Source organism: Topomyia yanbarensis, chromosome 3 (assembly GCF_030247195.1).
Source record: "Topomyia yanbarensis strain Yona2022 chromosome 3, ASM3024719v1, whole genome shotgun sequence".
Classification (NCBI taxonomy): domain Eukaryota; kingdom Metazoa; phylum Arthropoda; class Insecta; order Diptera; family Culicidae; genus Topomyia; species Topomyia yanbarensis.
Window position 1 is genome coordinate 221,218,168 of NC_080672.1, and position 72,089 is coordinate 221,290,256.

Genomic DNA, 72,089 nt, shown 5'->3' on the forward strand with positions numbered 1-72,089 from the left:
ACAACCGATTCTGAAATCAATTGAACTCGGTAGGTTTGATTACATAACATTAGAATGATCTATTATTTAAAACCAATAATTTGCAGGTAACTTTTAGTTAGCATACATCTTCACACCGATAAATACCTATTTTTTATTTAGAACTATACCGATATTAGATTTGTTCCAGTACCAGTAGAAAGTGGAAGTACTTCGGAGCAAACAGAGAGAAAATCGTTCCTATGTTCTCTTCTCTTTTTTCTTCTTCCGTTAGCAAGCTGGAGTAAAAAGTAAGTATTTTTTGCTTCTGTTTACTCGTGAGCAACTTCTGTGTACTAGAACAAACTTATTATACAAAACCATCTGACAACGCTGCTCTAAAGTGAAAAGTGCTCTTCAAACATCGATGACATCTTTTTTGTTTTTTTTCCTGTTTTCTCTACCTATCTGTTATGTATTTCATCCTGCCAAGGAATCCAAAAACATCAGCTGTCTCCCGTTTCCCGAGAGTTCGCCGACCAGTTTTGCATTCAAACTGAAGAAAAAACTACAGTTTAACTTCACCAGGCACAATCATCAGAATGAGATGCAGGAAAATATTTTCATTTTACCGTTCAGTATGAGAAACATTTTACAAATGATAATCGTGTATGCCCAAAAGGTATTTGTGCGGATCTGCGAATCCGGTTTTTGTGGAATAATTCAACCAAAGGTTATAATGTAGCAGCGGTGAAGAGTAATTACAATCAAGGAATGGCTTCATCCCACCCCGGCAGCAGATGAGCGCTGGCGAATGTTCTCAGCCACCTGGAGGAGGAGGTTCAGCGCGGAAGAAATGTTACCAGACATCGCCGATCTGGTGTCTGGACTTTTTTGATAATTTCATAGAGATTGGGTGTGCAGATTGGCGGTTGGAGTTCTGGTAGGGAACGACTGGTAACTTTAAGGTAAATTGTATGGAGTCACTTGTTTTTTATTACAAGTATTGACGAACGTTTCATTGCAGGGTATATATGAAGCCGAAAACACCCACAACAATGAGGTAACTAACATAAAGCTCGCCGGTGACAAAGTGATATTCGCACGGTTGAGTGGACGAATCGATTCTCTGAGACTGGAAACGTACACGCAAGGTTGTCAGATCGATTGGGGATTTACGTCTGCATATGGGTGAAGTAAGTTCTATGTTTGAAGCAATTTTTTAAGCTTACCTAGGGTGCAGAACAGACAGATTTTACTTGTTATTTTAAAATACTGTATATTCTAAGTCATTTAATTTTCAGTCTGCAATAAGTATGTCATCAAGTGCCTTAATTCTTATTTTTTTAGCCCACGTACGCACCGGTTCGGCAGGAAGCATTAGTTTATTTCAACAATCCGTCCACAACGTTGCCAGCTCAACATAACGCATCCGAGGAGGAGCTTCGATGTATTCTGGAGTTTCACCAGCAGGGTTACCGGTGACATGTTTGGATGTGGCGGGCGGTACAGTCATGACTTGCAGCCAGGGCCACACTGTTAAAGTGTTCCGACTCGATAGCCACCTATTGCAGTTCACCCTAAAAGGCCATTGCGGTCCTATCACATGTATTTTCATAGACCAGTGGCAGGCCGAGATGGGCGCATCTGGTCGCCAAGATGGTGTGCTATGTGTGTGGGGCTTGAACTAGAACAGCTCCTACAAGACAATGGTTACGAGAGTGTTCAGCAGGCCGTTGGTAAGGGAGTGGATAATTTTTATAGTGTCGATTGTTGATAACAGGGCCATTTAATGGCGCCGCAATTAAATATAGAAAGTTACTAAATACATTTTGATAATAAACAAGACTTCTATTTACATTGCTTTCAATCAGATAATTTATGTTAGAACTTGCTTTTCCTCTTCTATTTTCCCGTTACCGCCTCGCGTGGATGCTTTCGGTCACGGTAGAATCCTTAATTTTTCGTTTTCGCCTGCTACCATTCCTTGACCTTTCGTGCAGCTTCTTATGTCCCATCAAATGACTATGTTCAACGAATCTTTTTCCACACAATTCACAGCCATGGGGTCGTTCGCCAACATGCCTGCGATTATGCTGGGTCAAATGTGCTCTTCGAAGAAACTCCTGCCCGCAGAGGTCACATTTGTACGCGCGTTCGTTTGTATGGATTTGCATGTGCCGAGTCATGTGAGAATATTTTTTAAACCCGCCACCACAGACTTCACATCTGAATTCTCGATCTTTGCTGTGGATAAGTTTGTGCTGCGTAAGTTCTTTAGATTCAAGAAACTTTCTACCACAGATGTCGCAACTAAATATTTGATCCGCAAGATTCATATCGATGTGAACACGCTGGTGACGTTTCAAACTGCTGCTTTCCACGTAGCCTTTGCCACAGATATCACACTTATACGGACGCTCGCCAGTATGCATGCGCATGTGGCGAGTGAGTTCAGCACTAGTTATGAATTCTTTGCCACAAATATCGCACTCTCCGAAATCTCCGAAAAACGGGTTCTCAAAAAATCTAACTTATTTTCGAAGCATATGAATTCATGAAGCGGAATAAGCATATCATAACAACTTACCGTTCACCTATCTCCACCTTACCGTTCTATCACATGTATTTTCATACACCTGTGGCAGGCCGAGATGGGCGCATCTAGTTGCCATTGCCAGGATGGTGTGCTATGTGTGTGGGACACATTTAGGTTCACTAGTCGTATGGGACGACAATACTGGATATGTAGCTCGGGAAGTCAGGCTTGACTGTTCCAATTCACAACTAAGTCCGAAGATTATGCTATCTGCCAGTGGTTCGGTAATTTGTGACTACGGAAATCAAATGTGAATCGTTCGTTTCCCACCTGTGGCGGCGGAAAAGTGGTTCGGTCCGGGGAATCGTAATGGGCCAGCTAAAGAAAACAAATGTACAGCAGCAGCCTCTGAACGAAGCCATTGCTAGCACGAGTCTTTGATTTGGAAGGATAGTTGCTGAGTACCATTCTCACAATAGTATAAAAGTTCTAAATTCTAACCTCAAAAACAGACAACAAAAAAATGTATTTCTTTCAGAGTTGATAATATCCATTACATGATAAAATGCGCTGATGGGTTAGGCTTTGGATTCGGCTATATTCCATCGTCATTGAAGCTAGATCATAGAATCATGTTAATTTGACAGACTGCAAGTGTTATTAGTAGCACAAACAGCTAGCAGCCCAGCTAGTATTGTTCTTTCTGCTTGCAACCAACCTGGTTATATTGATGTCAATGCTAAATTCGCTGTTACAACTGTATGATCGCTATACTGTCCCATTTGTTATGGGATTCGCTATTAACATGGGACAGTTATGCTTAGAGCACCAGATTCTAAGAGCGACCAATTTTGGCCAATCACTGGAGACAAAATCACGCGAAACAATTAATAAATTAAATTATTGCTGAGTAATTTTTGTTGTATATGAATAAAACATATCTATTTTCTCGTTACCTATGGCTAAATAACCATTAGAAAGGTTATGAGTTTATGTTGTCGCATTTTATAATCATTTATACTACTTTCAAGCGATCGATTTTCAAGATACGGCTCGCACTTTAACCACCCCTTCACCGCGCCATCAAAATATAAATAAGTCATACTCCTAATGAACTAATATTTATTAAATCATTTACTAAATAAAAACATAGACCTGATAGTTTGTTTGCAAAAAACATCGAAGCACAGTGAGTTTGTGTTAAAACTCTATCTTTGATCCTAGTGCTGCAGGATTTTGCCAACATTTATATTATTTTTATTAAAAAAAAAATATTACGTGTACACTATGTATATGGACTTCTAAATTTGGTAATTGTTACGAATCACACTCGGCCTGGCCTTAGGTACAAGATAATAACTACTTGATCTCCCACGAGCATGGTCCTGCCGGAGTGTTTGCCTTGCCCGATACCGGGGCAGCCTGTCCTAGCGAGGCTGCCTCTTGTGAATCGGAACCGCTGAACATTCCGATGAGGGTATGTCCAACGGTTTTACCGACGGAGCCGATCGCTACACTACCCGCAGTAGCTGCGATTTGAGCAATTAATCCAAATGCCTGATGGGAAGCTACCATTGGTGCAACGACAGCCGAGTGTGACGCAGGCTGGACCATCGGCTAACTCGATTCCGGCGAGGTGGAGCGGCTGCAATTGGTGCGGACCTATGAAGCGATGTATATAATTTCAAGGACATTTGCAACGCAATTACCAGAGATCATCAAAATGTTTCGTGGCTAACGTTGTAATTCAGCAAAAAAAAAAACAAAAGTTAAATTGATCGCAACAAATAAAATCGCTTTCTTCAACGAATCGTGGACAAGAAAAATCCAAATGCCAAATTTAACGGAACATTGCCTGATGACGTCAAATAAAAATGAAAGCCTAGCGAGCTTGTTAATACAAGATATTCGCATTTAAAATCGAACCAAATCAAGTTTCTCATACTGTGGTCGAAAACAAAAAATTCCAAATCTATGTAAACAAGCTCTGCGAACTGTCAAAAAAGTGAGGTTAAACATTTTCATCCAATGTTCATACAGCGAGAGGTTCATTTTAGTTTGTTTACATTGCTAATGAATTTTGTACTGCGATTCACCACTTCATTTACCGCGTTGCCAAGAACTTAAGTGAAAATATTCAAAGCAGTGCTGCCCAAACGCACATTTTAAGTCCCACCATTCTTGTTGAGGTGAAAAAAATATTCAACATTCTTGCATATTTCAAATTTTAAAAAATCATTAAAAAATCATGATAACTCCTAAAAATCTCAATTTTACGGAAATGTTCTTATAAATGTGTAATCTTTCGATTAAAAATAAGAAAAACAGGTGTTAGGTCAGACGAGAAAGGTCTATTGCGGGGAAAACGATCAATCTAATTCATCCGTTAAACCATTTCATCTTCGAGCGATATCAGCAATGAAACGACAAAGGATGATTAGTTGAGCTTCGCACGCGAACGCGACCATCTCTTATTCGTACAGATGGTGAAACAAAATGCAAATACAATTAGTTAAACAGTTTCATCATATAAAACAAATAGTTACACTATATGGACAATGCTTCTAACTGTGGTGAATCTGTGAGATAGGTAAGTAAATATTACTGTATCGTTAATCGTTAAGCTGATTTTATGATTATTTCCAGCATTATTCCATCAGGCAGCCGTCCTGACTGATATAGGAACAATAATGAGAACAAGCAAAATCTGATTAGGTACGGGTACATTCTAATGCTATGGTAGGTAAACTTGCATGTTGAGCTGATACGGATTTCTAAAATTCTATATGTGTTAAAACGTGTAAATGGTATCATGATTCACGTGTTAGCACCGTTCTTTTGTATGGCGCCTATACAAAAGAACCTCCTGTTCTCTCTATCCTTCTACCTAAAAATTCTATCTATTTATGTGACGTCACTATTTCATAGTATTAATTTTGATTTATTTTCTCCTAGGTTCATTCCCCATTAGTGAGTGACTCCACTCAGAGGATTCTATCCGTTGCCGTGATAGTGCAAACTCTCAGAGAGGTTTCTAGCGAGAGGAGAAGTAAGCACTTTTCGCGAGAGGAACACTCTCAGAGTGATATTATTCTTCCGGCTTATGGTTCACGATGACTACAGTCTTTACTACGCTGCTATAATTGCTGCCATAATGCATCACATGTTGCAGTTGTAAACACTAGTCAGTCTTTAAAAATTTTCATTCTAACACCTTTTTATGTTTTAGGATCATCACCAGGACGAAGGTCTGCAGCAGAGAAAACACCAAGATTCCTTCCCGCTTCATCCGCGACCTCGTATGAACTGGTCCCGCGTCTAGCTACGATAACGCACGGTGTGTACACAAGCCCATATTTGGCGTTGTACTTATCCACCGCTGATGACTGCTTAAAGTTTCGCTTGTAGACCTTTTGCCCTATCTGGTAAGTCGAACAAAAACGTTTGTGTCTTAAATTATACACCCTGCTACTTTTGTCATGACTTTTCCTCAGGTTCTGTTCAACGATCTGAAACCATCTACCATCCCTTTCTTCCGCTGTAACGTCTGTCCCATCTCTATCTAGCCTATGTTCGTCACCTTTTGTGACCTTCTCATGACCATAGAGAATCCTGTACGGCGAAAGGCCAGTGGATGAATGAATGATCGTGTTAAGCATTTCCTCGACCTCTGCAATTTTTGTGTCCCACAATCGTTGATCCTGCTGCATATAGGTTCACAAACAGGCGTTGATGGTCCTATTAGCTCGCTCCACAGGATTAGACTGACTGTGGTGGCGTGAATTCGGCCAATGTTGGATTCCACGGCGTTTTAGAAGAGCCTGGAATTCCTTTCATACAAATGTTGTGACATTATCCGTGATGATGATTTCCGGAGTTCCAAAGCGCCTCAGCCAGTAATCCTCCACGATTCGGCATACTTCTTTACTCTCAATCCTCCTCATTGGTACCAGGAGTGTCCATTTAGAGAACAGGTCCATCATGACCATCAAATGACACTTTCCCTGCTTGCTGCGAGGAAGGCTCTGAATAAAGTCCATTGCCAAGATCTGGAAGGGTTTACTACTAAGCCTCTGGTTCCCCATCTCCGGAGCGGTTGCCAACGTTGACGGTTTACTGCTTGCATGTACTGCACGACTGCACGTAACGCTTTGTTTGTATGGCCATTTTCGGCCAGTAGTAGCGAATTTTTAGCTTGTGTATGGTTTTCTCATATCCAGGATGTAAGGATTGATCATGTTCTTGTTTTAAAGCTTCTTCCCGTAGATCATCTGGCAAGCATAACTTCCATTCATAGTGATAATCTATTACATCCGTGGGCGAGGCTACAAATTTGTATAATTTGTCATTCTCGATTTTGAAATCGGCAAAATCTTCAGGGGTTTCCAGAACCTTCTGGTAGGTCTTGGAATACCAATCGTTTCGTGCCAACTCCACTGTTTCTACCGCGCGGGATAGGGCATCCGGAACCACGTTTTCGGACCCCTTGCGGTGCTTTATAATCATGTCGTGTTGTTGCAGCAACATGCTCCAACGATTCAGCTTGGATGACGGTTTCCATTTGGAGTTCATAATAAATGATAATGCAGAGGAATCGGTGATCAATGTGAACCGACTTCCTTCTACATATGGTCGAAATTTCTCGATGGCTTCCAAGGCTGCCACATCTTCTTTTTCCGCAGCTTTCCATGCTCTTTGCGACATGGTTAGCTTACGTGAAAAATAGGCAATTACGTGCTCCCTGCCATCAGTTACCTGGGTCAAAACACCTGCGATTGCCGTGTCACTTGCGTCAGTCTGGATCGTGAAGGGCCTCTCGAAGTCTGGACAAGCTAGTATCGGCGCTGTTATTAATTTTTCTTTGAGGGTGGAAAAAGCTTGCTCGGCTTCTTCGTCCCACCGTACAACTTTTGGCTTTCCCTTTAGCAATTTCGTTAAGGGGGCCGTCACTTCGCTAAATCCTTCTATAAAACGCCGATAGTAGTTCACCATCCCTAAAAAGCGCCTTAGCGACCTGACCGACGTAGGACGTTCAAAATTTACTATGGCCTCAATCCGATCAGGGTTTGGCCTTAATCCTGTCTTCGAAAGCACGAAACCCAAGTATGGTAGCTCTGGCACACCAAACTTAGATTTCTCCAAATTTATCGACAGATTGGCAGCACGTAATCGTCTAGCTACTTCTTTCAGACTTCGGAGGTGCTCCTCAAACGTGTTGCTTACAATGACAATATTGTCAAGGTAAACAAATACGTTTGGTTCCAGTTCACCATACCCAAGGACCTGGTCCATAAGCCTAGACAAAGTGGCTGGGCTATTCACCAATCCAAACGGTAATCTGGTGAACTGGAACAGCCCTCTTCCGAACACCCTGAAGGCCGTATACTTTCGGGACTTGGGATCCAAAGGAACTTGCCAAAAAGCCTTCGACAAGTCTATGGTTGATAAGTACTTTGAAGACCCTAATCTCCCTAGTATTCGGTCCTGATGTGGAAGAGGGTAGGTGTCCTTAGATTCAATTTTCTGGCATCTATACATATCCTAACCTTTAGGCAATCTTCCCCGTCCTCTGCAACTCCCTTTTTCATTACTGGAACTATGAGAAGAGCCCAGTCGCTATTCGACCTTTCAACGACCCCTGATTCAATCCTTTTATCCAATTCCTCATTCACGCTCTTCTGGACTTCCTGTGACCATGGATACGGATTCAGACGAACTGGATCTGCATTCTTAAAATCTTCCATGAACTCAATCTTGTGGGTTATTAGTGGTGTTACATCCAGTTTTTCACCCTCACGAAATACCTTAAACTCCTTTTTGACCTTTTCTAACTCAGCCTTCTGTTCTGCTGTTCATATTGTCTCTTTATCATCAACCTATTCTTCCATTTCCTCAAACGATGCTATCTCCGAGCTAACTGACGGTTTAATGCTAAAAAGTTTCCAAAAATTCATTCCTAATATCAACCGACGACTCAGGGCAGGGGCAACGATAGTGGTAACAATCTTGGTTTGGCCGTTGAACATGATTGGTACATTAACGAATCCCTTGACTTCCAAGGCGGTTCCTCCTGCAGTCGTTAGCTTCAACTTGGTGGGTTGCAACTTTAGCTTTAGGTCGCGTAACAGCTTTCCACTACCTATCCCTAAAACCGTCATTTGTGCACCACAATCCAGCAAACCTAACACCTTTACTCCCATCACGTCTACCTTGGCAAATGGCCGATTATCTCCATCTACTCGCACAATTAACTCCCCCACTTCTGCCTTAGCCGGAACGAATTTGGTTGAAGGCTTTTTGGAACCATGCCGACGACCTCCTACGACGACATTTTGCAGTTTTTTGCGCAAAAGGGGCACTTTTCCTTTGTGTAATCATGAAAACCACAATTTGTACAAAAGACTTCCCTTTCCTTCAAGCATGAGCTAAAATGATGATAATTTCCGCGACAATTGAAGCAAACCGACCTGGTCGGAATTCTGTGTGCTGCTATTCGGCTCTCCATAGTTCCCTTGCTGCTTCCTTGTTGCGGATCTTGCGTGGGAGGGTTCTGCTTCCCGTTTGTTTTGTTTTGTTGGGACGAATCCTTCTTTGGACCCCAACACTCTTTTCTATTTCCACCAGGTCCTTCTTGTTTCGCGTTCCACCAATCACCACTTCCTGAGTCGCGATCTCTCCAGTTCCCACCAGAGTTTCTCGGCCCTCTATTAGACGAGTTGCCGACTATTTCGTGGACCTGGCTCGTTCTAGCGTTTTGTTCCGTGTCCTTTTTGTACAGGAACCAATTCGCTGAATCTAGCTTTCTTCCCCAAACCTTCAACATCCGTAACGATCGCACTCCTTTGACCAATAACGAGTTCTTGTAGTCAGACCTCAGGTTCCGAAATACTATGTCGAACTTTCTCTGTTCGGTTGGTGGAACTGCGATCTGATCAAAAATGTCTTTGATAGCGTTGTAGAAATCGCTGTGCTGCTTGTTGTTCGTAGTGGTAATCCATATCGGGGGGTTGGTATTCTAGCTTCAGTTCTGTCACCAATTCCCTCCAGTTTCTAAACTCCTTGTTCTTTTTCCCCTCAATATACCAAGATCTGGCATCTCCGGAGAACAAGTGTATTGCTTCGCTAAACAAGGCGCGCTTGCCCAAGTTTTCAGCTTCTGCCATGAATTCCACCTCTGCTATAAATTTATTCAGGTTCCTACCATCATCTTTACCGTCGTAGCGTAATTTCCAATCCGATACAGGCCTTGGGTTTCGCTTCCGCCGCGTTCTTTTCCCATAATTTTCCTCCTGACTTTCTCTCTCGCTTTCGCTAAAGTCCCTACATACTTTGTCTAAATCGCTTTCGACTTCATTAATGCCACCTTCCGAGTATGTATCTGATTCGTCCTGGCTAAACTTCATTCTCTGCATTTTTGGTTGAGTTCTACTCTTAATTTCCCTCATCATCTTCTTCTTTTCACTATTTTTCTTACCTTCCTCAGTCTTATTTTCCATTTGATTTCCTCTCGAATTTGCTACCTACACATTGGTTTCCACTCTATTATCCAAGCCATTCAGCTTAGACGCAACGATCTTATCAATATGCGAGATTAATCTCTGGAAAAGATCCTTTGAGCTTTTTGATTTTCTTCCCAGGGTTGCTGGAGTAGAACTCATAGTTTTTGTTAATTTCCTATTCTCCAAAATAGAAACATCCCCTTCATCGTCAGAATCGGTATTCTCTGTCTCAGGTTCTAGGACGCTTAATTTACTCATTTCATTCAGAATTCTTGCTTCTGTCTCCCTTGCCGCATCTGGGTCAGTAGACAACCATGAGAAGTATTCATTCAACAACATCATGGCTGTTTCTTCCAAGCCCATGGTATCAAATTTCTTCCTCAACCGCAGCAACCGAAAATACAAATGAACCAATCGTGTTTGCAACTGTGTCATCTCTGACTTCCTAGCTTTTCTATTTTCTAAAGCATACTGAATCTTAGCGAGTTTCTCATCAATCTGATGGAACTCTTCTTCACACTTTTCATCTTCTATTTCTCGTGTTACAAAATTGTTAGTTTCTCGCTCGATTTTCATTGTTCTGCGTAACTTTCTTCTTTTAATATCTCTAGATTCACCACTAGTAAAATCTGCATTTCGTACGGCAAGTTCGTGCTCCAATTCATCGTCCAGAAGGTTATTTACATTCAGGGAGCGATATTGGAGCGAAAATTCAGAGTTTAATTTAACAAAAATTCAATAAAGTTTTTATATACAAATTAAAATGAGTTAAATTTGAATTCAGAAAGTAGTAGGATAAATAATAAATTAAAAATAATATAGTACAATTTAAGAAAATAAATTAATTGTAAGATCAATTTGATCGTTCGTGCAATCTTTTGTATATTTGTTTTTGTATAGTGTAGTTTTTGGTTCATTCAGGACCTTTTAGAATTGTATTAGTGTAAGTATTTAGTGTTTGTGCGCCAAGTTTGTAGTTTCACACTCCGGTTATCAAATCAAATTTTTACTGTTGCTTGTGCTAAACTCTCTATTCGCACTTTCCGGACACGATCCTAGACCAATGTCTGTCAATTTTCCTCGTCTACTTTGCGCCTTGCTGGATTGTTACACAATCAGAGGATCTGAATGTGTACTCTCCTACCGCCCTGTTAAAAATCCTTAGATTTTTACACTAATCGGACCTCCGATTACCTTTCACGAATTTACGTTGGTCGCTAAGCAATATCTCTTCTGCGACAGATACTCCCGAACAAGCTCACAGAGCAAGAGACCGTGGATAGTGTGATCTCCGCGTCGGCTTGCTACTGGGTAATCGGAGGGGCTTCGCGGAACAAGGTGGTGCACAAAACTATTGTCTTTCTCGGATGTTTCACGGTTCAAAAGGAAAAGCTAATTTAAAATGAAATAGAGAAATTTATTTAAGGACATTATACATGCGAGCCACAACATAGCTCTTACGCCACACATACCCCTCTCCCCTGCCTAACCATGTATCTGACATGAGCAAATATAAAAATATGTTTTTCAACACACTAACCTTGCTGGTGTGTCACGAAACTGCTACTTAAGGGAGCTAGAATATTTTCCTATACAATCAATTCGAGTTTTTGACGGAATGCCATCTGTAGCTCCTTTTTTTGTGCAAAAATATCATCCCTCTTCACTTGGGGTTTCTTTTCGAAACACTCTTCTTCTCGTTTTCATTGCACTTTTTCAAATGCACTTTTTTCACAAACCACTGCAAAAACACTCGCGAAACTTTAATCGTTTACTAACAAAACTTCAAATTTTCTGCCAATGTGCAGACGACCAAAGGAAAATGTTCGGAAACTCTCATTTGTGCGTTTGAATTTTCACTTCAGATTTCAGTTTTTGCTAATGTAAACAAGCGAGTCGATGCCTAGCAACGTGGCTTCCACATATCTTCACCTTAAGACGAAATGAGCAAACTAGGTGTGGGTGTGGTTTATTGAGCTATTGTACGGGTTCAATATGGGTAAGATTCCGTAGCGGTACGTACCGGTGCTGCTACGTTGCACGTGGTGTTCGATGCTGGCGAGCGCTCGCTGAAGATTCCGGACGAAGCTCGCTGTTCGTTGGGTTCGCTGTTGGGGCTGGTGGCACTGCTATGGCGTTCCAATACCCATGGCTCGCGATGACGCCAGCGGATTGTGATGGCGGATGGGTGCCGTGGCGGGAAGGGAACTGTACGGCGTCTTCCTTCTTTGGCTTGATCGATGCGCCACGGACGATACCGTATTGGCTTCACCGAGAAGGGCCCTCCTTTACGCTTAGGGCACACTGCCCGAGGGTTCACAGGGCTCTGTGGCACCTGTAGGCTAACTCCTTGACAGTTAGACTTTGGCAGATTCCTCTGCCTAACTCCGCTAGCGAATGACGGATCCCAATAGTAGCATGACTGTAATAACATACGTACATGGAACTATTGAGAACCAGAGCTACAGGTCCAAAGTCCTGGTAAAGGAGGATGGTTGTGATGATCCGGGCCGAGATCACCACGTAAAGCAAGGTAGGGCATAACCCCAATTCCAAGGCGTGAAGCGACCCGTGCCGAGGGATGAGTGATCGAGGGGGTGAAAAAGATGCTCGATCGTTAACGGATCCTGTGGGGTACCTGGGCAACCCCCACAGTAAGCGTCCCTTACCACGCTAATGTGGAGCTCTGGCGTGGCGGACATATATTTCTCGCGCTACTCGTGGGACTATACATGGAGATAAACAAAAATAAAAACAAACAGACGGAGGTGCCAAACCCCTTCGCAAGAGGTGGTTTGGCGAGGTCTCCCCCCGTGGGGAGAGTAGTGGAGCGATGAGTGCTGCATCCGAAAGCACCAGTGACCCCCCAGCGGCGGTAGGCAATAACCCTACCAATGCATCGGAGGGGCCAATATCTGCGATGCGCAAAGTAGCGAAGCAACTCGATTCTATAATCGACTTCGCTAGCGGAAAGCAGAATATAGCCAAGGAGTTGAAGTTGAGCCTCCTGGAGCTCCGGAAAGCTGTTCGTATCGCAAGACAGGAACAGCAGGCATATGTTGAGAGGGTGGAATGTCGGGAGAGGCCCGACAGAGAAACCCAGACAGTGGCCTCCAATAGGGAGGAAAGAGAGAAGGTCGATAGAGGTTCACAGACAGTGTCCTTTACCTTCTACGGAGCAGCCACGTCGATCGGAGCGGCGACCGAGTTCCCCTCGAAGGGAAAAGGAAAGGGCAATCGCAAGACGGCATCGAATGCGAAGCGCCCTAGGAAGTCGCCAGGCGAGGGTGCCAAAACCGACACCACTCGGTGTGCAACCGTCAAGGTCAAACGCCGCCTGGGTGAGGTAAGCGAGGGCGAGAGTGACCTCGCTGTGGAGAGCGATGGTACCAGCAACCCGGCACGACCGGGGCAGGGGGGCTCAAACCCCTGGACGCTGGTCACCAAGAAAAAGCCGGCACCGAAACCGGAGTTACCGCGGCCTGCGAGGAAGGCCAAGGACAGAGGCGAAGCCTTGTGGTTAAAAACCGACAAGGACAAATACGCCGATGTCCTTAAATCGATGAAGGTGGCCGAAAGCCTCTCAGCCCTTGGGCAGGATGTGCGTAGCGTAAGACGCACCAACACGGGAGAGATGCTCCTGGTGCTGAAGCGAGGCGCACAATCAAGTGCAGTATATAAGGCCTTGGCCCAAGAGGTCCTTGGTGAGGGCGCCCAAATCAGGTCGCTAGGTGCGGAAACAACTCTCCAGTGCAAGCACTTGGACGAGTTCATGACCGCAGCAGACGTCGTCGCAGCCGTCAAGGAGCAATGCGGCGTCACAATCGAGCGGGCCTCTGTGCGATTGAGGGACGGACCCTCTGGCACCCAAGTAGCCTACCTCAGGCTACTGAATGCGGATGCCAAAAAGGTAACCGAGAAAGGGAAGCTGAAGATCGGCTGGTCGGTATGCCCTATTAGTATACCCCAGCCGCCTTCAGTGGACAGGTGCTATCGGTGCCTAGAATCCGGCCATAAAGCATACGAATGCAAAGGCATAGATAGGAGCAAGCTATGTCGTCGCTGCGGGGAGGAGGTGCATAAAGAGCGGGGGTGCACTAAGGCATTTAAGTGCCTTATCTGCACCGCTAAGAAGCAAGCCCATAAACATGCTATGGGCGGACCTTCGTGTCCCTTCGGCGAGTTAAATAAGAAGAAGCCGTGAACGTCACACAGCTAAATCTTAACCATTGTGCAGCAGCCCAACAGCTGCTGTGGCAGTCGGTCTCGGAGTCGAGGACAGATGTCGCCCTCTTATCAGACCCGTACAGCATCCCTGCCGGCAACGGCAATTGGGTGTCGGACGGGTCTAGAATGGTGGCAATCTGTACAACGGGAAGGTTCCCGGTTCAAGAGGTAATATACCCCTCCGCCGAGGGTGTGGCGATTGCCAAGATCAATGGTGTGTTCTATTGCAGCTGCTACGCCCCACCAAGGTGGCCAATAGAACAGTTCAACCAGATGATCGACAGGCTCTCGTCGGACCTCGTGGGCCGGAAACCGGTAGTAATAGCGGGAGACTTCAACGCTTGGGCAGTGGAGTGGGGCAGCCGCTGTACAAATAGCAGGGGTCAAGCGCTAATGGAAGCGTTTGCGAAACTCGATACTGTGCTAGCTAATGATGGCTCCGCTAGTACATTCCGTAGAAACGGAGTGGAAGCGTGGATTGATTTGACCTTTGCCAGCCCGAGTCTGGCTCCAGGCATGGAATGGAGGGTAGACGAAGGCTACACCCATAGCGATCATTTAGCAATCCGCTTTAAGATCAACTATGGTGTGCAGCATCCGAGGGCGGGAGATCCCTGTCAGGTACGCGGGTGGAAGTCCAATCAATTCGACAGCGAAGCTTTCACCGCGGCCCTGGGACTGGAGGCCAACACCGACAATCTAAGCGGGGATGCGCTGGTAGCTGTTCTATCACGCGCGTGCGACGCCACTATGCCGAGAAAAACACTGCCAAGAAACGGTAGATGCCCGGTATACTGGTGGAGTGCCGAGATTGCAGCTCTACGGTCAGCCTGTCTCAGAGCTAGACGTAGGATGCAAAGAGCTCGCACCGAGGATGCAAGAGAGAACCGCCGTGAAGTGTTTCGAGCTGCAAAATTAGCCCTTAACAAGGCTATTAAAAGCAGCAAGAGAGCGTGTTTCGACAACCTGTGTGAGAGTGCCAACGCGAATCCGTGGGGTGACGCCTACCGGATTGTGATGACCAAGACCAAAGGGGGCTCCTCACCCCCAGAACGGTCTCCGGACCGGTTGGCAACGATTATCGAAGTACTCTTCCCGTCTCGAGCCACAAGCCCCTGGCCACCTGCACTACGAGACAGTGCGGGCACGGTCGAAATGGTGGCTCCAGTGACGAATGAAGAACTACTCGCAGTGGCTAAATCCCTAGCAATGAACAAAGCTCCAGGGCCGGATGGAGTTCCAAACAACGCTCTCAAGGCAGCGATCATAGCGAACCCGAACATGTTCAGGCTAGCTATGCAGAGATGCCTTGACGAGTGCCGTTTCCCCGATAGATGGAAAAAGCAGAAACTGGTGCTGTTGCCGAAGCCCGGGAAGCCGCCAGGCGACCCATCGGCGTACAGACCAATCTGTCTGATAGACACGACTGGCAAATTGCTTGAGAGGATCATCCTCAACAGGCTCACCCCGTACGCGGAAGGTACGGACGGTCTGTCAAGCAACCAGTTTGGCTTTCGGAAGGGTAAGTCCACAGTGGACGCTCTCAACTCAGTGAAAAATACTGCCGAGATAGCGATCCAACGAAAAAGGCGAGATATTCGATACTGTGCGTTAGTGACACTTGACGTGAAGAACGCATTTAACAGCGCAAGCTGGGATGCCATCGCGCTCTCGTTACACCGGCTTAGCCTACCGGTGGGTCTGTACCGGATCCTGGAATGTTACTTCCAAAACCGCGTACTGATATACGAGACCGATGCCGGTCAGAAAAGGGTTCCGATTACCGCCGGAGTCCCGCAGGGCTCGATCCTAGGCCCGGTGCTATGGAACCTCATGTATGACGGGGTTCTGAGACTGAAGTTCCCTCCTGGGGTCAAGATCGTCGGCTTTGCCGACGACGTAACCTTGGAGGTCTACGGGGAGTCAATTCCTGAGGTAGAACTAACCGCAGAACACGCGATTAGCACGGTGGAGGAATGGATGAGCGCGAGTGGCCTGGAGCTCGCTCATCATAAGACGGAGGTAGTTATCGTCAACAACCGCAAGTCGGCACAACATGCAGTTATCCATGTGGGAGAAGTCGCGATCACTTCACAGCGAAGTCTGAAGTCTCTCGGAGTCATTATAGATGACAAGCTGACCTTCGGCAGCCATGTCGACTATACGTGCAAGAGAGCGTCGACTGCTGTTGCGGCACTATCGAGAATGATGTCCAACAGCTCAAAGGTGTGCGCCAGTAGACGTAGGTTGCTGGCAGGCGTTGCCGTATCTATCCTCAGGTACGGCGGCTCGTCATGGTCAAGAGCACTGAGGGTAACCAGTTATCTACAGAAACTGGAGAGCGCCTACCGCGTGATGTGCCTCAGTGTGATATCTGCCTACCGCACGGTATCACACGATGCATCCTGCGTGATAGCGAGCATGATGCCAGTCGGGCTGGTCATTCGGGAAGATGAGGAGTGCTTTGAGCTAGGTGGAAATAGGGGAGCCCGCGAGCGCACCAGGGTGACCTCGGTCGCCAGATGGCAGCGTGAGTGGGACAACTCCTCGAAAGGTAGGTGGACCCACCGGCTGATACCAAGCATATCGAGCTGGGTGGGAAGACCCATGGGGAAGTTCACTTCCACCTGACACAATTCCTGTCAGGCCATGGCTGTTTCCGTCAGTACCTCCACAGGTTCGGGCACGCGGAGGTCCCAGTCTGCCCGGACTGCCCAGGTGTAGATTAAACTGCCGAACACATACTGTTCGTATGTCATCGGTTCGACGTCGAAAGAAGAGCAATGCTTGACGTCTGTGGCTGGGACACAACCCCGGATACCCTTATTCAGCGGATGTGTCAAACGGTGGAGAAGTGGAACGCAGTCTCGGCTGCTACCATCCAGATTGCCAGTAGGCTACAGGTAATCTGGCGAACCGAGCAACAGACGGCGGGCACGGCTAACTAGTGATTGGTTAGCTGGAGCGAAAAAGGCCAAGCGTAAAATAAGAGAGTGAATGGTCTGTTCATGCCGAGGTAGGTTGGCGCAGCGAATGGCAACCGCGTAAGGGGTACACCCAGCCACCCCGAAGCAAGACAGAAGAGTGAGTGTATAGGCGTATAAGTGGACTGCCTCATGCCAAGACGGGAGGGTCGTAGCGTAGTATGTTGGAACTAAGCTATCGATGCCTCATGGCGTGACAGAGGAGTGAAAGGGTGAGCATCCAAGTCAGTCTCACATTGCATGTTAAGGGTGAGCATAAAAGTCAGCCTCACAGGTTAGTAGAGGCTAGCACAAAAGTCAGCCTAGCAAGGAATGAAAAAGGTGAGCACAAAAGTCAGCCTCGCATGGTATGTCAGAAGTAGGGCCTAAGAAAAATGTCCCACATGGGATGCCAGAGGGAGTGACAAAGGTACAATAGAGTGGCACGATTGAGAGTGAATCAGGTGATAGGGTGAGCACCCAAGTCAGCCTCACATGGATGGGTAGGGCGAGCACAAAAGTAAGCCTAGCAAGGAATGAGTAAGGTGAGCACACAAGTCAGCCTCGCATGGAACGTAAAAGGTAGGCACAAAAGTCAGCCTCATGTGGGAGTGTTTGAGAGTGAATCAAAGTGTGATTGAGAGAGCACCCAAGTAAGCCTCATACAGGATGTATGATCGCGTGAGTGAGAGTGAATGAGTACATTTAGTACAGCCATCCCCCCAGAAGTAATACCGAGAGGTAGTTCCTGGGAGGAATGATGGCGGAGCCCAATGGAGTTTAGTCGGTATTAATGGCTGGTCACCATTCGAGTCCGACACGCCCCCAGTGCACCCTGTGCGGTAGATTGGACCCTACCAATAGCACGTGTACTGGGCTAGGACATAAAGGTCTTCTCCATTGTTAAAAAAAAAAAAGGGTTCCTCTGCCTCCTATACTCCGCTAGCGAATGACGGATCTCAATAGTGGCATGTCTGTAATAATATACGTACATGGAACTATTGAGAACCAGAGCTACAGGTCCAAAGCCCTGGTAAAGGAGGATGGTTGTGATGATCTGGGCCGAGGTCACCACGTAAAGCAAGGTAGGTCATAACCCCAATTCCAAGGCGTGAAGCGACCCGTGTCGAGGGATAAGTGATCGAGGGGGTGAAAAAGATGCTCGATCGTTTACGGAGCCTGTGGGGTACCTGGGCAACCCCCACAGTAAGTGTCCCTTACCACGTTAATGCGGAGCTCTAGCGTGGCGGACATTTTTTCTCGCGCTACTCGTGGGCACTGAATTGGAGAACAAAATCAAAAATTATAATAAACAAACGGAGGTGCCAAACCCCTTTGCTAGAGGTGGTTTGGCGAGGTCTCCCCCCCGTGGAGAGAGTAGAGGAGCGACGAGTGCTGCATCTGATAGCACCAGTGACCCCCAGTAGTGGTAGGAAATAGCCAACGCACTGAACGGGCCACTATCCGCGATGCGCAAAGTAGTGGAGCAGCTCGATTCAATAATCGAGTTCACTAGCGCAAAGCAAAACATAAGCAAGGAGTTAAAGCAGAGTCTCCTGGAGCTCCGGAAAACTGTTCGTGTCGCAAGACAGAAACAGCAGGCTTATGCCAAGAGGGTGGAATGTCGGGAGAAGTCCGACAGAGAAACCCAGACAGTGGCCTCCAACAGGGAGGTAAAAGAGAAGGTCGATATGGGCACTCAGACAGTGGCCTTCACCTTCTATGGAGCAGCCACGTCGCTCGAAGCGGCGGCCGAGTTCCCCTCGAAGGGAAAAGGCAAGGGCAAGGGCAATCGCAAGACGGCGTCGAACGCGAAGCGCCCTAGGAAGTCGCCAGGCGAGGGTGCAAAAACCGACACCACACGGCGTGCAACCGTTAAGGCCAAACGCCGTCTGGCCGAGGTAAGCGAGGTCGAGAGTGACCTCGCTGAGCAGAGCGTTGGTACCAGCAACCCGGCGCGACCGGGGCAGGGGGGCCCAAACCCCTGGACGCTGGTGGCCAAGAAGATGCCGGAACCGACACCGGAGGTATCGCGGCCCGCGAAGAAGGCCAAGGACAGAGACGAGGCCTTGTGGTTAAAAACCGACAAGGACAAATACTTCGATCTTCTAAAGTCGATGAAGGCGGCCGAAAGCCTCTCGGCCCTTGGGCAAGATGTGCGTAGCGTGAGACGCACCAACACGGGAGAAATGCTTCTGGTGCTGAAGCGAGGCGCACAATCTAGTGCGGTATACAAGGCCTTGGCCCAAGAGGTCCTTGGTGTAGGCGCCCAAGTCAGGTCGCTAGGGGCGGAAATGACTCTCCAGTGCAAGCATCTGGACGAGTTCACGACCGCAGAAGATGTCGTCGCAGCCGTTAAGGAACAATGCGACGTCACAATCGAGCGGGCCTCTGTGCGATTTAGAGATGGACCCTCTGGCACCCAAGTAGCCTACCTCAGGCTACTGAAGGCGGATGCCAAAAAGGTAACCGAGAAATGGAAGCTGAAGATCGGCTGGACAGTATGCCCTATTAGCATACTCCAGCCGCCTTCAGTGGATAGGTGCTATCGGTGCCTTGAGTCCGGCCACAAAGCCTACGAGTGCAAGGGCATAGATAGGAGCAAACTATGTCGTCGCTGCGGCGAGGAGGGGCATAAGGAGCGGGGCTGCACTAAGGCGTACAAGTGCCTTATCTGCACCGCTAAGAAGCAAGCCCATAAACATGCTATGGGCGGACCTTCGTGTCCCTTCGGTGAGGCAAATAAGAAGAAGCCGTGAACGTCACACAGCTAAATCTTAACCATTGTGCAGTAGCCCAACAGCTGCTGTGGCAGTCGGTCTCGGAGTCGAGGACAGATGTCGCCCTCTTATCAGACCCGTACCGCATCCCTGCCGGCAACGGCAATTGGGTGTCGGACGGGTCTGGAATGGTGGCAATCTGTACAACGGGACGGTTCCCGGTTTAAGAGGTAATACACTCCTCCGCCGAGGGTGTTGCGATTGCCAAAATCAATGGTGTGTTCTATTGCAGCTGCTACGCTCCACCTAGGTGGCCAATAGAACAGTTCAACTAGATGAGCGACAGGCTCTCGTCGGACCTAGTGGGCCGGAAACCGGTAGTCATAGCGGGAGACTTTAACGCTTGGGCAATGGAGTGGGGCAGCCGCTGTACAAATAGCAGGAGTCAAGCGCTGATGGAGGCGCTTGCAAACTCGATACTGTGCTAGCTAATAATGGTTCCGCTAGTACATTCCGTAGAAACGGGGTGGAGGCGTGGATTGACGTAACATTTGCCAGCCCGAGTCTGGCTCCAGGCATGGAATGGAGGGTAGACGAAGGCTACACCGATAGCGATCATTTAGCAATCCACTTTAAGATCAACTATGGTGTGCAGCATCCGAAGCCGGGAGATCCCTGTCAGGTACGCGGGTGGAAGTCCAATCACTTCGACAGCGAAGCTTTCACCGCGGCCCTGGGACTGGAGGCCAACACCGACAGTCTAATCGGGGATGCGTTGGTAGCTGTTCTATCACGCGCGTGCGACGCCACTATGCCGAGAAAAACACTGCCAAGAAACGGCAGATGCAGCTCTACGGTCAGCCTGCCTCAGAGCTAGACGTAGGATGCAAAGAGCTCGCACCGAGGATGCAAGAGAGAACCGCCGTGAAGTGTTTCGAGCTGCGAAATTGGCCCTTAACAAGGCCATTAAAAGCAGCAACAGAGTGTGTTTCGACAACCTGTGTGAGAGTGCCAACGCGAATCCATGGGGTGACGCCTACAGAATCGTGATGGCCAAGACCAAAGGGGGCTCCTCATCCCCAGAACGGTCTCCGGACCGGTTGGCAACGATTATCGAAGTACTCTTCCCGTCTCGAGCCACAAGCCCCTGGCCACCTGCACTACGAGACAGTGCGGGCACGGCCGAAATGGTGGCTCCAGTGACGAATGAAGAACTACTCGCAGTGGCTAAATCCCTAGAAATGAACAAAGCTCCAGGGCCGGATGGAGTTCCAAACAACGCTCTCAAGGCAGCGATCGTAGCGAACCCGAACATGTTCAGGCTAGCTATGCAGAGATGCCTACAGGCGTACAGACCAATCTGTCTGATCGACACGACTGGCAAACTGCTTGAGAGGATCATCCTCAACAGGCTAACCCCGTACGCGGAAGGTACGGACGGTCTGTCAAGCAACCAGTTTGGCTTTCGGAAGGGTAAGTCCACAGTGGACGCTCTCAACTCAGTGATAAATACTGCCGAGATAGCGATCCAACGAAAAAGGCGAGGTATTCGATACTGTGCGTTAGTGACACTTGACGTGAAGATCGCATTCAACAGCGCAAGCTGGGATGCCATCGCGCTCTCGTTACACCGACTTAGCCTACCGGTGGGTCTGTACCGGATCCTGGAATGTTACTTCCAAAACCGCGTACTGTTATACAAGACCGATGCCGGTCAGAAAAGGGTTCCGATTACCGCCGGAGTCCCGCAGGGCTCGATCCTAGGCCCGGTGCTATGGAACCTCATGTATGACGGGGTTCTGAGACTGAAGTTCCCTCCTGGGGTCAAGATCGTCGGCTTTGCCGACGACGTAACCTTGGAGGTCTACGGGGAGTCAATTCCTGAGGTAGAACTAACGGCAGAACACGCGATCAGCACGGTGGAGGAATGGATGAGCGCGAGAGGCCTGGAGCTCGCTCATCATAAGACGGAGGTAGTTATCGTCAACAACCGCAAGTCGGCACAACATGCAGTTATCCATGTGGGAGAAGTCGCGATCACTTCACAGCGAAGTCTGAAGTCTCTCGGAGTCATTATAGATGACAAGCTGACTGGCTGCCGAAGGTCACTGTCGACTATACATGCAAGAGAGCGTCGACTGCTGTTGCGGCTCTATCGAGAATGATGTCCAACAGCTCAAAGGTGTGCGCCAGTAGACGTAGTTTACTGGCAGGCGTTGCCGTATCTATCCTCAGGTACGGCGGCCCGTCATGGTCAAGAGCACTGAGGGTAACCAGTTACCTACAGAAACTGGAGAGCACCTACCGCGTGATGTGCTTCAGAGTGATATCTGCCTACCGCACGGTATCACACGATGCATCCTGCGTGATAGCGAGCATGATGCCAGTCGGGCTGGTTATTCGGGAAGATGAGGAGTGCTTCGAGCTAGGTGGAAATAGGGGAGCCCGCGAGCGCACCAGGGTGACCTCGGTCGCCAAATGGCAGCGTGAGTGGGACAACTCCTCGAAAGGTAGGTGGACCCACCGGCTGATTCCAAGCATATCGAGCTAGGTGGGAAGACCCCATGGGGAAGTTCACTTCCACCTGACACAATTCCTGTCAGTCCATGGCTGTTTCCGACAGTACCTCCACAGGTTCGGGCACGCGGAGGTCCCAGTCTCCCCGGACTGCCCAGGTGTAGACGAAACTGCCGAACACACACTGTTCGTATGTCATCGGTTCGACGTCGAAAGAAGAGCAATGCTTGACGTCTGTGGCTGGGACACAACCCCTGATACCCTTATTCAGCGGATGTGTCAATCGGTGGAGAAGTGGAACGCAGTCTCGACTGCTACCATCCAGATTGCCAGTAGGCTACAGGTAATCTGGCGAACCGAGCAACAGACGACGGGCACGGCTAACTAGTGATTGGTTAGCTGGAGCGAAAAAGGCCAAGCGCAAAAAAGGGAGTGAATGGTCTGTCCATGCCGAGGCAGGTTTGGCGCAGCGACTGGCAACCGCGTAAGGGGTAAACCCAGCCACCCCGAAGCAAGACAGAAGAGTGAGTGTATAGGCGTATAAGTGGACTCTCTCATGCCAAGACGGGAGGGTCGTAGAGTAGTATGTTGGGACTTAGCTATCGATACCTCATGGCGTGGCAGAGGAGTGAAAGGGTGAGCATCCAAGTCAGTCTCACACGGCATGTTAAGGGTGAGCACAAAAGTCTGCCTCACATGGTATGGTAGAGGCTAGCACAAAAGTCAGCCTAGCAAGGAATGAAAAAGGTGAGCACACAAGTCAGCCTCGCATGGTATGTCAGAAGTGGGGCCTAAGAAAAATGTCCCACATGGGATGCTAGAGGGAGTGACAGAGGTACAATAGAGTGGCACGATCGAGAGTGAATAAGGTGATAGGGTGAGCACCCAAGTCAGTCTCACATGGTATGGGTGGGGCGAGCACAAAAGTAAGCCTAGCAAGGAATGAGTAAGGTGAGCACACAAGTCAGCCTCGCATGGAACGTAAAAGGTGAGCACAAAAGTCAGCCTCATGGTATGGGTGGGGCGAGCGCAAAAGTAAGCCTAGCAAGGAATGAAAAAGGTGAGCACACAAGTCAGCCTCGCATGGTATGTCAGAAGTAGGGCCTAAGAAAAATGTCCCACATGGGATGCCAGGGGGAGTGACAGAGGTACAATAGAGTGGCACGATCGAGAGTGAATAAGGTGATAGGGTGTGCACCCAAGTCAGTCTCACATGGTATGGGTGGGGCGAGCACAAAAGTAAGCCTAGCAAGGAATGAGTAAGGTGAGCACACAAGTCAGCCTCGCAAGGAACGAAAAAGGTGAAAAGCCCAAAAGTCAGCCTCATATGGGAGTGTTTGAGAGTGAATCAAAGTGCGATTGAGAGAGCACCCAAGTAAGCCTCATACAGGACGTATGAACGCGTGAGTGAGAGTGAATGAGTACATTTAGTACAGCCATCCCCCCAGAAGTAATACCGAGAGGTAGTTCCTGGGAGGAATGATGGCGGAGCCCAATGGAGTTTAGTCGGTATTAATGGCAGCGTCACCATTCGAGCCCGAAACGCCCCCAGTGCACCCCGTGTGGTAGATTGGACCCTACCAATAGCACGTGTACTGGGCTAGGACGTAAAGGTCTTCTCCATTGTAAAAAAAAGATTCCTCTGCCTAGGCCGAAACGTGTGCAGTGAGGAATTCAATCGGTTACAAAAAAGGTCCTGAATGAACTGCTGAATAAATTTTAACTAGCCTCACACTTTTTAATGTTCTTCAACTCACTTCTGAATCACACGAACGCCGCGGTACTAATGACCAATGGCGGGTTCCTTCGATTTCCTCTTCCCTTACCACCGCCACCCACAATTTCCACCTTCCTTCTAGGCGTAACCTATTACCACCCCTTCAGGGGTGTATTACCTCTCCGTATAACACATTCCAGCCCAATGTTTTTATATACAATTATCTGTGTTGTGTATTTGTCCCTACTATTTACATTTTATATTTTATTTATTTATTTATTTTAATACTAACCCTACCAACATTTACATTAAGAAACACAACAGTTTAAAAAATACGAAAATGCACATAAAAATCATCAGGACTTGTAACGACGGTTACAGAGTTCCAACGGAAATTGAGGATTAGATAAAAGAGATCTCTTCTATAAGCCGGTCGACCGATGGCGTCGAAATGCCGGAAGAGATGAGCAGCGGTAAGCGAGTTTAACAAGAGGGAATTAGACACTTACTACCATTGAAATGAAATCTGTAAGTAGCACTAACAAAACTCTTAATTTCAGCAACTGTACGAGATGGTGCTGGGCCTGTGGCCTTCAACTGGCATAGTCCATTCTCATTGGTTCGGAAGTCTTCTTGGCTGGTAGGTAGATAAGTGCTCCTACTTGCAAGTTGATCAATTCGTTTGGGTGGGGGACATGTGGATCCTACTAGTTGTCGACTTTTTTGACCGTGAGTATGAAGCTAGTTCAGGAAAGGAGTGCAGGACGGACACTTAAGAGATAGTTAATTATTCAGTACTTGTTCTTATGATTTTTAACTCGACTAAGCACACCGGCTCTCAAAAATGATAAGCAACCCTTTCGTGTCGGTGTGGTCTTTTCGAGTCGAACCAGGCTGACATTCGGTTCGAGCAAACTTTATGGTGTATAGTGGATAAATAATTCTTATGTCCTTTATGAGCCGAGATTCTTATTGTGGAACCCTAAAATGTCTTCACTCGTCTAGCTACTTAGGATAATAATAATAGAAAAAATTGAGGGTTTGTCTGGTCCATAATGCAATGAATACGTATATTGACTAGAACAGGGAAGTTCGGATTCTGTTGTAAGATAGAGATGAAATAGCACCATTGTACGAAAAAGTATATGCGAGTAAGTACTAATACTGCTAATATGTTTACCGTATCAATTAACAGTCCATTGATCCGCTTCAGACCTAGGAGACAAAAAGGAAATTGGGAAGAGACAGAAGCGGATTCAATGCGAAATTTGCCAATATGACGTAGACCCCAAGGTGATGGTAAGATGATTTTCCATAGGATTACACAGATTAGATGACACGACGTTACACGTCCCAAACTTGTGCCAAATAGTATGTATGTATTTATGTATGTATGAATGCAAGCCCCTATGTATGCCTGAATGTATGGATGTGTATAGGAGCAATGTATCCCTGAGTAACATGGACGGATAGCTTCTGAACCACCAAAACGCTCATGGGAAGGCGGGGGCGCTGGTATAGGTGTGACCATAAAGCACTGCACACACTGTCAAGTGCAACGGTGAGACGGTAGGTGCACATTTTAATGCACATAGGTTGTAAAAATAGGTTGCTGAGAAAGCCCGATTGCACACTGATAAATAACTAACAATGTACTAGGAACAATTCTCTTGAAAATTTTTAGAACACAAAGTTTATTATTTTACCCTCTCCTAGGTTGAGGTTGACGGTATTGCAAACTTCATCAAGCATATTGCGTGCATCAGTACTGCAGAACCCTTTGACAGATAATAGCTTTAAGATGGTTATTGCATTTCTCCTCGATAGTGGCGCATCAAGGAGACGAAAAGGACTTGTGTGTCATTTTTATGTTTTGTATTTTTCAGGCTTCCCAAGAACATCGACAAGTTTGCACCCGTGCACAAAATTTCGTGCACGCGTTCAACCTTAAACATGCCTTGCCTTTGTGTACAGGTTCGCATCGAACACCGAACCCACGCGAACGATGTGTTAACTTAGGTATAAACACCGTGTATGTACACCGTGTGCGTACACAAGAAAGGCAACCACAAAACAGAATAAGTCAATGCTAGTGATGATGAGTGAGAGAAAGAGAAAACTAGTATCAAGAACCTGTGTGTACGAACACCGCGTACGTACATGGAGTTCGGTAGTGCAGACAAACATGTGCTCATGTGTTGGTACGCATTAGCGCGTTCGAGTTTGCACACGAAATGTGACTATAAGATGAGCACAAAACTAGAGCGAACATAATGTTCGATATTCATTCGGGAAGACTGGTATTTTCTCATACTCTGCGCCAGCCCATACCAACGCTCAGCCACTAGCCTTTGCGCGCTGGCGGGTCACCGTAGATTGCCTTTTTCTGTGGCTCTGTTTGCAAACATTGTTCAACAGCTTAATGGCAGTGTTTGTTGGCACGGCTCGCAGCAGGGCATTGCGTGTCGATTTATCGGTCGATTCCGTCATTTGCACAGGCTAATTAAATTATTTAATAATTAAATTGATTTAATAAATACAAAAGAAGAAACCTTTTAGTTGTCGTTTGTAATAATTGTAGTTCTTAGTACTAGTGTACAATTGTTATGTGCTAGTTGTCTGTCTATCTGTGTATGTGTTCGTCTGAGTATTTGTGTCAATTGGGTCAGGAAATGGATGCAAAACTGGCCTATTCAGCTTTTTACGTGCCATAATGGTGGTCTTAATTGTTCAGTAGGTATTACGTTTAATGGACCTTTTGACATTGAAAATGTCTTACTGACTTATCTGGGGCAGGGTGTCATTCTAAAATCTATAATCAAACGATGTTACGTTTTTGCGTCACTATTTTGAACGCTAATAACTTTGTTATTCATGAACGGATTTCCGTCTGGTTATCACCAAACAATTCGGAATTAACTGAAACTATGCTTTATTGTTTGTTTTTTTGCTTGTTTTTCAGCACACTATTGAAAAACAGGCAAAAATGAACGGATCTCGAAAACGTGAAAGCTCCCATACAGCAGTCAATCTATCCCCGGCAGAGCCGTCAATAGGGAGCAGCTTAGTGATTCAAACGAACACGAAAAGTTATAAATAAATGTGCCGTGTGCCTGTTTGAATCAGTTGTTGCTCGTTTGCAAGACAAGTAACATCGCGCCTATAGCGTCTCGTACGACAGATTTGAGCACCCAGCACAATACGCTTCTATGAATGACGTCATCCCCGTCGAACGTCGGGCCGTAAAGAACAGCAGTAGCAATCAAGCATGTTGATTGTTGATAATGCGCTGCGATAAGTGCTGCGTTTGATCACTGCTACCGCTGGGGGTGATCCGATGTAAATAGCGCGCGGATGGAAGAGTTGCCAAATCTCAGTTCAAGCTGACTAATTGTTCCATTGTGCATGTTATTATTGTTAAATTATAAGCCCTTTTAACTTACAAACGCAATCTCAAGCATTAACCCACCACTTGCGTGATCATGAAATGGTCACTTCTTGAAGTCGGTCCTAGAAGCCTAGACTCATGCCTTCAGTTGGACTAATAAAAAAATGACGTTCATATTCACTAGACAACACGTTCCATAGCGACATGACCGGAAACTAGTGATATGGGAAAACTGACGCTCTTCTACCATCTACCATAAGAATTAAGCGTCAGATTTACGGTCCGCGCGCGAGCATTCAAGAATACACGCCACATGATTATAAAATAGAAATTATACACACGAAGTCACATACACGTGACAAACCCGTTAACATACAAATGCTTGAGCCTTCGCAACCATTCACGGCACCTACACCCCCGATTTTGCAAACATGATAACATTCCGGTAATAAAGTGAACGTCTCAGCGCTGCAATTGGCCCAGTGTTTTAGTGCGCGACGTTGCCTGTCGTTGCAATTGTAGTAAGTGGTTCTGACGATAAACCCTTCCGATAACGGGGGGGGGGGGGGGGGGTCCTCGTTGTGTATTCGTCGCACCTCGTACTTCTGCTCTCGGAGCCTCACTTGGTTCATGAAATGGCTCGATTTTTGAGCTTTGATTTAACTCTCGACTCTTCTCTTGCTTCTTGTCTGCATCTATTACGTCGCCATTTAGCTCTCGTTAGCCGTTTAGATGCCGATTCCCTGAGCCATGTGGCTCCTATTTCCGTACGTCTTTCAGCTCCCGGCCTTATCACGATCTACTCCGATCGATAGTTCCCCGACAGAGGAATTTCTCCCCCAATACCCGCTTCCTTGAGCCATTTTGCTCCAAGCTTTATCGCGATCGACTCGCGTTTTATCCTACTCCGACTGAGAGTTCTCCGGCAACGGAAATGCTCTCGCTACCGGTGTTCGTTCCGTGAGCCAATTAGCTCCCATTCCCGTCACGATTCTGTCGGATAGTCCACGGCAGCGAAATTCCCCGGTGGCAGATATCTTCCAAAACCGATGTTCATTTCCATGAGCTATTTTCCTCCCCGCTTCGTCTCGATCTACATGATCTAGTCCGTTGCGATGGACCTAGCTTACTCAACGGGCCAGCCAGTAGGTGCAGCGGTCCATCCAACGATTCCGAGTGTAGTGTAGCTTCCGGTTCAATGGCTCCCCAATGACCCATTGCTAGCTATTCGACGCGGTCTACTCGGTCTAATCCCCAGCTTTGGATCTAGCCTACTCACAAACTACTCGGTAGAGTGTTGAGGTCGGTCCCGCGATTCCGGTGATGCCTGACGTCCGATTCGCTGGCGCCCCGACGACCCGAACCCAGTGCTACTTCGCGCACTATTCAACCGCTACTGATTTTTTTTTATTGATCCGACTTCCGGTACCTGAGTTACGGGTAGAAGAGTATGATCACACAGCAAGTTCTCGCATAAACTGGTACCACCATGATGTCCAAATTATGCAATGCATATTAAAATGTATGCAACATTACTTGGATTCACGTTTCAAGATTATTATTGACCCATCGAAGTCGCTTTGACCACATTGGCCACATACGACGGCTCTTAATGCCCCCGGCGATTTTGAGAAGTCACTAGGTTAATATCATACCTATTTCTCAGCGAGTTCTTTACCGATTTTTACAAACTTAATTTCAAATGACACCGTTCCCATTGACTGTTGTTGAATTTCTAGTTGATCCGGATGGATTTTTTCCAAAATGTGACCACAACAGCTTGGATTTGTAGTTCTAGGTCATTAACATTCATTCACATTGGCCACTATTGACGGTTCCAGAAGCCCCGGCGGAAATATCCAAATTCAGAATAACAGCTACATCGATTTCTCAATGATGACCGATTTGACTTAGTCTCAAATGAACGGTGTTGCGTTCTCGAAAACTGTTTTTAAATTTTATTTCGATCCGACTTCCGGTTCCGGGGTTACGAGTTGGGGAGTGTGATCACAGAGAAAACTTCTATTCAAACCGATACCGCGATGAATGCAAAAGAATTTCTTTTTGCTAAAATAGGAGTCTGACGACCCATTGATATCATGTTGGCCACATTGATCACCATAGACGGTTCTGGAAGTCCCCGGAAAAATGGCCATCTTTCAAAATTAAAAAACTCACATCAGTTTCTCCGAGATGGTATGAAAGGTATATTATATACAGATTGCTTAGAAATTTCTAACGTTTCGGTTATATGGTTCTGGAAATCTAGAATCGTCCGGCGACATAAGAAATTCCCATATAAGCCGGATAAATTTTTTTATTTGAATGGAGGTACCCATGAAACTTATACGACTTTCAGTTCCGGAGTTACGGGTTAAAGACTACGGTCACACAGCAACACTTTTGTGAGTGATGTAACACATATTCAAATAGTTTCAACATTATTTGGATTTGCGGGTCTAGATCGTTAATGACCAATCAAAGCAGTTTTTACCACATTGGCCACCTATGACGGCTCTTGATGCCCCCGAAAACTCCCCAAGTTTCTAAGCTAATATCCCACTAAATCCCCCCCACGCATTCTCCCCTCACACTAATGATCCTCCTATACTCCCCCACCACTCCCCATTTCAAAATATATTTACATGAATACCACATTAAACTCACGCTGATTAAGCTAACGAAATACTTTTTTTTATTTCAAGTGTGTCAGCGTCGATATATTGCTCATCAGGTTCGTGACAGCCGTACACTCGATATTATCAAGGAACAAACATTACAACAAACACGCAAGTTGTAAGCGTGATCCAACACAGGACAAGCTCTCCAATGTTTGATTCTAATCAACATGTTTGAATTATTCTAAATTATATTATATCGTGTTTTTTTAATTATAGTTTGCCTATCATCGAACGCTTCACCCGATCCTACGATGCTGGAATCCACAATCACCTGGACTATAATGTACGGAATAGGATGTGAATTTACGTTACAAAGGACAATGAAATGCGGTCATCCTGAATGACGACTAGCTGTTTATTTAGGCACTGCTACCGGTTTGCCGTTGGAATGGTTTGGTTGTACAGGATAAATATAGCCCTGACAAGTACAGAGGTCAAAAATATGAGAACGTCTTGTAGGGTTTATGTGAAATGTATATTTGTATCACTATACACCAATCGAGTTCCACACTATATGTCAATTTCGATGGATTGACACATCAGGAGTAGCGCTGCTAAGTATTTTTTAAGTTTTATACACATGTGATGCATAAATAAAATTAATTTACTAATAGCTGAATCCGATGAAAACATATTCTTTCTTTTTCGAAAATCTTATCTGACAACCAAAACAAATACAAACAAAGAATAAGAAGCGCAAAGAACCGATTCACTATCGGTTCTGGTCACTCTGGCTGCCATAAGTACAGCAGACGGCTGGCCGGCCTGTCTCCCTCAAAACTGATGGGCGAAATCCTGGTAGAAACGGTTGTATCGTTTGAGGTGTATATTTGGCAGCCGCGAGGCAGCCATACACCAGCATATCTACCAGCCATTTTTCGCCCGCTGGCAGGCGTGAGGCAGCCGTCTGGCAGCTAGCCTTGAGCGGGTAGTAACTATAATCTGACGCGTGATAGTTTTTGCTTTATAACCGAAACGTTAGAAATTTCTAAGCAATCTATATATAATATACCTTTCATACCATCTCGGAGAAACTGAAGTGACTTTTTTAATTTTGAAAGATGGCCATTTTTCCGGGGACTTCCAGAACCGTCTATGGTGATCAATGTGGCCAACATGATATCAATGGGCCGTCAGACTCCTATTTTAGCAAAAAGAAATCCTTTTTGCATTCATCGCGGTATCGGTTTGAATAGGAGTTTTCTCTGTGATCACACTCCTCAACTCGTAACCCTGGAACCGGAAGTTCTATCGAAATAAAATTTAAAAACAGTTTTCGAGAACGCAACACCGTTCATTTGAGACTAAGTCAAATCGGTCATCATTGAGAAATCGATGCAGCTGTTATTCTGAATTTGGATATTTCCGCCGGGGCTTCTGGAATCGTCAATAGTGGCCAATGTGGTCAAAGAGACTTTGAATGAATGTTAATGACCTAGAACTACAAATCCAAGCAACTGTGGTCATTTTGGAAAAAATCCATCCGGATCAACTAGAAATTCAACAACAGTCAATGGGAACGGTGTCATTTGAAATTAAGTTTGTAAAAATCGGTAAAGAACTCGCTGAGAAATAGGTATGATATTAAACTAGTGACTTCACAAGATCGCCGGGGGCATTAAGAGCCGTCGTATGTGGCCAATGTGGTCAAAGCGACTTCGATGGGTCAATAATGATCTTGAAACGTGAATCCAAGTAATGTTGCATACATTTTAATATGTATTGCATAATTTGGACATCATGGTGGTACCAGTTTATGCGGGAACTTGCTGTGTGATCATACTCTTCTACCCGTAACTCAGGAACCGGAAGTCGGATCAATAAAAAAATCAGTAGCGGTTGAATAGTGCGCGAAGTAGCACTGGGTTCGGGTCGTCGGGGCTCCAGCGAATCGGACGTCAGGCTTTACCGGAATCGCGGGACCGACCTCAACACTCTACCGAGTAGTTTGTGAGTAGGCTAGATCCAACGCTGGGGATTAGACCGAGTAGACCGCCGGACAGCAGTGAAAACTAGCAAATCTATGAATCTTCTTTATTCGTTGTGAATCAAGGTTGGATTATAAATTCCTGCATGGAGGATAATCTTGTGTTAGGATTAAGTTTTAGGGTATAAATACAAATTCTTACTGTTAATGTTTTCGCTGCCGTACAGAGCTGTCTAAATCGTACCCGTACAGTAATCAGTCTGTGTCCTAGCATTTAAGTATAATAGTATTAGAGATTCACGGTAATCAAATAAGCTAGGTTGGACTACTAACCTTAATGACCTGTTCGGTTTCGAAGTCTATTTAAATTGTAATTTAAATGTGCTCCTAATGGTATTGTTCGCACAGTCTTCGATCCGTACTGTTTCTCCGTATCACTTGTATCCGTACTGTTTCCTACCCGCACTAACTCTGTCCGTACCGTAGCTTTAATTCCTGTTATGTTCAATTTTAGGTATTTATAAACATCTAATATAATTAAACTTACCATAGTACAGTTAGGGTAGATTTAGTTAGAAATGGGAACAATTATTTAACTTGAGAATTGGGTTAATTTATAACAATTGTGAAAATGTGTTCTAGCTTACGCTACTTTTTACCGAATGACTTGACTTTTTTTTTTCTTCCTATCTGACTGTCTTGTCCGTGACCGATATTCGTGCCAATCCCTCGAGAAGTCGAAGGGCGCGGTTTGTTGATGTTGATTTGCTGTATGGGCGCCGAGGGGCTCGCTGAACTGTATGGCGCTATTAACACTCCCCCCGGAATGCAGTTAGGGTCTTCCTGAAGAGCATTCTTCCGCCGTAGTGAACTCCCGCATCAGCCGGTCGTCGTCGAGTTCCTGTAGCGCTAGCTGTAGCTCCTTACTGGCGCCCTGGAAGTTTGTGCCATGGTCGCTGTAGATCACTGCCGGAACTCCCCTTCTAGCAAAGATGTTGCGTATAGCCATCATATAGGAATCTGTCGTCAGTGTGTGAGCGAGTTCTAAGTGTACGGCACGAATGGTAAGACATGTTGCCAGTACCCCCCAACGTTTCTCTGTGCGTCGTCCGACGGATACCGTCATTGGGCCAAAATAGTCTATCCCCATGTACGTAAATGGTCGAGCAAAGGCAGCCAGGCGAGCGAGTGGTAGATCAGTCATCGCAGGTGGTTGCGAGGCAGCCTGGTTATTTTTACACTGTTGGCACTCCTTCCGGATCGCACGGTACGTTGCCTTCTGACGTGGACTGCGGAATCGCTGGCGAAGCTCGTTGATGATCGTCTCATGGTTCTGGTGGTTAAACTGCTTGTGTGCATTGGACACGATAAGCCTAGTGATGTGGTGATTCCGTGGAAGAATAACCGGATTAGCGGCGTCGTAATCTGTGAATTTACATTCTTGGGTTCGGCCGCGGGCCCTTAGAACGCCGTTCTTGTCAAGAAAGGCGCACATCTTACTTAGCGAACTGTTGTTTTTTATAAACTTGCGTTGCTGGGTGGTTGATAAGGGTTCATTCAGGACTGCTATCTCATCGGGATACGCACTGCGCTGTGCAAGACGAAACAGGTAATTTTCCGCTTTTCTTACCTCGTCACGAGTCAGAGAGCCACCCCGCCTTGGTTTTTTCATCTTAGCTTGCCTCAGGTTGTCCACGAAACGGGTCACATAAGCCATTCGGCGCAGTAGAGAAGACCATCCCGAGAAATCATGTGGCTGAACCACTGGGTCCAACGGCATGGTATGAAGCAGAAGATGAGGCCGCAACTCCTCTTTAGTCGATCCAAATGGGTGCGGGGAAACAGGCCATGCTTCGTTCGGTTGCCAGAGAAAATTGGGACCGCAAAACCATCGACTAGAGGTAGTCATATCTGGAGCTCGTGTCCATTTGGTTCCCTCGTCTGCCACGTTCAGCTTCGTTGGCACCCACTGCCATTCGTTGACGTTCGTCGTTTCCAGGATCTCGCTAACACGGAAGGCCACGAATTGGCTATACCGACGGTGATCCGAGTTGAGCCAGCAGAGGATATCTCTGGAGTCAGTCCAGAAGAAACGTTGATTGATTTTGACGGATAGCGATTTGGCAATGGTTCCCGCTAATCTCACGCCTATCACAGCGGCTTACAGTTCGGACTTCGGAATGGAGAGAAACTTTAACGGCGCGACTCTCGTCTTTGCTCCGGCCAGTCTGCATTCGATGGTTTCTCCTTCCTGAAAACGCAAATACACTGCAGCTGCGAAACCGTTCTCGCTTGCGTCGACGAACGTGTGCAGTTATACCACCGTTCCGTCCGTCGCGGATGTGAGTGTTCGGTAGCATCAAGGTATTTCGATAGACGATACCTGCGGTAACACTGTCAGCCATACCAACCACTTTTGAAACAACGACTCGTCGATGGGGTCATCCCAGCCGACTGAAGTTCTCCAGATTTCTTGCAGCAAGGATTTTAGTTGCATTAGGAAGTGTGCTATGAGTCCTAAGGGATCGAATATCATCATTAGTGTACGAAGCGCTTCGCGTTTTGTCGGTCGTCGCTGCCCACTGATCAGTAGTTGCTCGTACCGCGGTGACATTTTATATGTGAAGCAGTCTGTTGAGGTGTTCCACCACATTCCGAGAACCCGTTCTGACACGTGTTTGTCGCCGATACTGAGGCTTTTCTCATCGGAGCCTGTTTCGCTCATAGCTGCCACAACTCTGGGTGAGTTGGAGATCCAGTTCCGCATTTCGAAGCCTGCTGACCTGTGCACTGTCTGTACTTCTCGAACCACTTGTATTGCTTCCTCCTCAGATTCCACACTCAGAAGCATATCGTCAACGTAGTGTTGCTTTACGATTGCGTGAACTGCTTCTGGGTGTTCTTGTTCGAATCTCTTTGCATTGTAATTTTTTACGTTTTGTGCCGTACTCGGCGAGCAGCATGCGCCGAACGTCATAACCTGCACTACGTAGACGCTAGGGTCGATATCTGTCTCGCAGGCCTTCCAGAAGAAGCGTTGGCAATGTTGGTCGTCCTCCCGCATCCTTACTTGGTGGTACATCTCACGGATGTCGCCGCATACCGCTCCCGGAACTGGATCAGAACAGATAGAAGAGATGTCAGTTGGTCTGGGCCTTTTAACAGAACTGAGTTGAGTGAAACTCCAAAGGCGGTGCCAGTTGCATCCCATACGAGTCTCGTTTTGCCCGGCTTGTTCGGATTGACGATTGGAAATATCGAAACGTACCAAACTCGTGGGCGGTTTACTTCCAGCTCTTCCGCGGACAACTTGCGAATGTAGCCTTTGTTGATATGATCCTGGATTTTCGCGTTCAATTCGCCCGCCAGAAGTGGATCCTTCTTCATGCGGTTATCTAGGCATCGCCATCTTCGCAGTGCCATCGCTGCACTATCCGGAAGTCGGACCGAATCGTACTTCCATAGAAGCCCGGATTCGAAACGGCTGTCTACGGGCCGAGTGAGTGATTCCAGCATTGACTGTGCTCGTTGGTCCTCGTGTGACAGAAGTAGTTTACTTTGCTTAGAGATGCCCAAGCTGTCGAGGGCAAAATAACCTTTGACGAGTTCGTGAAGATCTTCACCGGTCTCTCTGTTGCACTGGTAAATCTGTAGCGCATGATAGTTTACGTAGTGCCCTGTATTCTTGTCTCCCACACAACTGCCGAAAACAATCCAGCCGAGACGTGTTTTGATTGCAATCGGCTCATTTAACTGTCCTTCGCGACTCTTCATTGCATATCCGAGACTGGCATTATCCAGACCGATTAGGATTCGCGGATTGGCCTCGTTATACGACTCAATCGGTAGTCCCATGAGGTGCTGGTATCTCTGCTTCAACTCCGCGGTAAGGAGTGTCTGTGGTCGGATCTGCAAGCTTCCAATCGTTCGTACACTGGATAGGTCATACCTTTTGATCGGGTTCGTTACGCTGGAGATTTGAAGACTAACGTTTTGTGACTTGTTTTCGATCTTGGTGGTTTCGCCTGTCCACTTCAGGCACAGTGGATTCTTTGGTCCCTTCAACCCGAGCTCGTCTGCTAAACTCTGTTCTAGAAGCGTGAGTTCTGAGCCGTCGTCCAGGAATGCGTAGGTTCGAATTGCCTTCGATGGACCGTATAAAGTGACCGGAACTACTCTGAACAAGATCTCCGACTGCACTTGGTGCACGTTGTAGCTTTTCTCGAAAACGGCGGCTGCTGTAGGAGATTCACCAGATCGAGGATTTTCGTAACCGTGAAGCAGAGGATGGTGCAGATATGTACAGCCGTTCGTTCCGCATGGTTTTTCTTGTTTACATGACCCGTTGTGCTTACGCAGGCATTTACGACAAAGTTTGTAAGTTCTTACTGTCGCCCACTTCGAATCGTAGCTTAAGGCCACGAACTGTTAGCATTTGGCCAGCATCGTACAATCCCCTTTGCTCGCCACGCACTTCTTGATGTCAACGATGATTGGTTTCTGTGGAGAGTTGGCTGTTTTCGAATCCTTAGAGTCTATTTCCGAGTGAACATTCAAGAAACCATCCCGCTTAGTACCGCGAAACCGTTGATCGCTGTATACGGTATCTACGACCGCACTTGCATCCTCTGCTGTCTCGTACAGCCACGTACTGAAATCCAATAGGTTCGGTGTAGGGTTATTTCTTGAGAACCTGGCCCAGCTCAGCTTCAACGTTGGTGGCAACCTCCCTACTAACTCGTATCGGAGCGATGCATTGTAGACGAAGTCGCTAACCTCACACGCTTGAATGGTAGCGACCAAATTCTCAACTGTCAGTGCGAAGTTCACCACTGTCTCCAACTTCTCGATGCTCGGCAACGGCAATGATCGTATCTTCTTGATAACCGCCTGCACGATTGCTTCTGGTCGTCCATAGAGCATCTTGAGAGTTGAAAGGACTCCCGCAACGTTCGATGGGTGGAGCAGGCGACATCTTACTGCTTCCAATGCTCTTCCTTTCAAGCACTTACGCAACCGTAACATATTTTCCTCATTGGAGAATCCGCACATCTAAGTCGACGAGTTAAACATCGAGAAGAACAGCGGCCAATCTTCCGGATTACCGCTGAAGTCCGGCAGATCCTTCGAAAATGCCTGGCGTGCGGCGATTTGACTTCGATTCAACACACATGCCGTGTCGTCACTAAGCCCATACGCTGGGAGGGATGGTCGTGGGTGGAACGTTGACCTGGTACAAACGCGTTCGCTTCGGCCCATGATCCAGCCTCCGGTGCAAGAGCGACTGATTGTCGCATATGGGAGCTGCCGAAGATTGGCCGAGTCTCTTGTTGGCCGGAAACACGTTGTGGGGGTCGTCGGAGTTGGATATTAACTTGGGTCGCACGCTGCTGATCTGGAACCGGAGCCTGGTGCTCTACAGACGCAGTCGAGTTCCTCGGTGGACGTTTCTCTAGTCCCTCGGGTTCAGATCCGCAGTCAACCTTCTCGCCGTATCCATCCATGTCGTCTATCCATTTCTTCACCTTCGAAATTGATACTGATTGGGGCTCACTAACAATCGACGAGCAGTCGCTACCGCCCTCTAACAGAATCTTGTACTTGAGTTCTAAATATCGTCGTTCCAACTCCTTTTCCTCCTCTAACCATTGTAGTTCCAAAGCTTGTCTCCGTTTGGCCTGACTTCCGATGCTGCTTGCCTTGCTCTTTGACCGTACAGTGGATGTTGTACTGCTTACGTTGGTGGTATGCAGAGGGGAAGGGGTTAGATCCTTTGCGTGTTCGCAGTTCATGCAGATCCAGCTCACGTCAGCAATCCCTTCTGACACTTCTACACACGAGAAATGATACCACTCATTGCAACCGTCACACTGAACCATTCGACTATTATCACGCTCATCACACACTTGACAATGACCGACCCGATTCTTTCGTATGCGGAGGAACGGATTACGTTTGACTACGTTCGTTTTGTTTTTATCGGCTGTATCCTTTTCCTTAGGATTTACTCCCGGCCGGTTGGATTCATTGGTAACTTGATCATTTACCTGTTCGCTAGGGGGAGGATGGACAAACACTTTAATCGCCGAATCCTTAGCGTTCGTTTCGTCCTTCTGCAGCTCAGTCGTAGTCGCTTGGACGTTGTGACCGTCAACTGCCGCGTCACCACCTGGGGTGACCTTATCGGCCGTCTTCTTGCTGGATCCGGATTTGGCTTTCCTGGATGGCATCCTTCCTCCATGAAGCAATTCTCGTAACAGAATTTATAAGATGTTGCCGGACAGCAGTGAAAACTAGCAAATCTATGAATCTTCTTTATTCGTTGTGAATCAAGGTTGGATTATAAATTCCTGCATGGAGGATAATCTTGTGTTAGGATTAAGTTTTGGGGTATAAATACAAATTCTTACTGTTAATGTTTTCGCTGCCGTACAGAGCTGTTTAAATCGTACCCGTACAGTAATCAGTCTGTGTCCTAGCATTTAACTATAATAGTATTAGAGATTCACGGTAATCAAATAAGCTAGGTTGGACTACTAACCTTAATGACCTGTTCGTTTTCGAAGTCTATTTAAATTGCAATTTAAATGTGCTCCTAATGGTATTGTTCGCACAGTCTTCGATTCGTACTGTTTCTCCGTATCACTTGTATCCGTACTGTTTCCTACCCGCACCAACTCTGTCCGTACCGTAGCTTTAATTCCTGTTAGGTTCAATTTTAGGTATTTATAAACATCTAATATAATTAAACTTACCATAGTACAGTTAGGGTAGATTTAGTTAGAAATGGGAACAATTATTTAACTTGAGAATTGGGTTAATTTATAACAATTGTGAAAATGTGTTCTAGCTTACGCTACTTTTTACCGAATGACTTGACTTTTTTTCTTTCTTCCTATCTGACTGTCTTGTCCGTGACCGATATTCGTGCCAATCCCTCGAGAAGGCGAAGGGCGCGGTTTGTTGATGTTGATTTGCTGTATGGGCGCCGAGGGGCTCGCTGAACTGTATGGCGCTATTAACAGCTAACAATGGGTCATTGGGGAGCCATTGAACCGGAAGCTACACTACACCCGGAATCGTTGGATGGACCGCTGCACCTACTGGCTGGCCCGTTGAGTAAGCTAGGTCCATCGCAACGGACTAGATCAAGTAGATCGAGACGAAGCGGGGAGCAAAATAGCTCATGGAAATGAGCATCGGTTTTGGAAGATATCTGCCACCGGGGAATTTTACTGCCGTGGACTATCCGACAGAATCGTGACGGGAATGGGAGCTAATTGGCTCACGGAACGAACACCGGTAGCGAGAGCAATTCCGTTGCCGGAGAACTCTCAGTCGGAGTAGGATAAAACGCGAGTCGATCGCGATAAAGCTGGGAGCAAAATGGGTCAAGAAAGCGGGTATTGGTGTCGGGAAAAATTCCTCTGTCGGGGAACTATCGATCGGAGTAGATCGTGATAAGACCGGGAGCTGAAAGACGTACGGAAATAGGAGCCACATGGCTCAGGGAATCGGCATCTAAACGGCTAACGAGAGCTAAATGACGACGTAATAGATGCAGACAAGAAGCAAGAGAAGAGTCGAGAGTTAAATCAAAGCTCAAAAATCGAGCCATTTCATGAACCAAGTGAGGCTCCGAGAGCAGAAGTACGAGGTGCGACGAATACACAACGAGGACCCCCCCCCCCCCCCCCGTTATCGGAAGGGCTTATCGTCAGAACCACATACTACAATTGCAACGACAGGCAACGTCGCGCACTAAAACACTGGGCCAATTGCAGCGCTGAGACGTTCACTTTATTACCGGGATGTTATCATGTTTGCGAAATCGCGGGTGCAGGTGCCGTGAATGGTTGCGAAGGCTCAAGCATTTGTATGTTAACGGGTTTGTCACGTGTATGTGACTTCGTGTGTATAATTTCTATTTTATAATCATGTGGCGTGTATTCTTGAATGCTCGCGCGCGGACCGTAAATCTGACGCTTAATTCTTATGGTAGATGGTAGAAGAGCGTCAGTTTTCCCATATCACTAGTTTCCGGTCATGTCGCTATGGAACGTGTTGTCTAGTGAATATGAACGTCATTTTTTTATTAGTCCAACTGAAGGCATAAGTCTAGGCTTCTAGGACCGACTTCAGGACATGACCATTTCATGATCACGCAAGTAGTGGGTTAATGCTTGAGATTGCGTTTGTAAGTTAAAAGGGCTTTAAATTTAACAATAATAACATGTACAATGGAACAATTAGTCAGCTTGAACTGAGATCACCCCCAGCGGTAGCAGTGATCAAATGCAGCACTTATCGCAGCGCATTGTCAACAATCAACATGCTTGATTGCTACTGCTGTTCTTTACGGCCCGACGTTCGACGGGGATGACGTCATTCATAGAAGCGTATTGTGCTGGGTGCTCAAATCTGTCGTACGAGACGCTATAGGCGCGATGTTACTTGTCTTGCAAACGAGCAACAACTGAATCAAACAGGCACACGGCACATTTATTTATAACTTTTCGTGTTCGTTTGAATAACTAAGCTGCTCCCTATTGACGGCTCTGCCGGGGATAGATTGACTGCTGTATGGGAGCTTTCACGTTTTCGAGATCCGTTCATTTTTGCTTGTTTTTCAATAGTGTGCTATTGAAAAACAAGCAAAAAAACAAGCAATAAAACATAATTTCAGCTAATTCCGAATTGTTTGGTGATAACCAGACGGAAATCCGTTCATGAATAACAAAGTTATTAGCGTTCAAAATAGTGACGCAAAAACGTGACATCGTTTGATTTTAGATTTTAGAATGACACCCTGCCCCAGATAAGTCAGTAAGACATTTTCAATGTCAAAAGGTCCATTAAACGTATTACCTACTGAACAATTAAGACCACCATTATGGTACGTAAAAAGCTAAATAGGCCAGTTTTGCATCCATTTCCTGACCCAATTGACACAAATACTCAGACGAACACATACACAGATAGACAGCCAACCAGCATATAACAATTGTACACTAGTACTAAGAACTACAATTATTATAAACGACTACTAAAAGGTTTCTACTTTTGTATTTATTAAATCAATTTAATTATTAAATAATTTAATTAGCCTGTGCACAATAACGGAATCGACCGATAAATCGACACGCAATGCCCTGCTGCGAGCCGTTCCAACAAACACTGCCATTAAGCTGTTGAACAATGTTTGCAAACAGAGCCACAGAAAAAGGCAACCTACGGTGACCCGCCAGCGCGCAAAGGCTATTGGCTGAGCGTTGGTATGGGCTGGCGAAGAGTATGAGAAAATACCAGTCTTCCCAAATGAATATCGAACATTATGTTCGCTCTAGTTTTGTGCTCATCTTGTACCCTCATTTCGTGTGCAAACTCGAACGCGCTAATGCGTACCAAAACATAAGCACATGTTCGTCTGCACAACCGAACTCCATGTACGTACGCGGTGTTCGTACACACAGGTTCTTGATACTAGTTTTCTCTTTCTCTCACTCATCATCACTAGCATTGACTTATTCTGTTTTGTGGTTGCCTTTCTTGTGTACGCACACGGTGTACATACACGGTGTTTATACCTAAGTTAACACATCGTTCGCGTGGGTTCGGTGTTCGATGCGAACCTGTATACAAAGGCAAGGCATGTTTAAGGTTGAACGCGTGCACGAAATTTTGTGCACGGGTGCAAACTTGTCTATGTTCTTGGGAAGACTGAAAAATACAAAACATAAAAATGGTCCACAAGCCCTCTTCGTCTCCTTGATGCGCCACTATCGAGGAGAAATGCAATATTGTTTATTTATTTCGTCAATCAAATGTAGACTACATTATATAAATATTAATTGCTTATATACTATCCTGTAAACTATTTCTATGTACTATGATGCCGTAAAGAGTTGAAAAACTGTTTTAAACTTGTTCGGGGCATGGTAAGGTCAATACTTTCACAATGCTCGTTATACACAGCCATCATCCGGTTTAGTGGTCCGAATTTAGCATAGTCTGTACGGTGATGACCTATCGCGAACAAATTTCTATTGCGTAATTGACGAGTAGGAGCATATAAATTTAATTTTGACAAAATGTAAGATGAGTCAATACGCTGCATGACGATATCGTTTAGAAACGAGATCATAGCATAGTCCCGACGTTCTTTTAATGTTTGAATATCTATCAACATACAACGTGCTTCATAAGATGGAAGAGGGAATACTGTCCATCTTAACTTGCGTAATGCATATAATAGAAACTGTTTTTGGATTGATTCAATTCTCACTTCGTGTTTTTTTATGAATGGTGACCAAACAATACTACAATATTCTAAAATAGACCGAACATATGCTACGTAAAGAGTTTTAATTGTGTAAGGATCTTGAAAGTGATATCCGAAGCGTTTTATAAAATTAAGCATATTACTAGCTCTATGAACAATTGTGTTGTAATGTTCCACAAAGTTTAATTTTTTATCTAAGATAACTCCTAAATCTCTTATTTTATCGCATTTCTGAACGGTTTGATTACCTAATGTAATTGACACGGAAGCCGTGATTTGTTTTCTGCTAAAAGTCATGAGATTACATTTTTTAACATTTAACTCCAGTAAACATTTACAACACCATGTATAAAAGATTTGTGTTTCATCGTGAAAAACATTATAGTCATTATTATTTCTGATTTCTAAAAATAGCTTCATATCATCCGCATATATGAGAATATTAATGTTTTTTAAAATAAGAGAGATGTCGTTGACATATAAAATAAAAAGAAGAGGTCCTAAGTGTGAACCTTGCGGAACCCCCGAAGTAACTTTAATTATATCAGATTTCATCTCATAGAATTTTACTATTTGCTGACGATCTGTTAAATACGACTTAATCCAATTGAGGAGTCTCATCTCGATTCCCAATTTTTCAAGTTTGAATATTAACATGGGAATGTCCAGCTTATCGAAAGCTTTGCTGAAGTCAGTGTAAAGAGCTTCTATATGATTTCCTTTATCCATGGCATTTAACGAGTAATCAACAAATTCTAAAAGGTTTGTACTAGTTGAACGGCCTTTAAAAAACCCATGTTGTGAATTTGTTATTTTATGTTTGACTTGGTTGAAAATGGTTTTATTTATGATGGATTCGAAAAGTTTGGGAAAGCAAGACAGAATGGCAATTCCACGATAATTGCGAATATCAGATTTTTTACCCGATTTATAAATAGGTATTAAAAAAGATTTTTTCCAATCTTTTGGGAAAATACCAGATTCTAGTGACTTATTGAACAGCCAGAATAAAGGTGACGTAAGCTCAGTTGCTAAATTCTTTATGAAAGCAGGTGGAATTCCATCAGGTCCTGAGCCTTTAGTGGCATCTAGATCATTGAGACCAGACAAGATATCTTGAACATTAATGTGACTGACACCAACATCCCTTGAATAATCAGGAAAATAAGAAAAATATTCAAAGTCACGATCATTGTCTGAATAGTTAGAATAAGTTTCTTGAAAAAATGTTGCGAAGAGATTACAAATATCTTTTGAAGTTTCACCCTCTTTCCCATCTAAAGACATTTTTGATGGGAAGTTGCATGAATTCAACTTAGTTTTGATGTAATTAAAAAAGTTTTTTGGGCATGACTTGATCTCATTTTCAGTTTTTGCATTATATACAGTTAGTGCCGAAGAAATAGCCAAAGTTAGTTGGTCACGAATGTTAAGGTATTTTTCCAAATTATCCTGATTATTGTGTTTTCTGTAAATTTTGTGAGCTTTTTGCTTCCGATTTTTCAAATTAATAATTTCCTTGTTGAACCAAACTGGATTTTTGGATGCATGATTTCGTCGTTTTTTCGTGAGTGGAACTTCCTCCTGTATTATTTGCCATAAAATATTATAAAAGATCTCCACTCCACATTCAACGTTCACTTGATTCTTTAAAAGGGACTGCCAATTAGCACTGCTTAATTTATATTTAATATTTTCATAATTTGCTTTTCTATAATCGAAAACGTCCTCGAAGTCACAATCAATGAAATTATGATTCTTGTGCACAAAAATAGAGAATTCTATTGCTGTGTGAAACGTTTCATTTTTCCATAAGGGAGAATGAGATTCATCAACACAGAAATCTTCATTAATGTTTGTTAATAGCAGATCTAAATAACGATTGTGTTGATTTTTTATATGGTTTATTTGATTGAGTCCTAGCAATGCAATTTTCTCAAACATATATTGTAATGTTTCGTTATCACCAACGACAGGAAGTAGAATGCTCTCATTTTCAGAGTCAGGAATAAAATCTAAGTTGCGCTGATTAAAATCACCATAAATATGAACTTTGAATTCTGGAGGAAAATTAGAGATTATTTCTTCAGCTGCTTGAAAGAAAATCTCATATGTTGATTTGTAAGCTAGGTCCGGTGGAAAGTACACTGAGACAAAAATGTGGATTTCATCAGCGATATGTGCTTTAACCCATACATGTTCAAATTCTTTGAATTTTGGTGAGACAATAAGATCGGAATTAAATATAGATGAAACTGCGATGAGAACTCCTCCGCCTGACATTCTTTGGGTTAGTCGTAAATCACGATCATCTCTAAAAACATTATAGTCACTACCGAAAACCTCTTCACTTTTTATATCCTCATTCCAACTTGTTTCGGTACCTAGAATTATCGAAAATGAGGAGCCTAATATATTCTTATGGATTTCGTTCATCTTTACGGCGCTCCTCATTCTATTAAAATTTTGACAGTAAACCAAAATTTCAGTGGCTTTCGAAGAAGTTGGTTGTGATTCGTTATTCGTAAAAATATTGTTTAAAACTATTGTACTGTTACCAGTTGCGTCATGCTTGTCCTGGTCTGCCTCTGAGAAGTGCGTTAAAATTGGCGAAAACACGAACGTTCACAGGAGCAAGATGAACAATGATGTTTACTGTTATGGTGATTGTTGTTAAGACCATTGTTGTTTCTATTGCAAATGCTGTTTCTGTTGTTGTTGTTGTTGTTGCTGTAACTGCTGTTTCTGTTTTCGTTGTGGTTGTTGTTATTTCTGTTGTAGTTGTTGTTGCTGTTTTTGTTGTAGTTGCTTATTCTGTGATTATTGTTGTTGTTGTTGTTGTTACTGCTGTTAATGTTGTTGTTTCTGTTTCCGTTGTGGTCGTTATTGTTTATGTTGTGCCTGTTTCTATTGAAATTGTTGGTGGTATTATTGGACTTGTAGCTGTTGTTTTTGTTGCTATTGTTGTTGTTTCTATTTTGGTTGTAGTTGTGATTATTGTTATTGTTGTACTTATTGCGGTTCCTGTTCTTATTGCACTTGCTATCTTTGTTGTTGCAGTTGTTATTGTTATTACTGTTGATATTGCTGTATCTTGTACCCTGTTTTCTTCTCGATTTTTTACTCTTTGCTGCTTTATCTTTCTCTTTTTGTTGTTTAATGCGACGCTGTTTACGTAAGTCATATTCTGACCAGTCGGAGCGCCACACTCTTTTCGAACCAAGTGTGCGCCATCCATCTTTTGCCACTTGATTATGCTGCGAACCTGAGATAGCAGTTTTATTTGAAACGACGGTCAATTCGTCCATCAGACTGGGGGGAGACACCACAGGTGTCAAACGAGCATTATTAACACTGGTTTCCAGGGTACTAATTGTCGCGGCAATTGCCCTTACTTCGTCTAAAATATCGTCGCCAACAGCGCTGGCTTGTGATTTTATTTCGTCAAGAGCATCACGAGCAGAAAACGACTGGTTACCGGTATGTTCGTTGCATTGAGACGCCATGTCAATGGTTATTACGCTTAAATTTTGAACTTCGCAGCATATTTTTTTTAGCTCACGAGTCAGGTCAGTTGTGAGCTCCACCACGTACTCCTCAATGCGCTTCCTTGTGGATTCCATAGATATGTTGAATAATGACGTGATATGATTTTTTAAAACAACGAGCTCATCGGCCTTATTGACCGCGTTGTTTTCCATAGTGCGCGATAATGTTGACACCGCATAATCAACTTTCGCGCAGGTGATATTATTTACATTAGTCACCGCTTCTTTTAGCTGGTGATCAATGTTATCGAACAGTTCACCAAATGCGTTCAACTTTTTGATGTCAGCAGCCATTCGAAGATTGGAATCCGTTTGCGTCTTGATTAAATTAAAGAGCTGCTCCTGTTGGAAAAGCACTTTACGTGTGTCAATCCCCGTTTTAAGATTATGCTGACAATCCGAGCATAGAGGAATCATAAAAGACGTGATGTGATGCTCTTGGTGCCGTTGCACTCCTACACAGGCCGCGTGATACGATTTGTTGCAAAACTCGCACTTCCATAAAAAACGATCATCACTAATTGAACACGATCGAACACTGCACGACATAATGCTGACTATTTTTTTTTCGAAAATCGCGCGCGGCTTGAATTAAATTAATCAAATAAATACTTGTAGCGTAGCGCCGTTCAACTACGTCTACTACCGGTAACGGTCGACTAATAACCATCTTAAAGCTATTATCTGTCAAAGGGTTCTGCAGTACTGATGCACGCAATATGCTTGATGATGTTTGCAATACCGTCAACCTCAACCTAGGAGAGGGTAAAATAATAAGCTTTGTGTTCTAAAAATTTTCAAGAGAAGTATTCCTAGTACATTGTTAGTTATTTATCAGTGTGCAATCGGGCTTTCTCAGCAACCTATTTTTACAACCTATGTGCATTAAACTGTGCACCTACCGTCTCACCGTTGCACTTGACTGTGTGTGCAGTGCTTTATGGTCACACCTATACCAGCGCCCCCGGCTTCCCATGAGCGTTTTGGTGGTTCAGAAGCTATCCGTCCATGTTACTCAGAGATATATTGCTCCTATACACATCCATACATTCAGGCATACATAGGGGCTTGCATTCATACATACATAACTATTTGGCACAAGTTTGGGGCGTGTAACGTCGTGTCATCTAATCTGTGTAATCCTATGGAAAATCATCTTACCATCACCTTGGGGTCTACGTCATATTGGCAAATTTCGCATTGAATCTGCTTCTGTCTCTTCCCAATTTCCTTTTTGTCTCCTAGGTCCGAAGCGGATCAATGGACTGTTAATTGATACGGTAAACATATTAGCAGTATTAGTACTTACTCGCATATACTTTTTCCTACAATGGTGCTATTTCATCTCTATCTTACAACAGAATCCGAATTTCCCTGTTCTAGTCAATATACGTATTCATTGCATTATGGACCAGACAAACCCTCAATTTTTTCTATTATTATTATCCTAAGTAGCTAGACGAGTGAAGACATTTTAGGGTTTCACAATAAGAATCTCGGCTCATAAAGGACATAAGAATTATTTATCCACTATACACCATAAAGTTTGCTCGAACCGAATGTCAACCTGGTTCGACTCGAATAGACCACACCGACACGAAAGGGTTGCTTATCATTTTTGAGAGCCGGTGTGCTTAGTCGAGTTAAAAATCATAAGAACAAGTACTGAATAATTAACTATCTCTTAGGTGTCCGTCCTGCACTCCTTTCCTGAACTAGCTTCATACTCACGGTCAAAAAAGTCGACAACTAGTAGGATTCACATGTCCCCCACCCAAACGAATTGATCAACTTGCAAGTAGGAGCACTTATCTACCTACCAGCTAAGAAGACTTCCGAACCAATGAGAATGAACCATGCCAGTTGAAGGCCACAGGCCCAGCACCATCTCGTACAGTTGCTGAAATTAAGAGTTTTTTTAGTGCTACTTACAGATTTCATTTCAATGGTAGTAAGTGTCTCATTCCCTCTTGTTAAACTTGCTTACCACTGCTCATCTCTTCCGGCATTTCAACGCCATCGGTCGACCGGCTTATAGAAGAGATCTCTTTTATCGAATCCTCAATTTCCGTTGTAACTCGTATATTAGACGCATAAGGAGTTCTACTGGCTCGAATATCAACTATCTGAACTATTCCCTAATCCTACAATCAACTAAGGTTGTCTGTCGATTCTAGCGCAGAAACTCTAATGATGTGACCATCAAGAATACGTCAGACAACCCTAATCGACCTCCCTCGACACCAGTTTGGCCTTTCCAAGCCGTAGCGTGAGTGGCGGCGTAAAAATGCCGAATAGGGCGTTGAGAACAGCTTGAAGCAACATCTGATCTTACTCTAACTGCCGATTTATTCACTGGATGAAAACCGGTTTTCGCTGAAAACCTGTTTTCGGGTTGCTGGTGGCCAATGAGCCCAACACCGGTTTTCAACGAAAACCGGTTTTTATCCAAGTGAAGAAATTGGCCGTAAATGTATTTGATATCCAAGACTGACTTGGATAGTTCCATCGAGCCTAGCTTGCATAACTTACATAGCTAGACTCACTGTTCTCCATTCACCCACACTAGGGCATCGCAAAAAAATTTTTTTTTGAATTCTCAAAGGCCCCCCATCTTATATTGAGACAAATGTCAAAGTATGCTCAGATGCCAAATTTCACATCATTTGGACAATTTTAGACCCCCGCCCACTTCGCTTGAATTTTTTTGAAATTGGTAGTATGGGAAAATATGGAGGAAAAATACATTAAATGCTATAACTTTTAAAGTAACAATCAGAAAATTACAATTTATACCTCTTTTGAAAGGAAATAATCTTAGTATTTGAATAGAGATATTTTTGTTTCCAGAAAAATACGGCAAAGCGGGGTACTGGGTCATTTTGGCCCCAAAATCCCATATTTTTAATGATTTTTCTGCTGCGTGATGCAAATCATACATATTTTGTAGTTTTTCTAATGTGAAAAAATCTCAAAAATCGATCGGAGCCTTTTGACCTTTGTCCAAATACGAGAAGTTGGGGTTAAATGGCCTTTTGTCATTCATATTAAACTTCATCATTTTCTCGTGCATATATCTCTATTATTCTTCACTCAATTTTCATAAACTATACCTTGTTGAAGTGGAAACTCCTTAGGATTATAACAAAAATAGATTCGTTACCGGTAAAACTCAGGAACATCAAATTATCTGACATATAGTGTCGATTTCACATTTTTATCATAAAATCGAACATATTAACTCCATTTAACAACAAAATTCTTATTTGATTTACTACTTTTAGTGTAAAATATGCTTAGGGATCACATGAGAAAAGTTTCCTTCCTGTAAAAATAGGGGAAGTTGAGGTATTAGAACAAATAATTAAAAAAATAGATTTGTAGAGTAAATATCAAAAAGTTTGATCACAGACAAACAGACATAACACTTGGTCGAATTATCTCTAGGAAACCTTGTCACGATATACTACTACGCTATCTGGTGGAAGATTTGCCTACCATTATATTTTATACAACAGTAAGTCTGGCAGCACTGGCTCTTGTTTGTCATTTCGGAGGCCGAGCACTCGTTTGTCGAGCTGTCAGAAAAAAACATGTTATAAACATTCTTGCATTTAGTGTAAAAATTCGAAAGATTATTAAATTAAACTTTTAAATTCTAAGCTTGAGCTTGCTTTAAGAGCTCGTAGTAATATCTGGTTCTGATTCAGGTAAGAGCAAAGTGATTTTAAATATGTGGAGAGTATTTCAAAAAGAATTTTTTCCGATTAATTGTAGATCTCCGATGCAGAAAATAGTATCAAACCAATCGCCTTGAACTCAGCAACAAGTACCACAGCTAGAAACAATGCCAGTGGCATTCTAAAAGCCGCCTGCTAACTAAGGAATCGGTAGAGAAAACGCAAGTTGACCTGAACAAAGAGAAAAAAGAATATGGAATAGAATTGGGCTGGACTTTTCCACTTTTCGTTGCAATCGTACTATGAAGCACAAATAAAACATTTTTGATTTTGAAACTGTATTTTCTTGTTTGCTTATTGTGAAAAAAAAAATATATGGACATCCTATATTGGAAGGTTCATACGAAACGCTTTGCGATTCCTTTTTCCTCTGAATGCAGTTCGTGTTTTCAAAGCACTTGCTTTCATTTGTTTTAGAAAACATTGAATCAATGTATTGAAAATTTTATCGATGAGCTTCTTAAAACAGTGTTCGCACACGTGTTCTTTGATTTTATCATATGTAACGTACTCGATTAGTCTTCTCTTCACATTTCTTCTGTTTTGGTATAGAAATTTCACGAATTTTTGCTTGTAAGCGGTGAAACAAAGTAGGCCTATTTCAAACAATTTGGTGGATGGATAGGTTGGAGAATTTTTCATTTTACAAAAGTCGTATAATCGACTATCTACATCTACTGCATTGCGTTCGACTGTTAGGCTCCTTTTACATCTTTTGTGTGGAAGTTTGGCTACAGCTGCGCCTACTATATACATCAGGCCGTTTAAGTCTTTTATAGTATATGATTTTGGGCTAGTAAAATCCAAAGGCGAATGTTTATAGCTAAAATGGTGTTCATTTTCCACATCGTTTAAATACTCTTCGTCGATGAAATCGTCCTCTTCAATTAGCAATTGTGCCTCATCGTTCTCGCAATTAGTGCCCACTGACAGTTTCTCGTTTGCAGAAATTGCCGCATACTTGAATGCAGATCCAAACTGATATGCATTAGGCGCTTCATTACGCCCACAGCGTCGTCTAATTTCAGAAAATAAATTTTCAATGATATCCTGGCTTAAAAAGTTTGTACACAAATAATCAAAGGAAAAATTTGATTTCAGTTCGTTCCATAACCAGTGAATTCCGGTAATATTTCCTATAAATCCAGAAAGATAGTTTGGTTTCCTTTGTTTAACAGTTAGCAATTTTGCGTTTTGTGCAGCCTAAAATTATATGAATGTTAAAAATGTATTTATATATGTTCACTAGTTTTTAATTAGAAGTGGAATATATTATGCGATTTTAAATGATTAAGATAATACCTCTTTGGGATTATAGCAAGTTTTTGGCATGTAATACATACTGCTGAGTAGCCTCTTTGCTTCTGTTAGGAACTGCCAATGACACGAGTTCTCTGTTATGGCGCTACGAAAGGGCTATGGAACAACCATAATTATTATATAAATATATTCGCATCAGCTTATAAAATACCTTGGAGTTACATTGTGCGATCTTTGAATTGAATGTGTCAAAAAGTTTGTCATGGAATTCCACGAAGGAAGCTGTCCCCAGAGCTGAAATTGGCAGGTCTCCGGAGAATACGTAATACTCTAAACCCCTAGCAACAGAATTACTCAAAGTGCGGGTGGCTTGTGCCACATTCATAGCCATGAACGGTCCAAGCGAAATAATTTTGTCTGAAAGCTTGGGTACAAGTCTCGGAACTGATTGCCGATCTCTGACATGATTATATGAAATAAGCTTTCCGTTGAAAATAGCATTGTGCTTCATCAGCATGCTTTTGGCGTTTTTTATCAAATGCGGGTTATCATAGATAATCGTCATCTCATCACCATCGATCGTAATGATAGGTTTCTCCATAGAAGCTCCAGCTTCACCTGCCATTTTAACATTCGTTGTACATTGATCCATCGTTAATACCAGAGGTCGCAATCCACGACTTTTGAGAGCACGAACTGCATTTTTAATAAGATCAAGCTGCTTTTCACTTCCTAACGAATGATGCGCCAACAAATAACCAATGGCCTACATGACATTAAAAATATTCAGTCAACAGTTTGAACAATATTGACGTTAAATATTACCTGTTTGAATCTACCTGATCGACTACCTTTATGCTGCTTATTGAGTTGAAGGCGATCCTGCTCTAAAGCACACATTCCCGAAATCATTATTACTACCGCTTCTGTAGCAAGGACCCTTGGTTTATTCCTTTCAATTTTTCGCTTGGTTCCATCAGAAGGAAAGCCAAAAAATGTGTCTGTCTTCGCATTATACACAAGTTCTTGCTTGATAGACATCCCATCTATACAAATAGTCACGGCTCGTTCTTTTTTCGAGAAATTCTTGCATTTTTTCGCCAAGCGATTAAGGATGGCATCATTCAAACCAGGTGCTATCATGACGTCCGCGTTCCATCGGCGTATGGACATTTTACTAGGCAAATTTAAAACTTCTGTGCTTTGGACATAACGAAAAGCTGCTGGACCTGCGAGATAAGCTCCGAGGGCAAACTTTTTAGTTTGTTCATTATATCTGCGTCCTTTAGGTTTTTTCAATTCATTCATCATGCTATTATAAACTACAGTGTTACTCTTCAGCAGTTCAAGAAGCTTGGCATCAGTTGATTTTTCTGTACGGAGACGTTTGACCTCGTTTCGCAAAATATAAATTTGTCTTTTCTTCTTAGCTATGGTGTTTGATCGCCATTGATTTACACGTCGAGCATTACGTAGTGCACAGCTGAGTTTTTTTATTCGTGCATGTAGCTGGCCGGATGTTTTCTTCTCGTTTTCGTACAACATTTTGTAGTCTACTTCAAATTTCTTCCCTTTAGTGTCATCATTCAACGAAATGTCATTGAGTGATTCAAAACAGATCTACAAATAAATAACATGATAGATTAACAAACATTATTACAAAAAATGTATTCACCTCATTTTGCCTCGAGTTGTTACCAGACAGCACACAACGCTGTAGAGCTGGTGTTATTTCCAAGTGTAACAGTTTTGTTACCGGTTCTTCAAGATGTCCGGTTTCGCTTTCTGGATTAACTTCCATCCCATCGTTTTCTAATAAAATCTTTGAAGCATGTTCCACTTCTTTTTGCATTCCAGTAGCGATGGAGTTATTTGCAGTGGCATCGTCACTTGCAGCCTGAAACGCGGGTTCCAATACCTCTATATCGAGATATTGATCAATGCTTTCTGCAGCAAGTGGAACTGCATTCACGGAAAGCCTGCAGAAAATGTACGGTATGATATATAATTACTGATTTTTTGTCGTTTTACCTTGCCGATTGCATAGAGTTTCTGATATCACTCGCCTTAAAATGATCCGCGCAGATCTTTAGTTTACTCACAGCTTGTACTCCACCTGCGTCAAATGTTCTGGACAGCTCTTCGGAACAGCAAATATCCACCCACTGCTTGCATCTGTCAAAATAAGCATGCTGTTAGAATAATAGTTGACGATAGAAAAAACGTACCTTTCATTATCCCTAGGAAACGAGAAAAATGTTTTTCCGCCTCCTTCTCTTTGGAAACATGTTATTACTTCGCACTTACGTCCCATTTTTGTTGTTGTCAATCGAAATGTGCAGTGCACCCAAAATTGCGGAAAAGTAAACGTCATAAAATGGAGATACTAGCGCTACGAGCGGATGATTGGCCTACTACTGAATATTCAAAATCGCCGTTTTTTACGAGTACGAGAAAAGCGTTCATGAGTGTTATGTCTGTTTGTCTGTGGTTTGATGTTTCTGAATTTTAACTCTAACGTTTTTATTTTTGTTTTATTCCTCAGAATTTTACACGTTCAACAAGTTACATTTTATGAAAATTGATTGAAGAATAATAGAGATATATGTATGGGAAAATGATAAAATTTAATATGAATGACAAAAAGCCCCACAACTCCAACTTCTCGTATTCGGACTAAGGTCAAAAGTGTTCCGTTCGATTTCTGAGATTTTTTCACATTAGAAAAACTACAAAATATGTATGATTTGCGTCACGGAGCAGAAAAATCATTAAAAATGCGAGATTTTGGGGCCAAATAGACCCAGTACCCACTTTCCCGTATTTTCCTAGAAACAAAAATATCTCCATTCGAATACTAAGATTATTTCCTTTCAAAAGAGGCATAAATTGTAACTTTCTCATTGCTATTTCAAAAGTTATAGCATTTAATGTATTTTTCCTCCATATTTTCCCATACCACCAATTTAAAAAAAAAACAAGCGAAGTGGGCGGGGGTCTAAAATTGTCCAAATGATGTGAAATTTGGCATCTGAGCTTACTTTGACATTTGTCACAATATGAGAGGGGGGCCTTTTTGAATTCAATTTTTTTTTTGCAATGCCCTAACCCATACAAGCGAAGTGTTCCTAGTACATTACAATATATTGCAACAATACCACAAAATGCCTATTTACTCTTTTATTCATTAGCAAACTCATGTCAGCAATTGTTTGTTCGACAATCGTAACATTAACATGACCATCAGCATGTATGGGTACTGTACTGGATATTCCGCCGCTATACGCATAACTGTCCCATGTGCTATGGGATTCCCTATAGACATGGGACAATTATGCGTAGAGTGGCATTATTCTTTTATAATTTAACCACAGTTGTCAAGTGGCGAATGGATACCCTGACGACTAGCGGCCAAACCCTCTACTACTAGAGTTTCTCATTAATAGTGAAACTCATATTCCAAACCATACAATTAAAGACAAAAAACACTTACCATTTCACGTTCGATTGGCCAGGGGAGAAACTGTAGGCAAATTCCGCAAACCGTTACGATGTTGATGATTGTCAGCTGGAATGTGTGGCCTGTAGAACGAAAAACAATTTAATAGTTATTAAACATTAAACCGTCCCATATCCGCTCATCGCAATTAGTGATTACCAATGTAAGCGGTATGTTCGTCGCATTTTCGTTTCTTGTGGTTTTTCCATCTCATCTTCGGCTTCTCGGTTTCGCGTTTGATTCATGGAACCTCGGGATGTATTTACACCCATCGTTAGGGGGAAATCATTGTTCTTACCCGAATGTGTCTCGTTAACATACTGCGATGAGGTCCCGATACTTGAAGCTCAGCAGATCCGAGTATTGTTTGTGCGTCACCAGATTGTCTTTGAACTCTCCACCACCGAAGGTTTCTCGCAATCGTTTTCCATCTTACATATATTCTGCAGTAACTGCAACTCTTTGGCGTCCCTTATAATCTTGTCCGTCGAATCGGTGTATTCCCGCGTTGCGGAAAACTTTGAATTGGAACTACTTTCTAAAACAATCGGAATTTGCTCGTCATGTTTCCCCGTTCATATCCGCTTCGACCGTTTAGCTGCACACAGCAACGATTTAATATCCCCATTCCGGATACATTCGTGTGCACCAACATCTTGCAATCGAGATAGCGATAGCCTTCGTTAACAAACGAATCACTCTCCTGTCAACTGGCACACTTTTCCACCTTATTGATTCGCTGCACCTTGTGGAGCTGGTGCCGTCAATGTTGATCCGTGTACCTGGCTGGTACATATCATTCCCCCGATTAACCTCTAACAGTACCATTTTTTTTTGTAGGGTCCGAATTTCGTCATTTTAGTGTATCCGTCTGGCAATGGAACTCTGTCGACTGAGGGTCATCTGACCTGAACCGTTTCCACTTCCATTGGTAACCGGAGGTCGTCGTCGTTGCTGCACTCGATAACGTCAGGTCATCTAGCGCAGAAAATGGGTATTTTAGTAAAATTATATGCAAGAAAAAAATTCTTCGACAGATAAGCTTACAAAAATAGAACTAACTTTTCGCGTCGTAGTGTTGTAGTAGTTTTGAACAAAATCATCCGGATAGTTGCTTAATGCCCGCTGTGTAGCGAGTGATTGCTCTGCGATCCTGCAAGGCCACTAGGTGGGATATATTGCTGTTGTTGATATTGTTGTAGCGGCTGCTGTTGATGGTATGCTGTCGTTGATGGTGGAAGTGTACTAGACGTTCTGTTAGTTAGCTATAAGCGAAGCCGAATTATTCCACTACTGGAACCTGTGTATCGTCAAATGTGCTTTTGCTCACACGTTCGATTTCGTGCTTTCGTATTGGTCGGTTCAACACATCGTCCAATCGATAGAGTGGCATTTCCACATACTGCTGACTGCTACTGTATCCATCTAGCAAACCACTATACACATTTCTGCCGCTGATATTATTTTCGCACAAAAAGTCACGTCTTAACGCCGACGACGCTCATCCATCAGACCCATGTCCTCGTAATAATCATCATCGTCCTATCGACGTTCGGATGCGGGGAGGCTCTGCGTCGACTGTAGTTTGGCACGTTGTAGTTTCTGAGAAGGGAAAATTTTAATTGTTTAAAAATGAACTATCAAGCGTAATTGATCGGTGTTATGTCAGACCGGACTAAGTGACAAAATATTGATTTCGAGAAAAACGAGTTTAAAGATTGAATCGCAGCATTCTTTACATAATGATTGGAAATTAATTTTTGCCATAATTCTTGTATATTGTTACATATTTCAAATCTGGCAAAAGTCGAATGTAGCTGACGATATTATATACCCAGTGTTATCATTATCTCATTTTTTTATGTTTTGCAAAACGTATACGAAAGTGAAACCTCATATTACATACTGCTGGGTGTTTGTGTAGATTCGAAACCCAAACTTCAATTAACTACCGCTAAAAGACTCCTTCTTACCTAGCTTAAATTGAACCGTTCCCGTGCCTGTTTACGACGCATTAACTGTACACCATTCTTCAGCCTATTGTATCACCTTCGCACCGTGTAGGGGCTTAAGGCCAAGCGCCACTGCCACTTCCGTTCGCATCTTCGTCAGTAAATTGGCCTTCAAATACAACTACCAGTACGATTAAATCGTGCAGGGCGCACTGCGGTACTGACAGTATTTTTAGCTACAGAATCGACCGGAACCAGTGCTGAATCGTGATGATAGTGTCGATGATTCGTGTGCGGCGACAAATGTCCAGCTGCATCTTTCGCGATTCACGTATGCAGATCTAGGTCTTTTCGAGCCGGTAGTGCTGGTTATTGAGGTGCATCGTATTCATAAAGTCCTGTACGTCCTTCTGCTAATTGACCATAAATTCTTCATACGTGAGGTGCACGTAGTATCCCGCTTGGCAAATTCGTACCGTTTCCAGCATTCTTGTGTATCGGAGCTGCGTGTGGAAAAAAGGGAATCGGTTATAAATTTTCACCTTGAGCATTTTGTCAATAAACCGTTAGAGTTTGCTCAACTGATAATGTATTTTTTGAATAATATATTCTAGAACATCTTCTCATAAAAATTGAAGGAAAAATTCTAAGAAAGACTATAGTGTCGCCAGAAAAAGCTACTGTATGGAACAATCATATAACGTACATAAAATCTACTGTCGTTTTTCATTAAAATCCCTGGGGCAGCGGATTGCGCTTTCTAGTAAAGGAGCAAACTACTGGACGTGCCTTATTTTCACTTCTGCTAGAATGTGCAATCCGTCGCCCCGGTGGTTCTCCAAGAAAAACGGCATATGAATAGAGTTGAATACCTCGTTCGAAAAATCTATCTGTCCAGTTGTAAAACTGATGGAACTGAAAACCTGGGACTCACAACCAAATCCAACCAGCGACAATCGTTTTTCTCTTGTTCCGTGCTAATTCGTGACGTCGGAAGTAGCGCATATTACAGCGCTTCATTTTACGAATAATGCGTACCACTTCCGACGTGATTTCATTATTCGGAACCAGAGAAAATACGGTTGTAGCTGGTAGACTATTCCAGTTTTCAATTTCAACCAGAATATTGCCTTTATAGATAAAAATGAAATGCTTATCTGTGTATAAAAAGGCATTTAAAATGAATCGTTGCATTCTTCCAACAGGCAACTAATCAACGGCGGAAAAGAAAAAGCAATAACCGCGTGCACGTTCGGAGCGGGCGAATTTTACTTGTCATTTTGGAATTTGACATCCAAGAGGAAACGTCACTCAATCGGGCCTGGTAGCGGTGAGGTAGCCATGAGGCAGGCTTTTGCTCAGGCAGCCTTCCCCGAATGTGGGATAAACAGAATCGTTTTGATCACAGTCTCCCGCTCAAGGCTGGCTGCCTCACGCCTGCCAGCGGGCGAAAAATGGCTGGTAGACATTCGGCTGCCAGATATCCCACATTACCACGGCAGGTGGCAAGCTAACGGGAGGCGAGATGCCCCATCTGCCAACACCAATCGCCTTAATACATGCAGGCAAGCGACGGGCGAACGAAATGCAGGCTCAGATGCAACAACCAGGCGGATGGCTGCGTTCTTTGCTATGTATGTTGGCCCCGCCATTCGCTTGACTTTTGCCTGCCGTTCGCACGCCATCCGATCGCCAACATGCCTGCCGGTGGGTGGTATCTTCAGGTGGGACATCCTGCCTCTCATAGAGTAATAAATTATTCAATGTTGTTGTAAATCGATGAAACGTGTATACGCTGTCTGTCGCTATCTTAAAACAGCGTATACTCGTTTCGTCGTATTAGAATTGTTATTGTTCACGAAAAATTGTAATTGCTTTACAAAATACAAATAATGTTAATCAAACTGAAAAAAGTCCTCATCGTTTGTATAATGTGTGGATTTCTACATAATTTATTGTTTTGTGATTTCGAACGGTTCAGTTTTTCAATTTGCAAATGGTTTAATTGTGTGATTTCTCAGTTGTGCATAGTAACATTAGTAACAGTGACGCAATGCTCTGCCAAGTGATGTTATGTAGCAAAGCTACTATGAGGCGGTTTGGCCGCACAGCCGAGGACAAGTTTCTGTCGGACGAAGTGTTTGTAAACCATCCGTCAGAAGTGCAAGCAAATCTATGATTCACTCGTTTATCTGGTACAAAAACATTGGCTATAGCTAGTTTAAAGCCTAAGCGGCAGCGAAAACGGATAGCGCACTAAAATGCGATGTGACGATGCCACGGCACTGATATTTTGTGTAAATGGTATGTTTAGGCACAATCACAGCGCGCTCTGTGGATACCAAGTTACTGCAGATCAAATCGCTGCCGCTCAGTCAGCTTAAAGTACGATTCACACGATACATCAGGCTTCCATAACCGGTGCGAAACGTCAAGATTAGTTACATGCAGTTAAATGGAACCATTCACACACATCAGCGGCACGAATGTGACGTACGGCATGTGTGAACGAGAGAAAAGTATTAAACTTATCCTGACGGAACGGTGACGTTCCGTTGACGGAAGCTGATGTATCGTCTGAATCGTCCTTAAAACTAGCTAGAGCCCATGCCAGGTCAAACCATTCGGAATTTGATTCGGAATCCTGAAAGAATTCAATATTGATTCCAGCTTAAGTACAACAACCGATTCCGAAACATGCTGAGTCAGAATAGGTTGTTGCATTTGAGCTGAGCCGAAATCCATAATAATCGATTCAATATTTTGCTACTTAGTTCGGTCTGACTTTACACCGATCATATAGAACAATGGTGAACGAGGTAAGAAATCACAAATGTCGGTTAGCCGCATGCTACCGCATGGTTGTTTATGCAGAGCCACATGTTTCCCCATTGATGATTTCTATAGTCTGACTGTTGATTTGAAAATTTCAATTAGAAATTTCTTGCGCTAACTTTTATATATAAAGTTACAGTTATGATATGTCAATAACATAACCAGTCATAAATTGCACATAGCCATACAGGAAAGTGTGTGAATAAATACTGATAGAATTATTATATAGAAATTCTTTCTTATATGTTATTATAGTCACTAAACTGCCTGGGTATTCAATAATAAGGGATGCCATTGAGGTGGAGCTTCTATACTGCATTTTTAGAATCTTTTCGCAAGCTCTTGTGAGGTAAAAATTTGGTTACCCACTCACTAATGAAGAAAAAAAAGACGATAAACTGTCGCCGGGGAAATAAACGCGCAATTCAAACACTGCTGTTTATTTTTATCGGGCTTATGATGTCAACATGTGTGAATTATTGGCACATAAATTAGTGATTCTCCATTTTATGTTCTTCCGCGACTGCCTGCTGAAATATGCTTTCTAAAATGTGATTTTGTGTAAATGTTTGGAAGAAAAATTCTTCATTCTATGTTTTTCTCCCAAATATTTACGCAAAATCACTTTTTCGAAAGCATATTTCAGTATTGCATGCATATGTATCATCATTCAAACGATGTTCGGTGTAGTGAAAGCTTTTGCTAAATCGAGATAGATTTTGAAAATGGCTTTTGGTCCATGCATAACTATGCATGCTTTGTAGTTTTTAAATATCAGTGTTTGTTTTTGCAGATGTATGCTTCCCTACAGATTATTTAGCTTTTTGGGTGATGAATTCGCTATAGTTTCTACTTATGGCTTGAACGTTTGGAATAGGAATTCGTTCAGTTTACATTTGTCCCGTCTATGACAAAGATGATAAGCTGGATTGCTGCAAGTACCGGTCAATCACATTGCTAAATGCCGCTTACACTGTGTTTACCGCCGCCTATCACTGAGAGCAGGGGCGGATCCAGAAAAAAATTTCGGGAGGGGTCCGAAATTTCGATTTTAAAATGAACACTGTACAATTATAAATTCGTAATAACCTTATTTAATGAATTATCTACTGTTCAATATCGTTTTGAAATAAAGGCGGTAATAAATGGTAATAAATGCGTCAAAAGCAAAATACATGAGAGCAAGATGTTCGAAGGAAGAAACATTACACCTTGTGCTGATATGCTCGGTTTGAAACCAAGAGGTGTGGAATAGGGTCATGTCAGTCATCATTTTAACAATCTAACACCCAGACATCGAAAATAGAGGAGCGTTATTTCCATCTCGTTACATCTTAGCAGTCGCTCAAAAAATTTGGAAAATATTACAAGCTACTATTTTTTTAGGCTATCTAGATTACTGTACTACTACTACTGCATTTATATTCGACCAAAGTTGAATTTTCTAAGACTAAAAGAGTCGGTGCAAGTACTACAAACACTGAAAATTACAATTATGTGGAGGAATTTAAATCTATCGTAAGCTTAAATTATTTGTATCTGAAGTGGGCAAAAAATTCACATTTGAGACATTTCTAGACTATTGCTGATAGTTTTAACTCAATGAGCTATTATATGTTAGTGTATAATACAGACAATTTTGCTCATTTTCGGATTTGTTATTTACGCAATACATGTTATAAAACAAGTTTGGAGAACCTTGTTGATAGTTTTTAAGTCAACGAACTACATACTATGTCTTTACAAAATTGAGCTTATAATGGAACGTTTTGTATTTCTATCAAAAGAAATATTTAGAATTCGCTCAAACTTTGAAAACATTTTCCGAGGCCCGGATGGCCGAGTCTCATATACCTATCTACTCAGCTCAACGATTTGGGACAATGTCTGATTGTGTGAGTATTTGTGTTTCTAAATGGCAGAAAAAAAAACTTTCAAAAAAGCCCTGAGATTGCAGGGGAAAGAAGTACAAAACCCTAACTTCTCAGGGAAGGGTTTGGGCTGCCACCCGACCCGCTAAAAACCATTGCTCTTGCTCAGAACCCAGAGCCTGAGTCCTCCTCGGCCGAGCAAACCACCCAGGTATCGAGGTCAGTTCGGCGGTTCGGGTGGAGCAGGTCATCCGGCTCGCTGGTGCCCCGACGACCCGCGACTAGTGATGTCTCGTGGCGGTCTACTCAGTCTAGTCCCCAGCGGTGAATCTAGCTAATGCCGATGGAGAGTTCCCTGGTGAAGAAAGTTCTCTCGGTACTGATTCTTCTTTGGTTTTAGCATCACAACTTCTTGAGCCCTTTGGATCGCTGCCCGGTGCCATTTAACCCGGCAACTCATTTAAGCCCTTTGGTTCCCATCTCGTTCCATTTTGCCCCATTTCCACGATAAGCCATTTAGCTCCCGACTTTACTAAATTCTTGTTCGCGAACTACTCGGTTTAGTCCTCGACGATGGATCTAACCTACTTCAACGGAGAATCCCCCGGCGAGAGAGGTTCTCCCGAAACCGAGCGGTAGATTTTTCCCGAATCCGATGTTCGTTTCCGTGAGCCATTTAGCTACCACGAACACTTGAGCCATTGGGATATTCGCTATACATGAAAGGTATTTCAAGTATATGTCCTTTGGCAGCATCTTTTTATGCGTATTCGTTCGCTTTTTCGTTTCCTTGAATTGAGCAATGGACGCAAATGTCACGTGGAATGACTGGTCGACCAGTCTTGGAAGGTTTCATTCATTGGGGAGCCTCAATAAAGCTGAGGCGGTCCGAAAAAATTAAGTAGGGGAGACCGAGGAGGGTTGAAACAGTTTTTTTTTTGTTAGATAAATCGAAAAAAACTGTCATTCGATGATTGCTTATTTTTAAATTTCTCACTTCTTTTTAAGCTTTATTAATTTACATCAGAATAACTGGCAAAAATCAATAACAAAGCATCAGTATATTGATTTTTGTAACAGTGTTCTCTTTGTTTCAACTCTCCTCATGCCAAGGTAAGTTGAAACATCAATGAATGTGAGGTGAAACAAGTAACCAGTTACTTAAATATTATCAAAACTTTTTCTAAAGCATCAAATGTTGCAATTGTGTCATTTTTATTCGTTCACACTAAGATGATTCCTTACAATGACATGCATTCTTATCAATATTTTTCACAGTGTATATCTATGTATAAACTGACACTTGTTTTGAAAATTTATGTTAGATTTTGGTTACAAATGCAGGAATTTCTGCACTTATCCCAACAGTAATTACAGTAAGATACTATACCGCACCACTAATTAACTATAACTGTAAAATCAAGAAATTTGAAACCCATTTATCATATATTTAGTTATGTATTATTTTCCAAACACTTCCCCTAGAACATTGTACATTTATTAAAATGATTGATATGACCAGTGATACTATTTATGACTACAAGTGATACGGGTTTATGAAAACAGGTAATTTAGTATCCATGTCGGTAGTATTTAGTTCATTTTAGATTATGGTCACTTCGCTCCAAGCTTCAGAAGCTGATAGGAGTAAACAATTAGAACAAATGCATATTCTGTGGTTTTAAATGATCTAGACCTAATAAATCTAATAAATGATCTAGATCTAATAAATTGAATGTTGATCACTGTTGTCAATTCAGGAAATAATATATTCATAAATGTTAACTCTTAGACTACATAATAGTGATATTTTCATGATTGAACATCACTTAATATCTTATTTACACCAATTTGAAGAAAATAACGAAAACTTACTTTTGCTCATTTTTTGTAGTGTGTTTACCGTAAATACTCAACCACTCATTTAACGTAGTTGGCGTGTATTGGAGGGTTTGTGGGCACAATATAAATAAAACAAATACATTATTGTTTTATCCCTAACGGTACTGTTTCGCTAGTAATGGGCACTGTTTCAACTCTCCTCTGTTTCAAATCTCCTCGGTTTCCCCTAATTGTCAGAAGGCAGAACCTTTACTAGACCGAGAGCACAATGGGCGTACTGCTGCCAGTTCTACAACATAGACACAACATAGCTCTTCCGATTTGCAAAAAAAAAAAAATAATGATTCGTGTTGAATACTCCGAAACCGGTTGACCCATCAATACTTGATCCATCTGTGAAGTACTGTTTGATATGATTATACTTAGCCAAAAATAGCTTGTGTAATCGACGATCACAGATGATCAGGGATTCCATATGTGAGATGGTTCATGGTTAGATTAAAAGCAATCTTTGAGTTTTTAAACTGCAATGGTATAATTTAAGCAGAATTTAGTATTGATGGACTAGGTAGAGTTAAATAGTCATTGCACAGTGGTCCAGGAAGCGAAATTAGCGAGAAACAATTGTTAACGCATTCATCTTCAGGTACAGAGATTTGGTGTCTTAGAAACATTCATTGTGCGTGACAAACAGCATCTTTTGGCTGAAACGGTTTTAGGGTGGCCCTTCAAATGTCAAAGTTGTGGACATTATTTAAAATTATAGTTCAGAAAGAATGATACTTTCTTCTGCAATATTCCAGAACAATTAATTCTGAGCAACTTTGTTGAAGATACTAACTTTGTATCCCAAACCGTTTTCATTTTATAGTGAGTTCCATATCATACCTTAGGGTGTCTCTCAAGAAAGCAGTTTTCTCCGTACAGTTTTTTAATATGATTTTTCTTGCAAAAGTACTCTGCAGTGTACTTTTAAAGGATGATTAGGGGCAACTTTTGCTGAAGAAAGGAAAATTTTATCTTGTCTGGTTCAAAAGTTATACTTAATTTTCACTTAAAAATACGACCTTTTCAAATGTCGATATCTCAAAAGGGGGAAAACGAAAATTGATAATTTTGATTGCATTTGAAAGACTGTACTTTTGCCTACAATATATTGAAAAAATGGAGAACGTTTTTTGTCTTTCTCAAATAAATCAAATTTAAGTAAAAGCATTTTTGCGTATAATCCTACAGCGCTCATCTTAATAAAAATATTTGTTTTACGCGGATTCTGTGAATTCTTGCCAAGACTTTTCAAGGATCACATACATTTGCAGGCTTTTCATATTGCAAATAGGGTGATGACCCTATTTTGGGCTCACTCGTTAGGGTGGCACACTCTATCATTAATTACTAGACCTATGTACAATCGTTGAAATGCATATAAACTATGATCAATGCGTTAAGGTCATATTTGCTTTATTCCTGAGAACCAGTATATTAAATAACTTGTATACGAGTGCAATAGAAACTAGAATCGCTTTCCTCTTACTTCCACCCTACCATACCACCAACAAACATAATGGAGCTATCGAAAATTCAAATATACACTGAAGTCTTTTTAGACGGTTTTCATGCGCGCATCCCCTACATAAAGAAGTACAGTATGTAAAATAATTAAATAATTAAAGACTCCCTCGTTCTTTTCTATTTAACCCCATTACCACTACTAGACTGCCACACTTTATTACGACGAGTAACTTATTTAGTTTTTTATTTGTTGGCTGTGAAACGGCATATCAAAAACCGCGCGGTATTTACCGCACCCGCACCGCAAAATCAGCGGTGCGGTGAGACACTTTTTCCCGCAGATGCGGTGCGGGAAAGAGCTTTTACCGCACGGTTTTACCGCAACCGCACCGCAATAAAAAATTATAAGGTGATAATTTTGATTATTCTAATTGATAATGAAAAAAAAATCTAGCTGTGTCCGAAATATTTTGACGCTATTATTTTTACGACATATTTTGGACTAGTTATTTTATACTTCTAAGTAAAACTTCATAAACTAACCATTTCAAATACATAAAATGCAAGATCCAAATAGAGACAAAATTATTAGATCATTTAAAAACAATACATGTTTACTCTTAAATCCAAGTGAATCACTTCTCTCGATTTCGTTTTCGATATATTTTTGGTAAAGACGTGATCAAACGTGATCACCTTAGTGAGAAATGTTGGTGTTTACCAAATTTTCCTCCTTAGGGTGAAATATAGCATAGTGTTTTTGCATAGGCCTGCTAAGCCAAGACAAGAAATAAGGATTTGTGCCCTCAAGTGCAAAGACTGGTTTTACCAACAAATTTTCACCCTAGTGAGAAATTTTGGTGTTTACCAAATTTTCCTCCTTAGGGTGAAATATAGCATAATGCTACATAACTTTTTTCGCGTACTCCATTAAAATTTACTATAATTTTCTACCAAATTAGGTCCAAATATTTTTCAGTCAAGACTATTTTGTAGCTTTTTTGAAGCTTTTGTTGCCAAATACCACATAGTTTGACTCCCGTTCACTTCAATTGAAGTTTTTGCCATTGGCTCTTTGGCAAAATATTAGAGGAAAATATATTAAATGCTAGAACTTTCGAACTAGCATTTAGAAAATTACACTTCATTCATTTTTAAAGGGAGCAATCTTAGTTTTTAAATGATAATACATCTGTTTCTTGAAGAATGCGGAAGGTAGAGTTTTGGGATATTTTGTCCGTAAAACCCCCTATTTTTAAAAATCATTTCTGCTGTATGCTACAAATCATACATTTTTTGCAGTTTTTCTAATGTTCAATAATTCTGTGCCGGTTGAGATCGGACTCCTGATTATATGTAATGTATAGGCAATTTTTTTTCGTCAAATATGAAATACAATATGTTTTTATTTCACTGTATTGGAATATATGCGCTACTATATAGAAGTACTGGTATTTCGATTTTAAATTTCTTTTGGTGAAATTCCATTAAGAATGAAAGGTGGTTTACTACGTAAATGCGAAAATCATCCATTTCATTTTCATATGTCAAAAGCATTGAAAATATGAAAATTTAAAGAAAAAATATGCAACTTCATTTCTTATTACATTTTTATTCCACATTTTTCAATTAACTGAAGGGTTGCTAAAATAAAAGTTTTCCTATTACTGCAGTAGAACGTTTTTGAATGTATAATGTTTGCCTTAAAATGTATGGAATTTTATTAATAGAAAATGCAAAAGTTGATTTTTTCATAAACATTACATTCTGAGGAGTCTCTTAAAGTTAAATTTCGTGTGAATAAGATTAACATTTTATTATATATGGTTACACAAATGTACAATTTTTCAACACTATTTTTAAAAATATAAAAATTTTATCGCATTTACCGCATTACCGCGCGGTGCGGTGCGGTGCGGTAAATAAAGTGCGGTTGCGGTAAGCGGTGCGGTTTTATTATTTTTTTGCGGTTGCGGTGCGGACAATTCATTTACCGCCCACATCCGCACCGCGACGAACCCTAATCGAAATCATGCTTAGTTTCTGGGTTTCAGTATTGCACTTGATGCACTCAATTAAGCTCTTTGCAGAGTGGTCTACCAAATCTACGACAGTCGTTTTAAAGTACTTGAATGATTCTCTTATTTCATTTAAAAATATTAAAAACTATGTTGAATAATTTGATGCATTAATATAACAGAAGGATATCAGATTTTTTTTTACTTCAACAATGCTGTTATATGAAGGTCAATTTTGTTTTTTGGTTTGAGGTTAGTAGACTGCAGATCTTGATACTGCTACCTGCTGAAACCGTTCCTGCAAATGAACCAAATCGCTTGTAAATTTGTGTAGATTTTAGGAAATCTTGGCAATAATTGAAAGCAAATTATAGGTCAAGTCATTGGCGATTGGTGGTCTTTACCCTATCTGCATTATGAAAAACCTCCAAATGTATGTGATCCTTGAAAAGTCTTTATAAGAATTCACAGAATCAGCGCAAAACAAATATTTTTTAATATGAGCGCTGTAGGATAATACGCAAAAATGCTTTTACTTAAATTTGATTTATTTGAGAAAGACAAAAAAATGAAAGGGTTGTGTGCAGGACACGACCATGGTGACATTAAAAATGTAGCTTTTTTCAAGAGCGTGCAAATGAATTTTATCTATCACACATATCGACTCACGTTCTTGTTCACTCGCCTGTTTTCGTATGTTACAATTTGCTATATACACTCCCCATCAAAACATAATTTATTGAAGGTCTTTTAACGGTAATCTATTAATTAATCAAGTATCTCACTAGGTGATTGGCATTATTTGGCTGATCTATCTAGCAAAAATAGGGTGGTCTGTCCAGAAAATATATTCAAAAAAAAAGTACCATATTGAGAGCTGTGATGAGGAAGTCCACTCCCGCCAACGGAAATATACAGATTCTCCATGAAATATGAAATTTCATTTTCCATTTAAATTTTCAATAATGTACTAATGAACTTAAGTAAACAATCTTAAGTTTAAGTATTTCTTGATCGATTAGTGGTGGAAAAAATCAAATTATTTGATAAATTACATTGTTATGCAACGTTCGCACTACCAGTTAAAACGGGTTTTTATGCTATCTTGGTGACATTTTTCTTGTTGCTAATTATTAAAACGTGTTATAACTCTGTAGTGTAAACATTGTATTATTAAACCAATTCTGCAGCGTTTTATGTTATATAGGTGTTTTATGTGGTAATAGGACTGACATAATTATATCTTCAGTACAGCGGTTTGTTTCATAATTTAAAACAGATTTATTTTAAAATTTAAATTAGTATACCCAACCATTCTATTTGTTGTATACTTTAAAACGCAATTAGAACTGTGTTTTAAATACATAGGGTAGGACAGATATTCTGACTGGATAAACTGGGAAAACAAATTTTAAGTCCAGTAACGCTTAAGACATGGCTTGAATTTGAATCGAAAAAAAACACCCGCCTCAACTGCTGCTGGGACGGTAAGTTCTGTTTTAAAATTTTACGTTGTGTGCAGTACGTAACAAAAGTGTTTGAAATTAGAAAACAAAAAGTTCTGCTGGGAATGTGATTGTTTCCGATGCAATTACACTCAGTTTTTTCACGCAGGGGATACGTGTAAATGAAAACCGCGTAAATTTAAAAAAAAACGCGTTAATGAAAACCGCGTAAATTTCAAAATCCGCGTAAAAAAACCTGAGTGTACTCTTCTATATAAAATACTACGCTGCTGAACAGTGCAATAACTACAGAAGCACGTTGTCAGATGCCTTACTGATAAAAAGCATATAACCGAAATATGAAACATGAAAACCAATAGGCTCTTTACCCTACGCAGCTACAAAGCGCCGTAAACATAGATTAACAAGTTACAACGCACACGCATGCATAAAAATAAATATATATTTTTTTCAAACGCAATACTCTTAAGCAGCACACACCGTATTGAATTAAATCCAAACCACCCCGCCCACCCACTTTGCAAATCATTCTGTGACACCGCACAGTGCACAGTGGTCGCAATGGTACCAAAACGTGCGTTTAATTTCTGGTGCTCTAGGAGTTGATTTTAGAGATTTGGTTTGTTAGAAACACTTTTTCAGAATGGAAGGCCCCTTCTTTTGATGTATACTGAATTGTGATTAATTCACCTAAAAGTGAGATAGAAAATTTATTTCCACAAACTTTTGAGATAGAGTCATGATGTCAATGACAAAGTTATAGAAAATTCTACTGCGAGAAAACTTGCCGAACATGCAAACTCTCCAAAATGTAACGGTGTTGAGATAAAGCGCGTTGTTTGTGGGAGACACCCAAAAAACCATTTTTTCATTATAACTTCTTTTTGAGATTTTTTCGATTCTTCAAATGCTCTACAAAGTTGTTTAAAATAAGGAATTACAGATATTCGTCAAAGACGTCAACATTTTTTATTTCAAAACTTAAGAGTTATCAAATAAAGTTGATTAAAAATACCGCCATTTTGAACGTCAATTACTAAGAGATGTGGAAATATGTGGAAGACATTTCGATTCTATGAGAAAGATAATGAAAAGTACTCTAAGAAAAAATACTAGTCCCAACGGGCATCAACCGGCCTGTATATAAAAAATACGTTTTGGCAGTGTATGTTTTGTATTTTGAAATACATAAATATGTCGGAGACATTATATTTTTTATTAAAGAATTTGAAAGTTATCTAACAATGTAGTTAACGAATACCGCTATTTTGAACATCATTAACTGAAAGATGTGGAGACATGTGGAAGACCTTTTGACTCCGTAAGATACTGAAAAATACTACAAGAAAAAGTACTAGTCACAACGGGCATGCAACGGCCTGTATATAAAAATACGTTTTGGCAATGTTTGTTTTGTATGTTGTAACAAAATAAAAAATATTTTCAAAATATGTTTTCAATATGATTTTTGTTTTAATTTATCAAATGTTGGGCAAGTATTTGTTTGTTTTATTCTATAGTAAGAAATATAAAAATGATCCTTTTGAAATAGCTATGTACTGTTTTCATTTTTAACTATCTTCTTCACTACTATTTTCGTCTTCACTGCCAGTGTCATCATCAATCACCAATAGTCGTTTTGTATCATCCGAAAATGGTTTTTTATGTTTCGGCTCTTGATGGCGAATACTCGATATTACTGGATCAGATGATTCGAGCAGTCTGTGGAGTAGATCTGTATTTGTTGCTTCACGACGATATTTACGGGTATGTATCAATCGAAACCGTTTAACGTCCTTATTTTTGGACTCCTGCGCTTCTTCCGATAGCTGTCCGATCGGCACAAGAAACGATTCTATAATTTTTGCTCCGTGGATCAAAATCTTGTGGACAGTTGCTGGCATCCGGAACCATGGGTATTGCTGAACAAGCATTCGTGCTGTTTCGATTCCATACGACTCAAATCTATCGCTTCTTACCTCGATATCTGGAATATGTAAAATTTCATTTGAGTTGAACAAATACAATAAGAATGTTAGTTACTTGAACTTAACGCTTCCAATATCGTCTTACAGCGATACAACAGCTCTGGCTCAATACCACAGATTTCAGCCGATAGCCGCCAGTTTTTGAAGAAACAGCGTGATGTATTACCACAGTTCGAGTTTCCATTCCCTCCTGTCCGGGGTTCATCTACTCGCAACCCAAGGTCATTCTTAAACCTTTTTTGGAGATACTTCTTTTTCTTGGCGACATTCTCTTTTTCGATTATTGTCCTGGCCTGCCACTTCTGAATATCGAGGCGATACGAAAGGTGAATAAAATATTCGAAAAATCTTATGTATGCGTGGAGTGTCGATAGGCCATATTGAAATGTGTCATCGCGAGTGTTGCGCTCGATTATCTCGTCGATGTTGTTCATAATCTTAGGCGTCGCTCCACATATATAACACCTTTGAGCAGAGCTTGTGGATGTTAACGTGTTTATCACTTTTACATCTACCATCGTCATTTTTAAATCATAATGAATAATAATTGTGCGGTTCTCATATTTAACCCTTGATGGGTGAAGTACAATTAACTGTCTATCAATTTTCTCCTTTTCGAATAAAATTAATTCAGTTGTTTCTTTCCTGTATTGTATGTGTAACGGTCGGCAATAACGAACGGAAGAGGGTCGAGGATTTTGAAATAAAGTTTTGCCGTTAGTTGTAGCACTGATCGGTACGATAGACGTTACAAATATATTTGAATCAGTCTTTGTGCCATCATCATCATCATCGTTGAACATTTGATTAAATTCATTGAGATCACTACAGCCATCGCAACCATACTTCACAAATAATATGACGTTCTCCAGCTCCAAATCCGAAAAGTTTTTTAGAGTATCAGCTATTGAAAGAATAATTCTTTCAGATGTGTGATCTAGGAGGGCCTGAAGAGTAATTTCCATTTCCGTTTCATTAATAGTTATGGCAGATTTATCGGGATAACATTTCTTTTTTGCTTCTAGAACTCGCATATATGACGGGTAGATATCCGCATTTCGTTTTTTAGCACCCAACCTCATTCTATGGTACTGTGCCCTTGTATTGTCATTATCAAGAAGCAACGCTAATGCTTCATCAGGGGAATAAGGTACAACAAATGCAGACTTCAATGACTTTATCATTTTTGTTGCTCTATGCGGTGTTGTTTGGGTAGCCAACTGAACCACAGAAGCCTGGTCCCTCTTACCCTCTTCCCGAAGTTTCATAGAACTCGCAAAAGACAGTTCGACTGAACTGTGACTAGCTCTCAAGTCTGCGGTTTTCCGTCGTTTGACACTATCTGTACTTTGGGAAAAAAGTACCAGTTTTCTACCTCTCTTGCTGGATGACTGCGACAGTTGGTTCAACAATGACGATGGCATTGGAAATGGTTTATCAAGGTAATTAGATTTATACCTCAATATCCGCTCTTCGATGTAATGGCACTGTTTCCACAATGAATTGAAATTTTTACACAATCTATACATAAGTTTCTCAACTTTCTCATAACCTTCGATTCCACTAGTGTCAACAATACCATACCATTTCATTAAATGTTTTAGCAGAACGGCAGATTTCTCCGAATGGCTCCCTTCTAGGTTTTTCCAAAGCATAAATAGATCCCGGTGATTCATAGGTTCTATAATCGACGGAATGAGTAACAGGATTTAAGTGAAACTAGTTTTGTTCACCGATTTGATATCAAAAAGCCGAAGAACATAGCTAATATACCATAAAACTTTTATTTACCTGCTACCTGTGCAGCCATTCTAATTGTCCCGAGAATTCCAAATTCAAACACACAAATTACAGCTTGAACGGTAGCACTAATTTCACACAGGATATCCGTGTGCAAAATGTAAACAAAGAGTTTTTGTGAAACGATCAGAATTGCCAGACTAACTTTATATAACACAGTACGTTTGTCAGATAAAATTAAATTTGAAATTCTATTCAATTTGAATGGTTTCAACGCATGGTTGTACATACATTTTGAAGGACTAAAAGCAATTCTCAAAACAGAAACTTGGTTATTCTTATTATGCAAATGATGAAATGGCAACTCTGGTCGTTATCGGTGTAATCGGTTCGAGAAAGT

The 72,089-nt window shown here is 42.5% G+C and overlaps 4 protein-coding genes and 1 long non-coding RNA gene across 5 annotated transcripts; 1 reads left to right on the forward strand and 4 right to left on the reverse strand.

The window, feature by feature from the left end:
- Window positions 1-763: 763 nt before the first annotated feature.
- LOC131690662 (uncharacterized) lies at window positions 764-1,847 on the forward strand. Its single transcript, XR_009305606.1, has 3 exons — window positions 764-926; window positions 986-1,154; window positions 1,309-1,847. It is a non-coding gene; the product is annotated as an uncharacterized LOC131690662 (long non-coding RNA).
- A 2,009-nt stretch (window positions 1,848-3,856) lies between these two features.
- Window positions 3,857-4,111, reverse strand: LOC131687676 (hemiasterlin resistant protein 1-like). The gene has a single exon (XM_058971773.1). It carries the CDS (start codon window positions 4,109-4,111, stop codon window positions 3,857-3,859), a length of 255 nt encoding a protein of 84 aa, XP_058827756.1.
- Window positions 4,112-32,968: 28,857 nt separating this feature from the next.
- Window positions 32,969-35,200, reverse strand: LOC131687678 (uncharacterized). The gene is made up of 2 exons (XM_058971774.1): window positions 34,684-35,200; window positions 32,969-34,296 (listed from the first exon to the last, which is right to left on the reverse strand). Exons 1-2 carry the CDS (start codon window positions 35,198-35,200, stop codon window positions 32,969-32,971), a joined length of 1,845 nt encoding a protein of 614 aa, XP_058827757.1.
- Window positions 35,201-37,298: 2,098 nt separating this feature from the next.
- On the reverse strand, window positions 37,299-38,366 carry LOC131687679 (uncharacterized). Its single transcript, XM_058971775.1, has one exon. It carries the CDS (start codon window positions 38,364-38,366, stop codon window positions 37,299-37,301), a length of 1,068 nt encoding a protein of 355 aa, XP_058827758.1.
- An 11,626-nt stretch (window positions 38,367-49,992) lies between these two features.
- LOC131690656 (uncharacterized) lies at window positions 49,993-53,408 on the reverse strand. The gene is made up of 3 exons (XM_058976588.1): window positions 52,642-53,408; window positions 51,009-52,586; window positions 49,993-50,909 (listed from the first exon to the last, which is right to left on the reverse strand). The coding sequence occupies exons 1-2, from the start codon at window positions 52,816-52,818 to the stop codon at window positions 51,753-51,755; spliced, it is 1,011 nt and encodes a 336-aa protein (XP_058832571.1). The 5' UTR covers window positions 52,819-53,408; the 3' UTR covers window positions 49,993-50,909; window positions 51,009-51,752.
- Between the last annotated feature and the right edge of the window lie 18,681 nt (window positions 53,409-72,089).

Bases quoted from the DNA above. Each gene is read 5' to 3' on its own strand.
- LOC131687676 (XM_058971773.1), bottom strand. From the start codon at position 4,111: ATGGTCCAGCCTGCGTCACACTCGGCTGTCGTTGCACCAATGGTAGCT.
- LOC131687678 (XM_058971774.1), bottom strand. From the start codon at position 35,200: ATGCGGGAGGACGACCAACATTGCCAACGCTTCTTCTGGAAGGCCTGC. The intron at 34,297-34,683 runs GTACACTAATGA...CCGAACTGTAAG, and splicing joins GACAAAACGCGAAGCGCTTC to CCGCTGTGATAGGCGTGAGA.
- LOC131687679 (XM_058971775.1), bottom strand. From the start codon at position 38,366: ATGCCATCCAGGAAAGCCAAATCCGGATCCAGCAAGAAGACGGCCGAT.
- LOC131690656 (XM_058976588.1), bottom strand. From the start codon at position 52,818: ATGCAAAAAGAAGTGGAACATGCTTCAAAGATTTTATTAGAAAACGAT. The intron at 52,587-52,641 runs GTGAATACATTT...ATTTATTTGTAG, and splicing joins ACAACTCGAGGCAAAATGAG to ATCTGTTTTGAATCACTCAA.